This window comes from Triticum aestivum, chromosome 3B, assembly GCF_018294505.1.
Source record: "Triticum aestivum cultivar Chinese Spring chromosome 3B, IWGSC CS RefSeq v2.1, whole genome shotgun sequence".
In the NCBI taxonomy this organism is placed as follows: domain Eukaryota; kingdom Viridiplantae; phylum Streptophyta; class Magnoliopsida; order Poales; family Poaceae; genus Triticum; species Triticum aestivum.
This window is the reverse complement of record NC_057801.1, coordinates 405,044,004-405,116,092: the sequence shown is the minus strand read 5'-3', so window position 1 is coordinate 405,116,092 and position 72,089 is coordinate 405,044,004.

Below are 72,089 nucleotides of genomic sequence, written 5' to 3'. Positions count from 1 at the left end.
GATAATGGCACGAGTCTCTCCAAGGGTGCTATAGAAGAATTCTGTCAACGAGAGCACATCCGGCTTGATGTGTCCTCAGTGGCTCACTATCAGTGTGAAAACCGGCGGATCTCGGGTAGGGGGTCCCGAACTGTGCGTCTAAGGCTAATGGTAACAGGAGGCAGGGGACACGATGTTTTACCTAGGTTCGGGCCCTCTCGATGGAGGTAATACCCTACTTCTTGCTTGATTTATCTTGATGATATGAGTATTACAAGAGTTGATCTACCACGAGATCGTAGAGGCTAAACCCTAGAAGCTAGCCTATGATTATGATTGTTGTTGTCCTACGGACTAAACCCTCCGGTTTATATAGACATCAGAGGGGGCTAGGGTTACACAGAGTCGGTTACAAAGGAGGAGATCTACATATACGAATTGCCAAGCTTGCCTTCCACGCAAAGGAGAGTCCCATCCGGAGACAGGACGAAGTCTTCAATCTTGTATCTTCATAGTCCAATAGTCCAGCCAAAGTATATAGTCCGGCTGTCCGAGGACCCCTTAATCTAGGACTCCCTCAGTAGCCCCCGAACCAGGCTTCAATGACGATGAGTCCGACGCACAGATTGTCTTCGGCATTGCAAGGCGGGTTCTTCTCCAAATTCTCCATAGAAGATTTTGAACACGAGAATCGTGTCCGGTTCTGCAAAAACAAATTCCACATACCACCGCAGAGAGTACAATATTCCACAAATCTAATCTGCTGACAGCTTTTTATAGCATGACATCACGCCACAGTCCGGTCATTATTCGAACCGTTTTCACAACCAGCTACTGCACGTAATGCGAGGTGGTTTCCTTGACACATCTTGTCGAAGCAGAGATCGTGTCCCCTTATCGCGGGATTCTCATCAATACGGGCATGGGTAACCTAACCGCGCCATCAATTGTGGCGTTTGGGGAATAAGCGATTTTAACGGGCGAGTGGGGAGGCGCATAGTTTCTACCGCCTTTATAAAGAGATAGGGATTCTCCTCTTTCACCCATGCCTTCTTCTTCCCCCGTTCATCCATTCTCGCAAGCTCGAGCTCCAGTGCCCCAGTTCTCACTTTCTCTGTACAACCATTCCAAACATGTCCGGAGTGGGAGGCAAGTGGATGGCCTCCTCCGTCAAGGAGGAGGACATTACGAAGCTCTGGGAGGCCGGATACTTGGCCGCAGACATCGCACACCGGCTCCCAGACGCAGGGCAGATCATTCCGACTCCACAACCCCATGAGAGGGTTGTGTTCCTCGCCCACTTCGTCCGCGGACTGGGATTCCCTCTCCGCCCATTTGTCCGCGGGCTCATGTTTTACTATGGGTTAGATTTTCATGATCTGGCCCCTAATTTCATCCTCAACATCTCGGCGTTCATCGTCATGTGCGAGGCCTTCCTCCGCATCAAGCCGCACTTCAGACTTTGGCTGAAGATCTTCAACGTGAAGCCGAAGATAGTGGTTGGCCAGCAAGCGGAGTGCGGAGGCGCTATGGTGGGCAAGATGCCCAGCGTCACCTGGCTCGAGGGCTCCTATGTGGAGACCATAAAGGGCTGGAAGTCGGGGTGGTTCTACATCACCGAGCCGCGCGACGCCAACTGGGCGACGGCCCCCCGAATTCTGATCTAGCATCCCCATGCGGCTCACCTCCTGGAAGAAGAAGGGATTAGCCTGTGGTGCGCCCTCGGAGCTGACTGGACTCCAGAACTACGTAAAAAATATGATAAGCAAGAAGATCAAGCTTGTCAACGTGGTCCAGGTCATGCTGTTTCGCCGATCCTCCCATGTCAAAGATGGGCATTTAACCTATGGGAGTTCGATTCGGCCAAACACCAGACGATGCGAGAGCTCTTTGACATGACACACAAAGACATGTGGAAGGTGTTGTTCAAGGTCGCCGAAGTACCTCCTCCCACCACCGAGGACCACAGACTCAGCGCAAAGCACCACGTCAATTCGGTAAGCACTCTATATTTCACCAGATGTGCCTTTCCTCGGTATATTCGTGGGTGGGATCTAAGCCATCATACTGATTTGACAGGACTATGTGGCGATAGCGGAGCGGATCGACTGTCTAGCTCCGTTGCCTGAAGATCCAGCCACTAATCTATTGTCGGAGATGTTGTTTCCGGCGCCCTATGAGGTGCCGGAGAAGAAGGCCAAGAAGAAGGCCACGAGGACCAGGAAAAGTCTCTGGCGCAAGGTGGTGTCGGACTCATCGTCCGAAGACACCAAGGCGCACTCCTCCAATGACAACAAGGAGGAGGAAGAGGAAAACCCTCTCCCCCAAACCGGGGGGGGGGGGGAAGAAAAGGAAGGCCGCCCCTTCCGGGGAGGCCGAAGGGTCCAGGAAGGGAAGGACCCTCCCTCCGGACCACTCCACCACAGGCGCCTACAGCGATGAGGAGTGGCTACCCAGGGACAAGCCCCTGGCTAAGTCGTAAGTATCCGGACACCATAACACTTCTGGCATGTTTAACTTTATGGCTTCTTTATCATGTCCAAATATATTTGTGTAGTCCGTCCAAAGCCCACATCGACTTATCCTCCTCGGATGGGTCCTTGAGCTCGTCGGAGATGAACAACTATTCAATCCCGACGGCCTCCACTCCCCGGCCCGCGGATGACACCGAGGTGTTATCTCAGAGGGTACCGGGCCAGGGAGAGATAGTTCTGGAGGCGCCTCAAGGCGAAACCCCCGATGCCGGGCTCATGGGGGGGGGTCAGATCCCCATGGATTCTGATGAGGGGGGCCACAGCAAGCTTGGCCCCCAGACGGATACTGCACCGAAACCTCCAGTGGTTCCAGATTCAGGCAGGCAGCCCCTCGCCAAGGGGGGTGAGCTGCCTATGCCGATGACCTCGTCCATCCAGAGGCATCGGATAACTTGGTGGAAGCACTTCAGAGCACTTCCCTTGATGAAGGACACCGTACTCTTATGAGTACGGTGATTGCGAAGGTTCAGTCTGCCAAAAGCGGATTGACCGAAGCCTGCGCCAGCCTCTTGACAGGCTTTGAGGTAAGTAATTCAAATTATGAGAAAGTATCACAGTATAGACAGTAGCCCCTGATGCTCTGTTTGGTGTTCGGAAAGAAAGGCCGAACAGAGGATCAAATATTATTCCCAGGAGTCTAATCATATTATGTCTATGTGAATGAGCAAGCGTCGCTGCTGGCCGCCACTGCCGCCACTGCGGATGTCTCCGGAATGATGCAGAACCTGGGGCGGGCCGAAGAAGAGCTCGGCCTCATGAAGAGGCAACTCGAGGAGAACAAAGGTAAGTGATACCCCGTCTGAATGTTATATAAAGGAAAAAATCGTTGATGCCAATAGAAGCATGATGAATTTTAATAGGGGCCGCGACCGAGGTGGTGGCCCTTAAGAAGGCGCTGTCCAAGGCCGAAGGCAAAGCGGCCAGGGAGCGCACCGAGTGCAAAAAACAAGAGGCTCGAGTTGATGAGGTCCAGCAAGAGCTCCAAGATTTCGTCAAAAAATTCGAGTCCTTGGAGCGTGACTCCAAGACGCAAGAGTTGGAGCCTGCGAAGGCCCGTCAGAGCATGCAAGACACCAAGTTAGAATCCCAGAAGGCCCTCCAAGAAATTGAGGCGGCCAAGAAGATAGCTGCGGGTAAGGCTTTCATTATGCAAAGCAAGCATGTGAAGGAGACTTTCCTTTTACTTACCCGAATTCGGAGCTCTCGAGGGGCATTCGCAGATCTGCCGCGCAGCATCTCTGATGCCGTAGAATTCTACCGGGCTGAGGAGGGGAGCTCGACGGATAAGCTGTTTTGGTCCTAGTATATTGGGGCCGAGCATCCGATGCCCTTGAGCGACCAGCTGAAGCAACTGGTCGAACTTCACAAGGTGGCCGAACTGGCCATGAAGGACTTCATAGTCCGGCTGTGGCCTGGCGAGCCTCTGCCCAGCAGCTATTTTGGCCTTGTCAAGCGGATGGTAAATGCCTGTCCGCGGCTTGAAGTCGTTAAGCGGTCTGTCTACATTGAGGGTGCACGCAGGGCCTTGGCCCGTGCGAAAGTGCACGGGGGGAAGATGGACGCCGAGAAACAGGTGACAGAGGAGCCGCCGAAGGGCAAGGAGCATCACCACCCCGAACTGTACTATGACAATGTCATTAAGGGTGCCTGCCTTGTGGCGGATGAATGTACTAAGGATGTAATATTCGAATGAATGTACTCGTGTCATCCTATAATATGAAAACCAGCTCATGTGCGCTATATGGCGCTTGTTAATTTAAAATATTACCTTCTGTGCGGCCGTTTATAAAATCTTGAGAGTTGGCCAGTCGTCGGCTTCTGCCCCCATGTAACTAGTACTGGGGTGTTCGGGATAAATATAAACATTCTTTATCCAAATTTTTGGTCCTTTTAAGGAGGTGTTTAGTGCCGCGAACAAGGCAATCAGACTATACGGCTTTATCGCTCTCACTTAGCCATAGAAGTCTACAATTTTAAATTTTGGCGAAGCCCCTAGTATCGGAAGGCCGGACTCGGGGTGCTATACACGCCTAAATCGGACTAGGCCGATTCCTCGCCTGAAGCGGAAAAAATCATTAAGGATTTGAGACCTCTCGAACAGCGACCAGCCCTTGCCTTATCATGACAGTCAGTTTTCGGCTTTCTCTACTGAGGTGCTCGTCCGGAAGAACCGGGACACAATTGCAGTAGTTCTCCCTGCGCTACCTTAGCCGATATAGCGGAACGTAAGGTACCAAAACATAGGAGCCGGGCAAACCCAACTATTAACCCAAGACATGATTTAGAGCTAATGCATATAGTGCTATAAGTTCGGGGTGCCGCACTGTCAAAAGTGTTCAGACTTTTATTGCGAGGTTATGGGGTACACTGAAGCCCGTGGCAAACTGGTCGTGCCAAAATCACGGGTATAATAAATAAGCAGTAAAGGAAAGGGGTAAATAAACGTAATAGCAAGCTGACACTATACACTATTTTCCCTTGTTATTCAAATGATATGTCAAAGCGTACATATACAAGTAGTGCGATAAGCAAAATATGACTGTTTGACACATCCTGACCAGGAGCGGGCTGTATGCGGGTATGTAAAACAGGTATAACGATTGTTATCAGAGACCACCTGAGGATTCCCTTGTACGCCAAAGCTTGTTGTCCTCCTGCTGTGTCCGTTAGCCAGTCTTTCGGAAGAGCCTCCCGAAGATAGGGACCTAAAAGAAAAAAGGTGCAAAGATGCGTGGGTCCCGGGGCGGTCGAACTGCATTGTGGACCATGTCATGGCCGTGCCTCCGCCTATGCCCAGGGTATTTTAAGTGTGTAGTTGTGTATGCGCAGCACAAATTTCACCTCTTGACTGGGACTAGGACAGAGGCTGAATTGCTAGTCGAGCTCTGGACGTGCCGGATGATCCTGTTGCGGAGTACTCCGGACTCGCTTGACGGTGTCCGGGCTCTTTATCGCCGAATTGGTTGTTTGCCTAAGAAGGCTGTTTTGTACTTCCGCCACGAGGGCCGCAGTGTGCTCCTCCGTGCGAAGCGAGCATTCTGTGTTTCCATTGACTATAATAACCCCGCGAGGTCCTGGCATTTTGAGTTTGAAGTATGCATAATGCGGTACCGCATTGAATTTGGCGAATGTGGTTCGTCCGAGCAGTGCATGATAGCCACTGTAGAAGGGGATGATGTCGAATATTAACTCCTCGTTTCGGAAATTGTCCAGAGATCCAAAGACCACTTCCAGTGTGATTGAGCCTGTGCAACAGGCCTCCACACCGGGTATGACACCCTTGAAGGTGGTTTTTGTGGGCTTGATCCTTGAGGGGTCGATACCCATTTTGCGCACTGTATCCTGATAGAGCAGGTTCAGGCTGCTGCCACCGTCCATGAGGACTCGTGTGAGGTGGAATCCGTCGATGATGGGGTCAAGGACCAATGCGGCTGAACTGCCATGACTGATACTGGTAGGATGGTCCCTGCGATCGAAAGTGATCGGACAAGAGGACCATGGGTTGAACTTTGGGGCGACTGGCTCCATCGCATAGACGTCCCTTAGGGCACACTTCCGTTCCCACTTGGGAATGTGGGTTGCGTATATCATATTCACCATTTTCACCTGGGGAGGGAATTTCTTCTGTCCTCCTGTGTTCGGCGGCTTATACGTCTCCGTCGTATCTATAATATTTTATTGTTCCATGCCAATATTCTTCAACTTTCATATACTTTTGGCAACTTTTTATACTATTTTTGGGACTAACATATTGATCCAGTGCCCAGTGCCAATTCCTGTCTGTTGCATGTTTTTTGTTTCGCAGAAACCCAATATCAAACGGAGCCAAACGGGATAAAAACGGACGGAGAATTATTTTGGAATATTTGTGATTTTTGGGAGGAAGAATCAACGGAAACGGTGTCCGGGGTGGCCAAGAGAATGGGGGGCGCACCCTCCCCCGTGGGCGCGCCCTGGGCTCTCGTGGGCCACCCGTAAGTCGTTTTACGCTCTTCTTTTGGCACAAGAAAGCTAATTTTACGAGAAAAATCTGGGCGAAAGATTCACGCCAATCGGAGTTAGGGATCTCCGGATATTTAAGAAACGGTGAAGGGGTAGAATCTGAGAATGCAGAAACAGAGAGATAGATCCAATCTCGGAGGGGCTCTCGCCCCTCCCATTCCATGGGAGCCAAGGACCAGAGGGGAAACCCTTCTCCCATCTAGGGAGGAGATCAAGGAAGAATAAGAAGAAGGGGGCCCCTCTCCCCCTTGCTTCCGGTGACACCGGAACGCCGCCGGGGACCATCATCAGCACCGCGATCTTCACCAACACCGCTGTCATCTTCACCAACATCTCCATCACCTTCCCCCATCTATATTCAGCGGTCCACTCTCCCGCAACCCGCTGTACCCTCTACTTGAACATGGTGCTTTATGCTTCATATTATTTTCCAATGATGTGTTGCCATCCTATGATGTCTGAGTAGATTTTCATTGTCCTATTGGTGGTTGATGAATTGCTATGATTGATTTAATTTGCTTATGGTTATGTTGCTGTCCTTTGGTGCCCATCATATGAGCGCGCGCGTGGATCACACCATAGGGTTAGTTGTATGTTTATAGGACTATGTATTGGAGGGCTAGAGTGACAGAAGCTTCAACCTAGCATAGAAATTGATGCATACGAGATTGAAGGGGGACCAATATATCTTAATGCTATGGTTGGGTTTTACCTTAATGAACGTTAGTAGTTGCGGATGCTTGCTAATAGTTCCAATCATAAGTGCATAGAATTCCAAGTCAGGGATGACATGCTAGCAGTGGCCTCTCCCACGTAAAACTTGCCATCGGTCTAGTAACGTAGTCAATTGCTTAGGGACAATTCCACAACTCCTACCACCACTTTTCCACACTCGCTACATTTACTTTATTGCATCTTTATCTAAACAGCCCCTACTTTTTATTTACGTGTTCTTTATTATCTTGCAAACCTATCCTATCACACCTACAAAGTACTTCTAGTTTCGTACTTGTTCTAGGTAAAGTGAACGTCAAGCGTGCGTAGAGTCGTATCAGTGGCCGATAGGACTTGAGAGAGTATTTGTTCTACCTTTAGCTCCTCGTTGGGTTCGACACTCTTACTTATCGAAAGAGGCTACAACTATCCCGTATACTTGCGGGTCATCAGCGGCCGGGGCTCCTTGTCGTCATCGCTATGCAGCCCCTTTTCCTTTTCGGCATTCAACTTGCTGGCCTGTTTAAACGCCCAGCATTCCCTGTTGGTATGGTTGGCTGGTTTATCAGAGGTGCCGTGAATTTGACATGAGCGATCGAGTATGCGGTCCAAACTGGACGAGCCCGGACTATTTCTTTTGAATGGCTTTTCCCGCTGTCCGGATTTAAAGCCTCTGAATTCGGCATTAACTATCACATCTTCGGCATTGTCGCCATTGTTGCGACGCTTGTGTCTATTGTGTCGCGGCTTGCCGTTGCTATATCTGGCGTCTGAATCGCCGTTTTTTGGTGTGATGTTGCTACGAACCAGCCAGCTGTCGTCGCCCACGCAAAAGCGAGTCATGAGTGTCGTGAGGGCTGCCATGGATTTTGGCTTCTCTTGGCCGAGGTGTCGGGCAAGCCATTCATCGCGGATGTTATGCTTGAAGGCTGCTAAGGCTTCAGCATCCGGACAGTCAACAATTTGGTTCTTCTTAGTTAAGAACCGAGTCAGAATTTCCTGGCTGATTCTCCGGGCTGTTGGGTTATGTGACTTAAGTCATCAGCATCCGGTGGTCGCACGTAAGTGCCCTGGAAGTTATCAAGGTGTGCATCTTCCAGGTCCTCCCAACTTCCAATGGAGCTTGCTGGCAGACTATTCAGCCAATGTCGAGCCGGTCCTTTGAGCTTAAGTGGTAGGTACTTTATGGCATGTAAGTCATCGCCGCGGGCCCTGAGAATGTGTAGGAGAAAATCTTCGATCCATACCGCGGGGTCTGTTGTGCCATCATATGATTCAATGGTCATGGGTTTAAACCCTTCTAGGAATTCATGATCCATAACTTCATCTGTGAAGCATAGGGGGTGTGCGGTGCCTCTATGCCGGGCTACATCCCGACGTAGTTCAAATGAATCTGGTCTGTTGTATTCGTCCCGGCCGGACTTTGGTTTATTGTATCCAGCATGACGGTCATCGTCACGTCTTGTGGCGCGCTCCCGTGATCCGTAGATCAATCGTGACTGTCCTGCTTTGTTTTCCAATACATCTCGCAGGTCCTTCATATAGCCCCGGGCCTTAGTATTATTGTTTGATTGGCGACCGGGTGCGGTCTGGACTTCGGGCTGGTACGCCGCTTTGTCGCGGCCACGGGGTGGCCGGTCAGCCGCATCATGCGCTGGTAGTGTGGGTTTTAAAGCCTCCTCCTCGAGTTGAGGTAGCAACCTGCGCTTTGGGTAACTTTTGCTAGGGCGCTCGAGTCCATATTCCTCGGCCACCAGGACCTTGGTCCATCTATCAGTTAGCAGATCTTGATCAGCTTGAAGCTGTTGCTGCCTTTTCTTTAGGCTTTTTGCAGTGGCTATAAGCTGGCGCTTGAAGCGCTCCTGCTTGACGGGATCCTCAGGCATGATGAATTCTTCGTCGCCGAGGCTCACTTCATCTTCGGAGAGAGGCATGTAATTATCGTCCTCTGATTCTCCACCTGTTGCCTGTTCCCTAGCGCTAGCTTGCCCATCCTCTTGCTCGGCCTGCTCGAAGCCCGACTGGGCAAGATTGTTTTCGTCTTCGGCACCATCCGGATTGTTATTTATGCCGGTATCACTATTTTTGCTATGGCGGGGTCTGGAGCGGCGCCTATGACGCCGGTGCCTGGATTGCTTCTCCAAGGGGTTATCTTCCGTTGCCTCATCACCATTGCTTTCTTTGGGGGTGTCCACCATATATATATCATATGATGAGGTGGCTGTCCAGCGCCCTATAGGCGGTGGTCCCTATTCTTCTCCTGCATCATTATCCATACTGTCGATGTCTTCGGAGTTGAAGTCAAGCACGTCGGTTAAGTCACCGACAGTGGCTATTAAGTGGGTGGTGGGTGGGGAACCAATTTCTTCGTCGTCCGCTTCCCACTCGAGCCGGACATAGTCTGGCCAAGAATCTCCCGACAAGGAAAGAGACCTTAATGAACTTAGTATATCACCCAAGGGCGAGTGCTGAAAAATATCCGTGGCGGTGAACTCCATGACCGGTGCCCAATCAGATTCGATAGGCACGAACGTACGCGGTTCAGATCTTGCAGCCGGAAACGAGTCCGAGGGTCCGATGACACCATCCTCGTGAGAGGTGGGATCAGTGTTCGGCTCCAATGGCGATGAGTGTGAGGCCTCCGTGGCGGGGTCCATCCACCCGTCCTCGAAAGGCATGATCTGCTCCGGATTGATCCCCGGTGCCGCCGTATGCGCGATCTCCCGAACACTGTCCGATGGAAGATCAAAGTCATGCCCGTCGTGACCGTTCGGCGCACCTGACTTGGGCTCGAATCCGTCAAAGATCAAGTCTCCGCGGATGTCGGTAGTATAGTTCAAGCTTCCAAATCTGACCTGATGGGCCAAGGGCGTAGCTATCGATCTGCTCCAAATGGCCAAGCGAGTTGGCCCGTAGTACGAAGCCGCCGAATACGAAGATCTGTCCGGGAAGGAAAACCTCCTCTTGGACCGCATCATTGAAGATGATTGAAGGAGCCATCAAGCCTTATCACGACAGCACAGTGTAACTCTCAGTGAAAGCACCAATGTCGGTGTCAAAACCGGCGGATCTCGGGTAGGGGGTCCCGAAATGTGCGTCTAAGGCTAATGGTAACACGAGGCAGGGGACACGATGTTTTACCTAGGTTCGGGCCCTCTCGATGGATGTAATACCCTACTTCCTGCTTGATTGATCTTGATGGTATGAGTATTACAAGAGTTGATCTACCACGAGATCATAGAGGCTAAACCCTAGAAGCTAGCCTATGATTATGATTGTTGTTGTCCTACGGACTAAACCCTTCGGTTTATATAGACATCAGAGGGGGCTAGGGTTACACAGAGTCGGTTACAGAGAAGGAGATCTACATATCCGAATTGCCAAGCTTGCCTTCCACGCAAAGGAGAGTCCCATCCGGACACGGGACAAAGTCTTCAATCTTGTATCTTCATAGTCCAACAGTTCGGCCAAAGTATATAGTTCGGCTGTCCGAGGACCCCTTAATCCCGGACTCCCTCACTCACCTACAGTCTAATGGTCAAGCGGAGAGAGCTAATCAAGAAATCCTGAAGGGTATCAAGCCCCGGCTTATGCTCCCTTTGCAGAGAACGCCGAGTTGTTGGGTGGAAGAGTTGCCTTCCGTTTTATGGAGCATTAACACCACCCCAAATAGATCTATGGGTTACACACCCTTCTTCGTGGTTTATGGAGTGGAAGCGGTTCTCCCAAGTGATATTCGCCATGACTCGCCCCGAGTGGCAGCTTATGTTGAAGCGGACAATGAAAGAGCACGCCAAGATGCATTGGACCTGTTAGATGAAAAACGGGATATTGCGGCAGCTCGTTCGGCGATTTATCAGCAAGACCTACGTCGTTATCACAACCGCTGGGTTAAAACCAGAGCTTTTCAAGAAGGCGACTTAGTGCTCCGGCTTATCCAAGATCAGACTAACATGCAGAAATTGTCTCCACCTTTGGAAGGGCCCTTTGTGGTCAGCAAGAATCTGAACAATGGGTCATACTACCTTATCGATGTTTGAGAGCACAAAGACTCACGAAAATCGGAGGAGGAGACCCGCCGGCAGTGGAATAGCTCATCTTCGGCCTTACTGTACCTGAACCATAGGATCCTATCATGTATATATTTTTGACAATGTACATATCATGATCAATAAATAAACCGACATCCTTGCTAAAGCAGGGCCTCTGCCATTTCGTCTTATATATCTTCTTGGTTACATGGGGGCTTATGCTTATAAAGTGGGGTTCTCCCTTAAACCGGCTTATAAAACCGCAACAAAGCTTGGGGTTTCACACCCAAGGGACCAAAGAGAGCATGTTGCCACGCACAACTCAAACATAGGTACCCACTGAGCACAGCTCACAATGTTACCTGGGGGCTCTTTGTGCACAGCAACAAAGAGTTTTAAAGGACCCTTGTAATAGGCTATCAAGCCAGGCTTGGAAGCCAGGTGTATTCACCTAAAACCCCGGGTTAACCCGCCTTCATCAAGTAAGCCACTCCATCGAGGTAATCCTGGTATGACCCGCTGAACGTTTGACAAGTCAATCTTATACAGACCCTGAACTTGTCAAAGTTAAAATGACGACTGGTTAATGTGAGGCCCATCTTAAAAGGCTTTGTAAAATGGTTTAACTCAGTGGCCTGGAAGCCCATGAAAAGCCTCGAATTTGGGCCTGGCAGCCCTTGAAAAGCCTCGACTACAAGTTTTTATTTGCTTTTTATTTGTCAGCGTTTTTCTCCTTTGATAAGGTTTTGAGGTAAACCGACGTCTATTGACCCGGCCTGACTATAAGTCATCAATATAATCCGGTGTTTGTTAACCCGACGTGGCTTTCAACTATAAGTTATTAGTACACAACCTATTATAAACTGGTGTTTATAACCCGGCCTGGCATTGACTATAAGTCGCCAGGAAGATCATCTGGTGTTTATCATAACCCGGCATGACTTATTATAAACCAGCACAGCACGGTGGGAGTTGTCAGCATTGAAGATTTGGGTCATCACCCTTACTACAAGAACATTGGTAAACCAACGATGTGATTTAATATCACAGGTATGATGTGTTTCATATTTCATTATCTTTACAACCTTGGTTATAAACTCTGGCTTTATATTGGGTATCATAACCAGTCCCGCGGTAAACCGCCAGGGCAATTTTAAGTTTATCACATGCAGAAAACAGGATTGCCTAAAACTGCCAATGAGCATAAGTCGACATAGCACTATCTGAACAGATTAAAAGTATTAGGCAAAGTGGCTATATACGATGGCATAACTGACCAAGGGCTTAAAACTAGCCTATTACAAGGCAGCATGCGCCCAAAAGAATAATTGTTTGTTGCTGATATCTCGGCGTGAAAAGTTAAACCGACGTCCAGATTATGACTCTTCCTCAGGTTGATGTGAAGGTTGCGGATCATCTTGCGCCGGTTCACCACCCAGTGACTAGAAGTCAACAGTTGCCCAGTCAATCCTAGCTAAAGCACGGAAGATAGCTTCATCACTGATAAGGTCGGACAGTTCAACATCAGGGGCATAACTATGCTTATGGATTGGCGGGATAAGATTTTGTGCTTCATAAACTGACGCATTAATCCGTTTGTTGTCTGTGTCATAAATTGACCGGTGGAAAGACAAGTCAGTCTCTTCAGCCAGTTTACTTGCAAGCGGGCGCATCTCCTTTGTCAAAGCTCTAAGGGCATCATTATCAAATTCTGACCCATCTTCTTTTTGGCTGGGATAGCCATTCCCAATATCTTTCGGATCTAGATCAGCTATCCAGGCCTTAGCCCGAGTCAGTGAAGATAGTGCACCGGCCCTTGCAGCAGATCTCTTCACCTCCTCTAGCTGGGCAGGCGTCATGGATAACTTCGCCATTGTATCCTTGATTCAAGTTGGTGGTGGTTTATTGTACGAAGTTGTGCAGATGACCCGTTGAGCGCCGGTATATAACTGCTCTATCAAGGTATAGGAAGCCTTCAGCTTTTTGCGCATGTCTGAACCGAGATGGGCAACACGGCTACCTGCAATGGTTACAATATTATTGTTAAACTGGCGATTTCAAGGATGGTTAAGTACAGGTTATGAAAAGGATATTTACCAAAGACAGCAGAGGTCATAGCGTTGATTTGCCGCTTTAGGCCAGTTAGCTCTTCAGTTACCGGTTTAAGGGCCGCTTCAGCATCCTCCGCCCGCTTTAGCAAATTTGTTCTTTCAGCTTCCCAATCTGCTCGTTCGCCTTTGAAGCCATCCTTCAGTTTTTCCATGGCTGTTAAAGCGCTGGTCAGCTCTTCTTTGGCCTTGGAATTTTCTGCTTGCTGGGACTTAATGCTCTCTTGGAAGTCGTCAATTTGAGAATCCTTTTTAGTCAGGTCATCCTGCAAAAGACAATTAATAAGTTGATGATACATCTTTGAAGTCCCAAGCACATAACAAGTTATATACTTGGCACTTGGGGGCTAATGCAGATTGCTTTTTATCAACTGATATTGTAAGTCCCAAGCACATAACAAGTTATATCCTTGGCACTTGGGGGCTAATGCATACCAAATCAATTCAAGGTTATCGCGTTGCTATCAGTAAACCGGATACTACATGACAGGAAAGATGCTGGTTCATCCTAAAGGTATAAACCGGCCCTTGGGGGTTACGCAAGTAAAATTCAATATCATTCTACTACAAGTCCCGGTTCACATTCATATTATGAACCGGCCCTTGGCGGCTATTGGAGTTGATAATTGAAGCAGGTTCTAAGAAAAAAGAGCTTGCGCAAAGGAATGGATGTTTACCTCACATTGCTCTTTCATCAGACCTATTAAACCAGCTTCATAGCCATGGCTTGTATACAGACGGTTTAAATATCCAGAGTGGATATCCTGAGCATTGAGGTGAGCATAGCTTGATAAATCAGTTTTCCACTTGCCCTTGTCCACAACAGAAAATTCTTCTTTCGACTGTGTTTTGATAAAGCGACAGGGTTTCCAGGAGCAGTATGGCCAAAGCCAGTAATCATAACATCATTTGTCGTGCCATCAACAGTCTTGTCTGGGCTTGGCAGTTTAGTAGATGTTTTTGCTGGGCTTGGTGGATCGACGGCTGGGCTCGGCGGATCAACATACTGGCTTGTTGGGCTCATTTCTAGTGGTTCAACAAAAGTATCCTGACCCTGAGGTACCGGATCATCCAGAGCAATGTCAGCATTTTGATCAAGAGCCTATGAGGTTTTCTCCAGTTCAATGGCCGGATTATCACCAGTTGGTGTAGTCAACTTGGCTTTCTTGCTAAGTCTGGCCTTGGCACTAAAAGAGAACAGACACAGAGGTTAGTACAATAAACCAGTACAAAACATAAAGGGTCAAATATAATATACTTACCCAGGAACAGTCTTGAGGGGAGGCATCTGTGTGGCTGATGACTCGCCGGAGGATGAATGGGAGGTTCCCTGATAATTTGAATTAGATGGATTAAGAGGATATCGGAAGTAACCCGCCTTGGGATAAAGTGCATTAGAAGAACAAGAGACCTCTTGACGGCGTTTGTGAACCAGAGAATATGGTAAACCAGAGGAGGTAACCACCTGACCGCTGTGCCGGGTTGTGCAGCGAGCTTCTTGTTGTTGTGTCTTCAAAGAAAAGTGCAGATCCAAATAAGCAAGAGGGTGTGAAAATTTTACTTTCCGGACTACTCGACGGAGTTTTGGTACTGGCACATGATTTGAGTCGGAAGATAAAACAATTACCTCTACATCACCAGCTCGGCTAGCTTCCGCGTCATCCTAATAACAATCATTGTCAATGAGGTGTATGAAAAAAGAACCAAGAGAGTCAAGTTCTACGCTGACTCTGGGTCATCAAGCTCTTCATCATTGGGCATATGAGAAGCCTTGGTGGTCTTCTTCTTTGCTGGCCTCTTTGTAACTCTGGTCTTGATGCGGGGTGCCCTCGCCGGTTTATCCTGCGATTTCCTTTTCCAGAACGGATCATCGCCCTGTGCAGATGGACAACAAGTTATAAAGGAATGGTTAAGGAGGGATGGATTAAAGCAAAAATAAGACAATTCTTACAGCTGGCGGTTTGTTGGACGCATAGAAGGGACTAAGCCTTACTCTGCTACATGCAGCCACCGGTTCATCAAGCATTTTCTTCATAGCTTCGGTGACTTCATCATCCGTGAGCTGGATATCAACATGACGCTGAGGGTCTTTTAGATCCCCTGTATATTCACACATTAAACCGGGGCGCCGGCTTAAAGGCAAAATGCTCCAAGACACCCAGCATCGAACGAAATCAATGCCTGTCAGACCATTGGCCACAAAAGCTCTGAGTTTTGCTAGCTGAGGGGCATATTTAGATTGTTCCTTGGCAGTTAGTCGCTGAGGAACGAGATGAGTTTTGGTAAGCCGGTATGCACGATAACCCGGTAGAGGATTTTCATTGTCTGGAGCTGTATTGCGGCAGTAAAACCAAGTCTGGTTCCAGTCCTTGGGGTAGCTATGATGCTTGGCGTGAGGGAAGTCAACATCCTTTCTCTTCTGAATTGCAACTCCCCCGAGTTCAGTGTTGGGCCCGTCGGTAAATTCAGTACGACGGTTTAAGTAAAAGAAGTCCCGGAATAGTTCCATAGTGGGTTTCTCTTGCAGATAGAGTTCGCAAAATACTTGAAAATTGCATATATTGGACACAGAGTTCGGTCCAATATCTTGAGGGTGGATCTAGAAGCTAGCAAGCACATCACGAAAGAATTTTGATCCGGGCGGGCTAAATCCTCGATTCAGATGATCAGTAAATACAATCACTTCTCCATTCTGGGGCTCACGAGGATTTTCTGAACCGGGGACCCTCCAGTGGATGGTTTCTTGGCTTGCTAAAGCGCCAGTCAAAACGTACCCGACCAATTGCTCTTCGGTAACCCGGGAAGGGACCCAATTGCGAGCATAGAACGATTTGGCCATTTCAATGAAAAGCTGGAAAAAAGGATCAAAGGCGGTTTAAGGTTTTTGACTGACGCAGATAATCTGGTTTAAAGACAGAGGAAGAACAAATTGAAACATATGCACATGATAAACCGGAGTTTCATATTGAGGTTGAGTTGGAGGTTTAAAGTGAGGGCTAATGGTACCTAGTGGGTTATAATTTTCTAAGAAGTTAAACCGCCTACAGTGGTGCGGAAGCTGCAGATCTGAAAAATTCCTAAGTATTGCACAAACAGGTTTTACAAGTTGTAACTGTAATTTTGGATCTACCGCAGTCCTAAAAAGTAGAAAAATTCAGAATCCCTAAGTGGTGTTAGCGAAACAGCTAAAGGCCAGATGGGATCTGTTTACTGATAAAAGAGATGCTATGATGAAGAAAAACGAGTTCTAGCTATGGCTGCACAGGAGGAATATCAAGATTTATCAAGTTCTTATGTGGCCGCAAGGTGCAGCAAAGTTCAAGTGAAGAACATCAAGAACATCGAAGAACACCGAAACCCTAGTGATAGATCTGAGGTGGATGAAAGGAAAACTTACAGAGGTTAAAGGAGTAGCGAAGGGGCGCCGCGTTTCTTTGGTCAAGGTCAGGTTGAAGCAACGGCCGTTGTCGGTGCAGAGGCCGAGGTCGATGGTGGCGGCTGCGCTCGAGATCTGAGGTGACGCGAGGAAGATGATGAGGCGAAGGGGCATGAAGAGGAAAGGAAAAAATGACCCCTTGTCCTATTTATAAGGTGGAGGGATAAGTGACAGGCGCGAGAATCGAGGAGCCCAAAAAATGGATATGTGACACAGCTGCCGCCTCGGTTTTCGGAGGGTTATTAATAAAAAAAGAATTTATAGGTTTTAATAAGGAGATGATGTCATGGCGATTTATTACAATCTTGGAAGATGACGTCATGGTGATTTATTACAACCTTGGAAGATGACGTCACGACGGTTTACCAAGTTCACATGGAGATGACGTCATGGCGATTTATAAGGTTCATACAAGGATGTTCAAGAAGAAGTTTTTCTAAGTGTTGAAGATTGACATTAAAAGGTTCAAATGAATCTGGGGCCTAATGTTGGGGATATAGCTACTGAGTATAAACCGCCCAGGAGGGGCCGGGTTATGGTCACAAGGAATCATCCGTAAAGCCCATGAAGACAAGGAGTATGGCGCTTTGATACGTCTCCAACATATCTATAAATTTTGATTGTTCCATGCTATTATATTACCCCTTTTGGATGTTTATGGGCTTTATTTTACACATTTATATCATTTTTGGGACTAACCTACTAACCAGAGGCCCAGTCCATATTGTTGTTTTATTGCCCGTTTCAGTATTTCAAAGAAAAGGAACAACAAACGGAGTCCAAACGGAATGAAACCTTCGGCAGCGTGATTTTTGGAAAGATTATGATCGAGGAGACTTGGAGTGCAAGCCAGGGGAGCATTGAGGAAGCCACCAGATAGGGGGGGCGCGCCCACCCCCTGGGCGCGCCCTCCACTCTCGTGGGGCCCTCGAGGTTCCCCCGACCGACTTCTTACGCCTATATAAGCCTACCCTAAAAACATCAAAACAGAAGATAGATCGGGAGTTCCGCCATCGCAAGCCTCTGTAGCCACCAAAAACCTCTCGGGAGCCCATTCCGGCACCCTGCCGGAGAGGGAACCCATCACTGGTGGCCATCTTCATCATCCCGGTGCTCTCCGTGACGAGGAGGGAGTAGTTCACCCTCGAGGCTGAGGGTATGTACCAGTAGCTACGTGTTTGATCTCTCTCTCTCTCGTGTTCTCTCTATGGCACGATCTTGATGTATCGCGAGCTTTGCTATTATAGTTGGATCTTATGATGTTTCTCCCCCCTCTACTCTCTTGTGATGAATTGAGTTTTCCTCTTGAAGCTATCTTATCGAATTGTGTCTTTAATGATTTGAGAACACTTGATGTATGTCTTGCCGTGTTTATCTATGGTGACAATGGGATATCACGTGCCACTTGATGTATGCTTTGGTGATCAACTTGCGGGTTCCTCCCATGAACCTATGCATAGGGGTTGGCACACGTTTTCGTTTTGACTTTTCGGTAGAGACTTTGGGGCACTCTTTGAAGTACTTTGTGTTGGTTGAATAGATGAATATGAGATTGTGTGATGCATATCGTATAATCATGCCCACGGATACTTGAGGTGACAGTGGAGTATCTAGGTGACATTAGGGTTTTGGTTGATTTGTGTCTTAAGGTGTTATTCTAGTACGAACTGTTGAATAGATCGATCCGAAAGAATAACTTTGAGGTGGTTTCATACCCTACCATAATCTTTTCGTTCGTTCTCCGCTATTAGTGGCTTTGGAGTGACTCTTTGTTGCATGTTGAGGGATTGTTATATGATATATCTATGTTATTATTGTTGAGAGAACTTGCAGTAGTGAAAGTATGAACCCTATGCCTTGTTTCCTATCATTGCAATACCGTTTACGCTCACTTTTATCATTAGTTACCTTGCTGTTTTTATATTTTCAGATTACAAAACCTATATCTACTATCCATATTGCACTTGTATCACCATCTCTTCGCCGAACTACTGCACCTATACAATTTACCATTGTATTGGGTGTGTTGGGGACACAAGAGACCCTTTGCTATTTGGTTGCAGGGTTGCTTGAGAGAGACCATCATCATCCTACGCCTCCCACAGATTGATAAACCTTAGGTCATCCACTTGAGGGAAATTTTCTACTGTCCTACAAACCTGTGCACTTGCAGGCCCAACAACGTCTACAAGAAGAAGGTTGTGTAGTAGACATCAAGCTCTTTTCTAGCGACGTTGCCGGGGAGGTGAGTGCTTGAAGGTATATCTTTAGATCTTGCAGTCGAATCTTTTTGTTTCTTGTTTTATCACTAGTTTAGTTTATAAAAGAAAAACTACGAAAACATGGAGTTAAGTTTGCCTCATACGCTTCATCCTTTTAATATCTTTCATGAGAATGATGGTAAGGAAAATTGTGCTCAATTGCTAGTAGAAGAATGCATTAAAATGTTTGATACTAGATCTTTGTATGATGAGCATGATTGCAATGTTGTTAGTATGAATTCCCTGAATATCCATGATGCTAATGATATGTAAAGCCACAAGCTTGGGGAAGCTATGTTTGATGAGTATGATATTTTTTGTCCCCCATGTTTTGATGAGCAAATTTATTATGATGATAACATGCCTCCTATTTATGATGATTATATTGATGAAAGTGGGTTTGGAAGAGTGTCAACTTTAGGAAGTAGTGATCCCACTATTTTGGAGGATGTTGAATATTATTGTGATAATTATGGAAGTAGATTTGGAGAGGTCATGACTTTATTTAGTGATGAATCCACTATTTCGGAAGAAGTTCCAATTGATTATGAGAACAAAGTTGCTATCTATGATGATTATTGTGATGACTTGTATTCTATTAAGAATAATGACAACCATGAATCTTTTCATCATGATTTTAGTTTTCAATTGGATTATGCCTGACATGATAATTATTTTGTTGAGTTTGCTCCCACTACTATTCATGAGAAGAGTTTTGCTTATGTGGAGAGTAGTAAATTTTCTATGCTTGTAGATCATGAAAAGAATGCTTTAGGTTCTGGTTATATTGTTGAATTCATTCATGATGCTACTGAAAATTATTATAAGGGAGGAACATATGCTTGTAGGAATTGCAAAAATATTAAGTTTCCTACCTACGTGCTTGAAATCTTGAAGCTATGCTTATTTTACCTTCCTATGCTAGTTAATTATTGTTCCCATAAGTTGTTTGCTCAAAAAATCCCTATGCATAGTAAGTGGGTTAGACTTAAATGTGCTAGTCATATGCTTCATGATGCTCCCGTTATGTTTCAATTCTTATCTTTTGTGTGAGCATCATTGTCATCATCATGCCTAGCTAAAAGGCATTAAAGAAAAGCGCTTGTTGGGAGACAACCCAATAGTTACACTTACTGTTCTTGTGTGTCCACATGATTATGCTACTGTAGTAATCATGTTTTATAGATTTTGTTTCAATAAAGTGCCAAGTAAGACCTTTAGGATAGCTTACGGTGATAGTTGTGTTGATCCTGCTGAAAATCAGAAACTTTTGCACCCAGTAAATTAGTTTGTAAATTCACAGAAGCGTGCTTCTGATCTGATTATTTTTGCTCTAGATTGGTAAACAAATTGCTTAGGACATCCTAATTTTGTAGGATTTTTGAAGTTCCAGAAGTATACGTTTGATACAGATTACTACAGACTGTTCTGTTTTTGACAGATTCTGTTTTCTATGTGTTGTTTGATTATTTTGATGCATCTATGGCTAGTATTAAGTGGTATGAACCATAGATAAGTTGGAATACAGTAGATATTACACCAATATGAATTTAGAATGCGTTCATTACAGTACCTAAGTGGTGGTTTTATTTTCTTATATTAACGGAGCTTACGAGTTTTCTGTTGAGTTTTGTGTTCTGAAGTTTTCAAGTTTTGGGTAAGGATTCGATGGACTATGGAATAAGGAGTGGCAAGAGCCTAAGCTTGGGTATGACCAAGGCACCCCAAGGCAATATTCAAGGATGGCCAAGAGCCTAAGCTTAGGGATGCCCCAGAAGGCATCCCCTCCATCGTCTTCGTTCATCGGTAACTTTACTTGGAGCTATATTTTTATTCACCACATGATATGTGTTTTGCTTGGAGTGTCATTTTATTTTGTTAGTATTTGCTTGCTGTTATTTAGAATAATGTTTTGTATCTTTATTTTCAATAAAAATGTCAAGGATAGCCTTTGCCATGCTTATTTTGCTAGTATACATGTTGCTGTTTGAAAATAGAACGTTTACCGCTGTTGCAAAAATTCCCTAGAAAAGTCAGAACATGATATAATGTTGAAACTTTTTGCACAATGAGATCTGGTAAATCTTTTACAGTGAGGTGTTTTTCTCATAATTTTTGGAGTTAGGTAAGTATGATGAATCTTGCATTCTTTACAGACTATACTTTTGACAGATTGCTGTTATGTTTGCATATGTTTGTTTGTTTAATGATTCTATTTGAGGATAGGAGTATTAAATATACATAGACATTTAGTATGCAATGTTGAATAATAATTTTTGTGATTTGTTACAGTAGAAAATGATAAGGTTTTGGATTAGTTTATACTAACAATATCTCACGAGTTCTTGTTGAGTTTGGTGTGGATGAAGCTTTTGATAAAAAGAGAAACCATGATATGAGAGGAATTACGGAGACACAAAAGTTCAAGCTTGGTGATGACCAAGGCACCCCAAGATAATATTTCAAGAAGTCTCAAGCATCTAAGCTTGGGTATGCCCCGGTAGGCATCCCACCTTTCTTCTTCAACAACTATCGGTTAGTATCGGTTGAGCCTAAGTTTTTGCTTCTTCACATGAGTTGTGCTATCCTTGCAATGTCATTTTATTTTGTTTTGCTTGCTGTTTGAATACAATACCAAGATCTGAAATTCCTTAATGTTAGAGAGTCTTCACATAGTTTCACAATTATTCGACTACTCATTGATCTTCACTTACATCTTTCGGAGTAGTTTGTCATTTGCTCTAGTGCATCACTTATATCTTTTAGAGCACGGCGATGGTTATATTTTGTAGAAATTGCTAGTCTCTCATGCTTCACTTATATTATTTTGAGAGTCTTTTAGAACAGCATGGTATTTGCTATGGTTATAAAGTTGGTCCTAGAATGGTAGGCATCCAAGTTGGGTATAATAAAAACTATCATAGAAAGTGAATTGGATGCTATGACTAATTTGGTAATTTATAATTGTTTTGAGATATGGAGGTAGTGATATTAAAGTCATGCTAGTTGGGAGATTATGAAGAATGCTTGTGTTGAAGTTTGTGATTCCCGTAGCATGCACGTATGGTGAACCGCTTTGTGATGAAGTTGGAGCACAATTTTATTTATTGTTTGTCTTCCTTATGAGTGTCGGTCGGGGACGAGCGATGGTCTTTTCCTACCAATCTATCCCCCTAGGATCATGCGCGTAATACTTTGTTTTTGATGACTTATAGATTTTTGCAATAAGTATATGAGTTCTTTTGACTAATGTTGAGTCCATTGATTATACGCACCCTCACCCTTCCACCATTGCTAGCCTCTCTTGTGCCGCGCAACTTTCACCGGTACCACACACCAACCATATACCTTCCTCAAAACAGCCACCATACCTACCTATTATGGCATTTCCATAGCCATTCCGAGATATATTGCCATGCAACTTTCCACCGTTCCGTTCATATGACACGCATTACTTTTGTCATATTGCTCTTTGCATGATCATGTAGTTGACATCGTATTTGTGGCAAGGCCACCTTCATAATCTTCATACATGTCACTCTTGATTCATTGCATATCCAGGTACACCGCCGGAGGCATTCATATAGAGTCATATCTTGTTCTAGCTTTGAGTTGTAATTCTTGAGTTGTAAATCCATAAAAGTGTTATGATCTTCATTATTAGAGCATTGTCCCAGTGAGGAAAAGATGATGGAGACTATGATTCCCCCACAAGTCGGGATGAGACTTTGGACTTTATATAAAGAAAAAAAAGTGGCCAAAAATAATAAAATAAGAAAGAAAGGCCAAAGAAAAAAAAAGAGAAAAAGAAAAAAAGAGGAGAAAAGAAAAAAGAAAAGAAAAAATAAAATGAGAGAAAAAGGGAGAAGGGACAATGCTACTATCTCTTTTTCCACACTTGTGCTTTAAAGTAGCACCATGATCTTCATGATAGAGAGTCTCCTATGTTGTCAATTGCATATACTAGTGGGAATTTTTCATTATAGAACTTGGCTTGTATATTCCTATGACGGGCTTCCTCAAAATGCCCTAGGTCTTCGTGAGCAAGCAAGTTGGATGCACACCCACTTAGTTTCTTTTTGTTGAGCTTTCATATATTTATAGCTCTAGTGCATCCGTTGCATGGCAATCCCTACTCACTCACATTGATATCTATTAATGGGCATCTCCATAGCCCGTTGATATGCCTAATTGATGTGAGACTATCTTCTCCTTTTTGTCTTCTCCACAACCACCATTCTATTCCACATATAGTGCTATGTCCATGGCTCACGCTCATGTATTGCGTGAAAGTTGAAAAAGTTTGAGATTACTAAAGTATGAAACAATTGCTTGGCTTGTCATCGGGATTGTGCATGATTAAATACTTTGTGTGATGAAGATAGAGTAACAGCCAGACTATATGATTTTGTAGGGATAACTTTCTTTGGCCATGTTATTTTGAGAAGACATGATTACTTTGATTAGTATGCTTGAAGTATCACTATTTCTTATGTAAATATGAACTTTTATTTTGAATCATTTGGATCTGAACGTTCATGCCACAATAAAGAAAATTACATTGAGAATTATGCTAGGTAGCATTCCACATCAAAAATTCTGTTTTTATCATTTACCTACTCGAGGACGAGCAGGAATTAAGCTTCGAGATGCTTGATACATCTCCAATGTATCTATAATTTTTTATTGTTCCATGCTATTATATTACCCCTTTTGGATGTTTATGGGCTTTATTTTACACATTTATATCATTTTTGGGACTAACCTACTAACCGGAGGCCCAACCCATATTGTTGTTTTATTGCCTGTTTCAGTATTTCGAAGAAAAGGAATATCAAATGGAGTCCAAACGGAATGAAACCTTCGGCAGCGTGATTTTTGGAAAGATTGAGATCCAGGAGACTTGGAGTGCAAGCCAGGGGAGCATCAAGGAAGCCACGAGACAGGGGGGCGCGCCCACCCCCCTGGGCGCACCCTCCACTCTTGTGGGCCCCTCGAGGCTCCCCCGACCGACTTCTTTCGCCTATATAAGCCTACGTACCCTAAAAACATCAAAACAGAAGATAGATCGGGAGTTCCGCCGCTGCAAGCCTCTATAGCCACCAAAAACCTCTCGAGAGCCTGTTCGGGCACCTGCCGGAGGGGGAACCCATCACCGGTGGCCATCTTCATGATCCCAGCACTCTCCATGACGAGGAGGGAGTAGTTCACCCTCGGGGCTGAGGGTATGTACCAGTAGCTATGTGTTTGATCTCTCTCTCTCTCGTGTTCTCTCTATGGCACGATCTTGATGTATCGCGAGCTTTGCTATTTTAGTTGGATCTTATGATGTTTCTCCCCCCTCTACTCTCTTGTGATGAATTGAGTTTTCCTCTTAAAGTTATCTTATCGGATTGAGTCTTTAATGATTTGAGAACACTTGATGTATGTCTTGCCGTGTTTATCTGTGGTGGCAATGGGATATCATGTGCCACTTGATGTATGTTTTAGTGATCAACTTGCGGGTTCCGCCCATGAACCTATGCATAGGGGTTGGCACACGTTTTCGTCTTGACTTTCCGGTAGAGACTTTGTGGCACTCTTTGAAGTACTTTGTGTTGGTTGAATAGATGAATCTGAGATTGTGTGATGCATATCGTATAATCATGCCCACGAATACTTGAGGTGACAATGGAGTATCTAGGTGACATTAGGGTTTTGGTTGATTTGTGTCTTAAGGTGTAATTCTAGTACGAACTCTTGAATAGATCGATCTGAAAGAATAACTTTGAGGTGGTTTCGTACCCTACCATAATCTCTTCGTTCGTTCTCCGCTATTAGTGGCTTTGGAGTGACTCTTTGTTGCATGTTGAGGGATTGTTATATGATCTATCTATGTTATTATTGTTGAGAGAACTTGCACTAGTGAAAGTATGAACCCTATGCCTTGTTTCCTATCATTGCAATACTGTTTACGCTCACTTTTATCATTAGTTACCTTGCTGTTTTTATATTTTCAGATTACAAAAACCTATATCTACTATCCATATTGCACTTGTATCACCATCTCTTCACTGAACTACTGCACCTATACAATTTACCATTGTATTGGGTGTGTTGGGGACACAAGAGACTCTTTGTTATTTGGTTGCAGGGTTTCTTTAGAGAGACCATCTTCATCCTACGCCTGCCACGGATTGATAAACCTTAGGTCATCCACTTGAGGGAAATTTGCTACTGTCCTACAAACCTGTGCACTTGCAGGCCCAACAACGTCTACAAGAAGAAGGTTGTGTAGTAGACATCATGCTTTACTATTGAAGCATAGAGGCCCAGAGCCCAAGGGTGGATTAGGGCCCATAGACATGAATCGCCATGAGACATGTAACTTGTACTGTAAGATAGGAAAAGGTAGAAACTGAGCCGGACACATGTATTAGCTGGCCTCGGGATTTTGTAGACCGCCGGGCGTCAACCTGTGTATATAAAGGGATGACCCGGCGGCGGTTCAAGGACAAGAAACAACAACTCGAGAGATAGGTAAAGCGGATTTTCTCCTTGCTCATCGAGACCCCATCAATTCCACCACAACTGGATCATAGGATTTCACCTTCACCACAAGGGACCGAACCAGTATAAACTCCCCGTGTCCTTTGTATGGTTTAACCCCTTTAAGCTAATCTCGTTGCGATGGCTCCACGACCAAGTCCTTTCACTAGGACATCTGACGTGATAATTCCACGACACTTGGTGTTGGTGCAGGAGGAGCAGAGGAAATTGGGGTAATTTCTTCAGGCACAACTGATGCAGTTGTCCTATCTTGAGCAATTTCTTTAGCCGTAGCAGCAGATGCTTCAGCTGGCCTGGCAGGTTCTTCAGGCGCAACACTAGTGGTTGCCCTGGCAGTTTCTTCAGAGGTTGGAATTTCTTCAGCAGCCCTGGTACTAGCAGATTCATCAGCAACCTGATTTTCATCAGCGGTGCTGGCATTTCCTTTAGTGGCTTGTGTAGATGCTTCAGCCAGAGTGACTTCAATGTGTGCAGGTTCAACAACATTTGAAGTTAATTTCTTCGCCATTTTGATGAATCTGACCTTGGCTCCTTGCCATTCTACCTTGTAGCCGTCAAATTCATCACTGAGCTTCTTTATCTCAGATTGCAGTCCAATGAGCGGCTCAGGCGATAGACTCAGAACGTTATCTTTCAGAAAGTGCTGTTTCTTCTACTGGGCTTTCTTAGCAGTCCTGGCTTGATCATATTTCCATTTTTCTTCAGCTATGAATGTCGTCACCATGTGACTTTTTCCAGGAGTGAGGCCCAACTCTGGCATTGGAGCATTGGGATCTTTGTGCCAGAGATCGACATATCATAGGCGCCTATCTGACCCAATGACGAGTTGACACGTGTTTCCATCAGCCAATGAGAATTTTACACGTGGAAAATCCCCATTGGTCCGGGCTGTTAATGGGTTATCGGATCCAAAACCGGACCCGGTATCTTAACGACAACCCGTTATGGTGGATGCCACGTGTCGGTTACCCTTGACGAAAGAACTTCCATGTCGCCTCATTTATCGTCACGGAAGTGAACACTTTTGTGATTATAATTTTGGTATTGTCATGGAACACTTCTATGACAACACATGTATGACTATCTTGATTCTGTCATAAAATCGTCATGGATGTACATACATGATAGACAAGGTGACGTACTATGACAAACACGTATCATCATGAAAGTGTATTTTTTTGTAGTGATGGCTCCAGCCCCCGGGCCTTGTCGTTCGAATGCACCGTAAAAGTACATGACCCAGCCATCTGGTGCCTCATCTCTGGGCATGAGGGAACAGTCTTCACCCACCCCTCGGTCAGGGGCATCAGTCTATTCCGCCACAAAGTCAGCGAGGGCCGCGCCCTTGATGACTCTGGTGGTGCTGAACTCCAGCTAGAATGCCTGCATCTCGATGTTCCACCCAGCATCCCTTCCCATGGTGTTGGGGCTCCAAAGCACCTTCTACAGGGGGTATGCGGAGACAACCTTGATGGGGTGGCCTTGGAAGTAGTGATACAGCTTCCGGGAGGCGATGAGGAGTGCTGTAACATCCCAAATTTTCAATTTGGAATGTTATACATTAGATCATCATTGCATAACATATTTTATTGCATTTTGGCTTGATCCTAGAAATTCTACGCAACTCAAGGACCCACGGAGAGAGTTGGGGATTTCGTTAATTTCATATTTGAGTTTTTTCAAATTTTGAAAAGAGGATCGTTTGATTTTAATTATTTTCTCTTCAAATATCTCTTTTATTAAAAATAAAAGAGAGGGGATAAAATGACTTCCCCAAAATAAAGAAATATTGGAGGTTAAATATTAAAATCAAATAAGAATTTTATTCGGAGTTTTGTTGCTATTTTATTTGAATTAGGAAAAATAAGCATTTTCCAAAATTGCATTAGAGGCCCAAATAAATGTTCACTTTGTCCGCTATATTTTTAGAGGACGGGGAAAATTTATTTCAGGATTTTTTGAGTCCGTTTAGTATTTCTTTTAATTGTTTTTCTGGGCGTGAAATTAACTAAAAAAACGCCAACCGACTTAACGGGCCGTGTCCGACCCGGACACTGCGCCCGGCCGGCCTTTAAGAGCCGGGAGGCCCGAGCCGCCGCCCAGCCCCCTGAAACCCTGGCGTCACCGCCCGAACCGCCCCGCCACCGTCAGTTCCGCGCCATCGCCGCCGCCACGTCGCAGTCCCGCTCCGCCGCCATGACGCCCTCGCCTCCTTGCAGCGCCGTCGCCGCCGCCCCGATCCACCACCCCGCCACCGGATCCCCTTGCCGCCATTGCCGCCAGCCCCACCGGAGTTGCCGCCGACATCGCCGGACCTCGTCGAGGTAGCCCGCCGCTGCCGCCGCCGGTTTTCATTAGAAAACCGTTCGGTTTTTTAGAACCCGCGATTATTTTCTTTAGATCGGTTTTATTGGTAGTTTAGTTATTTAGCGAACGCCCGTTCGTATGTTTGTTTTAATGAACGGTTTTCACCCGTTAACCGCAGACAGCGAACGTTCGTTCGTTAGTCTGTTCGTTAGTTTTCTTTTTCCAGGGATTTTTCCACAATTATTTTCGATCACGATTTCTGCCCTGATTTTCGTTTTAGTTTATCTTTTCGCTTGTTTATCAGAATCAGGCGATTCAAGCGCCTAGATCTTCATCTCGAAGCCCTCTTTCTGTTTAACCTACTTGAACAAGATTTTTCTACTGTGAAATTTGTTTTAAGTCTAGATTAGTAAACCGATCTTGTTTCTTTCGCGATTTGAGTTTCGTTGTTTCGTTTGATTTGATTATTTTTGCAATCCAGAGTTATTAAGTTGAACTTTCTGGTTAGATCTATTATTTGAGTTTTTACCCGTGCTTCTAGTTGAGTGCTTATTGTATGCTTGTTTGTTTGAGATAGAGTACCCGGAGTACGAAGCCTACTACTACGAGTCCCTAGGTTTTGCAGATCATTAGCAAGGCAAGTAACACTTTGATTATACCTCTTTACTACCCAGTTTTATTGCATTAGATCAATCCTCAAACAATTGCATGGTTAGGATCTGATTAACATGTGGGTTTTGGGAAGTAGATGATGAGGTAGAACCTATTGCCCTGTTTATTATCAAACCTTTGGGAGTTACTTCTACGTTATGCTTATATTGCTATGCTATGCTGGTAGACGTGGTTTGGTTCGAGTGATTCATGACAGATGTGAGTATTGCTAATTAATGGTTGAACTAAGGTGGCTACTTAAATACACATCTGGGTGGATTGCTTGAAGGCACCCTGGAGTACCCAGTGGTTGTCAGGGCACCTGGAGAATCCAGTGTTGTCCTAGGATATCCCGGAGTACCCGTGTGATCATCCTACGATCTGCCATCCAGGCTCAAAGGGATCATAAGATTATTCATGCTAGAAACTTCTGTGTGCCGCCACAAGCCAATATGGGCTCTAGCATAGTTAAGTAAGTTGCGTGAAGCTCTTGAATAGGTAGACTAGCAGATGTAGTGGGTTGTAGGTGGTACTGTCTATCCAGAGTAGAGAGTTAATTCTTCAGAAAGACTGTGTCTTGAATCTCCGACCATGGATGTATTCGAGTCTTGTGGGGAAAAGTGCGCAAACCTCCGCAGAGTGTATAAACTAATCATGGTTAGCCGTGTCCCCGGCTATGGACGTTTTGAGTATCTAGTTCTTGGATTATCATGTTGATCTCATCACTCTAAATATAATTTGATTGGGTTTAATGATCATGCTTAATTGGGATTGAGTAGGAGGAACCTTCTCAATGTTTAACAACCACCATGATAGTTAAATAAAATATATTCCTTTGTTGTAGGAAAAAATTGGCTTTATGCAAAACTATAACCACAGAGCTTTCCATCAGCCATATATGCATGCAGTGATAGCAATTATTCTGTTCATTACTCTATGTCTTACATTGCCAGCATATTCCATGTGCTGACCCGTTTCGGGCCCGCAACGTTCATGTTGCAGAATTTTCAGGCGACGACTAAGGTGCCATAGGTCGTTGTCTTTCACTTAGTGATGCCGTTGGAGTTGATGGACTCACTTTATCTTCCAAGCCTTCCACTGTTATCGTTTTTAGATGGCCTTAAGCCATATTATTGTAATAAGTTCTCTCTTGAGACATTGGATGTAATAAGTGAGTGATTGCTACTCTGTTATAAAGCCTCGAGTATTGTGCGTGTCAGCATTACCGTTCCAGGGATGACAGTGATGCACAGAGATCAGACTATTTGAGGTCTGGTCGCTACAAGATGGTATCAGAGCACACGCTGACTATAGGACACGACCACTAAGCTAAAGCCCTAGATCACTACTCTCTTCTTATTTCTGACTCCTCTCCCTTTTCTACTCTTTAGGATGGCGGATGCAAGGAACAAGTTCACCCAACCGGATGAAGATATACCTTTTGGACGACACTTGAAGGAAGTCACTAGATACCTGAACATCAGAATACCAAGCTTCACCAGGACCTACATCGCCACTTTACCAGAAGAGGAGCGTTGGATGATTCAAGTTCAAATTCCAGGAAGGACGTTCATGCCAGTCACTGAGCCCATAGAGTTTTCCTTTGATGCATCAACCTGGAGTCTAGGAAAGATCATGGCAGCCCACATCACTATGGGACGCATTGGAGAAGTTTACCACAAGGATCTCAAGGATACTATCTACCAGATTTGTGGGCACCGAGATGAGCAATGTGAGATGATCAGCACCAAGAAGGATAGATCTATTGCCGCTTTCATCCAGGAGTTAAACCAGCACATTAGTCGCCAGGAGAACTAGATGTGCGCCGGCATGATAGATCTGAAGAAGGCAATGACCATGATCACGGAGCTGGAGGAAGAACTCAAGTCTACACGCGATGGATATGGGGAGGAAATGATGATACTCATGGAGAAGAATGACGATCTGATCAGGAAGCTAGGAGTATTCATGGGAGACCCCGTGCCTGGAGGAGAAGACGACGATTCCACTTGCCCGGAGAACTACATCATCATCGACGACACTGACTCGGACCCGACGATAGCGATGATGACTTTGTTGATGAAGCTGGAGAAGATATCATGGAGTCTTCCACCAATCAATTTTTCTAGTCGACCACCATAACAGTAGTAGTATTCCCCCATGTATATAGTATAGTCCGAGCACTTTTGTAACGATAGTTAGACCGATGTATGCCCTTGTTTGAATTGATTGAAGTGATATGTTTGTGTTTGTCTCATGTGCATATGGGTAGTATTTTCCCTCTAGATCTTATTCTATTCCATTTTCTCATCTTTTCTAAACCCATCAGATGCCTCCGAGACGCGACAATGGATTTGCTTTCCCACCTGAGCTCACTCAGTTGATCCAGCAGCAGAATGCATTAATGCAGATACTAGTTCAGAATCAGAACCAGGGGAACAACAACAACAATAACCCACCACCACCACCACCAGTTGATCACTTATCCCGTTTTCTAAGGCTGAATCCGCCGGTGTTCTCTAGTAGCACCGAGCCGATAGTTGCAGATGATTGTCTCCACAAGATTGGAAGGGAGTTGACCACTGCAGGATGCACAGATGCGGAGAGAGTGCATTTTGCCTCACATCAGCTTGATGGACCCACAACATAATGGTGGGAGAATTTCATAGCTACTTACCCCATCGACACTGTCACATGGGACCAGTTTCAACAAGCTTTTCGCACTGCCCATGTTTCAGCAGGAGCTATGGCCATGAAGAAGCGTGAGTTTCGCAACTTGCGCCAATGAGGACGCACAGTGGGCCAGTATGTGGATGATTTTAGTAAATGAGCACATTATGCCCCAGATGACGTTGCTACGGATGCAGCTAAGTAGGAGAAGTTTCTGGAAGGACTGAATGATGAGCTGAGCATGCAGTTGATGGTGGCAACCTTCAACAACTACCAGGAGTTGATAGATAGAGCTCTCATGATTGAAGGGAAGCAGCAGCAGATTGACAACCGCAAGAGGAAGTATGGACAAGGGAAGTACAATTCTGGAGCTCAGCAGAGACCCCGTTTTACCCCAAACTTGGGAGGACACCTTCACCATAACCATGGAAGTCACAATCACAATGGAGGGAGTTCGCATAACCATAGTGGCCCCAAGAACAGGAACAGTAATGGAGGAAGCAACGGCCAGAACCGTTCCAACCCAGCAACGCCCACCAAGAAGGATCTAAGTCACATTACTTGTTTTAAGTTCGGGAAGAATGGACATTACGCCGCTGAGTATTTAAAGCGAAGAATGGAAATGGCAATGGAAGCTCTGGGAAGAAGCCCAACCCTTGCAACCGGGGACAAGTGAACCACATTAGCATGGAGGAGGTTGAAGCCCAGCGAGATGCAATAATAGGTAAGTTTTTGGTTAAGTCATTTACTGCAATCTTTCTTTTTGATACTGGTGCATCAAACATTCATACATATCAAGGGGATTTGTGCATAAGTTTAAACTGCCAACCCAAGCCCCTAGGTCACCCATGTTAGTAACCTCGCCAGGAGCAGAGTATATGGCTAGTCTATGGTGTGATCGATTACCATTAAGGATTGGTAACTATGTGTTCCCCTCAGACCTAATATTATTGGAGTCACAAGGACTAGATGTGATATTAGGCATGGATTGGTTATCGAAGTATGGAGGGAGCATTGACTGCGCCAGTAAGTCAATTTTGCTTACCACCCCAGAAGGAAGAAGGATTAAGTATGTATCCCGGCATGTGCCGAAGAGGACTCAAGTGAATTCCTTATCAGGAGTTGTACAGGAGGAAGTACTAGTCGTGAAGGATTTCCCTGATGTATTTCCAGAGGAGTTGCCAGGCATGCCACCAGATAGAGACATTTAGTTTTTGATTGAGCTTTTGCCAGGCACAGGGCCATTATCTAAGAGACCGTAAAGGATGCCCACAAATGATTTGGAGGAAATTAAGAAGCAGATTAAGGAGTTACTGGATAAAGGCTATATTCACCTAAGTTCGTCACCTTGGGGATCACCAGTGCTTCTAGTGGAGAATAAGGATGGATCGTTGAGGATGGTTGTTGATTACCGTGGATTCAATGAGGTGATGATCAAGAACAAGTACCCACTGCCAATGATCAATGATTTGTTTGACCAGCTGCAAGGAGCTAAAGTATTTTCCAAGATCGATCTACGATCAGGATACCACCAGCTGAAGATTCATGAGCAGGATATACCTAAGACAACTTTTACCACAAGGTACGGGCTATATGAGTATACCATCATGTCATTTGGTCTGACTAACGCACCTGCCTATTTCATGAACATGATGAACAAGGTGTTTATGGAGTTTTTGGATAAGTTCGTCGTGGTGTTCATTGATGATATTCTGGTCTACTCAAAGAATGAAGAGAAGCATAAGGAGCATTTGCATCTGGTACTTGGGAAGCTCAGAGAACATCAGTTATATGCCAAGTTCAACAAGTGTGAGTTTTGGTTGAAGGAAATTGGATTCCTCGGACATGTTATATCCAGAGAAGGAATAGCAGTAGACCCCACCAAGGTTGTCACTGTGACAAATTGGGAAGCACCCACGTCAGTTGGAGAGATCCAGAGTTTTCTTGGACTCGCGGGATACTATCGGAGGTTCATTGAGAATTTCTCAAAGATTGCAAAGCCCATGACGGAGTTGTTGAAGAAGGACACCAAGTTCTAATGGACTGAGGAGTGTGAGGCCAGCTTTCAGGAGTTGAAGAAACGTTTGGTTACAGCACTAGTGTTGATTCTTCCAGATTAACGCAAGGATTATCAAGTGTATTGCTATGATTCTCGTCCAGGACTTGGAGCAGTGCTTATGCAGGAAGGAAGAGTTGTTTCATATGCCTCACGACAGCTAAAACCCCATGAGTTAAATTATGCTACCCATGATTTGGAGTTAGCAGCCATAGTGCATGCGTTGAAGACATGGAGACATTTTCTCATCGGAAACCACTGTGAGGTGTACATGGATCACAAGAGTTTGAAGTATATCTTCACACAGAAGGAGTTGAATCTCAGGCAGAGGAGATGGTTGGAGCTCATAAAGGATTATGATATGAAGTTGCACTATCATCCCGGAAAGGCTAACATAATAACTGATGCGTTGAGTCGCAAGAGTCATGTGAATACACTCATAACCGGAGAGTTACCCAAGGAGTTAGTAGAGGATCTTTGCGAGCTATGTTTGGAAATAGTTTCGAGAAGCTATGTAGCAACATTGGAGATTCATTCTACTTTGATAGAGAAGATCCGAGAAGCTCAGAAGACGGACAAGGAGATTGCCAAGATAAAGGAAAGGATGAGCAAAGGAAAGGCTAAAGGATTTCATGAAGATGAGCATGATACCTTATGGTTTGAGGACCGCGTATATGTGCCTAATGACCCAGAGATCAGAAAGTTGATTCTACAGGAGGCCCATGATTCGCCGTATTCGATTCACCCAGGAAACACCAAGATGTATCTAGATTTGAAGGACATTTTCTGGTGGACCGAAATGAAGAAGGATATTGCGGAGTATGTAGCAGTTTATTATGTATGTCAGAGAGTGAAGGCAGAGAATCAGAAGCCAGCAGGATTGCTACAGCCATTGCCGATATCCGAATGGAAGTGGGATAAGCTAGGCATGGATTTTATAATGGGATTGCCCAGGACTCATTCAGGCTATGACTCGATATGGGTTGTAGTCGATCGGTTGACGAAGGTAGCTCATTTCATCCCAGTGAAGACCACTTACACCAGTGCTAAGTTGGCAAAGATATACATGACCAGGATCATATGTCTGCATGGAGCTCTGAGGACCATTGTATCAGATAGAGGAACCCAATTTACCTCAAAGTTTTGGAATCAGTTGCACGAAACTTTGGGTACCAGGCTAGAGTTCAGTGCAGCCTTTCATCCAAAGACAGATGGACAGACCGAGAGAGTCAATCAGATTCTAGAGGACATGTTGGGAGCTTGTGCTCTAGATTATGGATCTAGTTGGGACGACCATTTGCCATATGCAGAGTTCTCTTACAACAACAGCTATCAAGCCAGTTTGAAGATGGCACCTTTTAAAGCTTTGTACGGAAGGAGGTGCAGGACACCATTGCTGTGGGATGAAGTTGGAGACCGTCAGTTGTTTGGACCAGATTTGATTAAAGAGTCTGAAGAGAAGTTAAGCTGATTCGCGATAGACTCAAGGTAGCCCAATCCAGGCGAAAGAGCTATGCGGATTCTAAACGCAAGGAGACAGTTTAGTAGTCGGAGACAGAGTTTATCTTCATGTGTCTCCACTTCGAGGAGTTAAATGTTTTGGAGTTAAGGGAAAGTTAGCACCACGTTTTGCGGGACCATACAAAGTTTTGGGGCGTATGGGAGAAGTTGCTTACAACTTGGAATTGCCAGAAGTATTGTCAGGAGTTCACGATGTGTTTCACGTTTCCCAGTTGAAGAAGTGCCACGCAGAGATGGCTGATATTCCTCTGAGAGATACAGTGCCACTGGAAGCGATTTAGTTGGATAGTGCTTTGACCTACGAGGAGAAACTAGTCAAGATTCTTGAGTTTGCCAGCCGAGTCACACGCAGCAAAGTTATAAAGTTCTGCAAAGTTTAGTGGAGCCACCATACCGAGGATGAAGCCACCTGGGAACAAGATGAAGACCTACGGAAGGATCACCCACACCTATTTTCTAGCCAATCCGAATCTCGAGGGCGAGATTCATCTTAAGGGGGGTAGGTTTGTAACATCCCAAATTTTCAATTTGGAATGTTATACATTAGATCATCGTTGCATAACATATTTTATTGCATTTTGGCTTGATCCTAGAAATTCTACGCAACTCAAGGACCCATGGAGAGAGTTGGGGATTTTGTTAATTTCATATTTGAGTTTCCTCCAATTTCGAAAAGAGGATCATTTGATTTTAATTATTTTCTCTTCGAATATCTCTTTTATGAAAAATAAAAGAGAGGGGATAAAAGGACTTAACCGAAATAAAGAAATATTGGAGGTTAAATATTAAAATCAAATAAGAATTATTCGGAGTTTTGTCGCTATTTTATTTGAATTAGGAAAAATATGTGTTTTTCAAAATTGCATTAGAGGCCCAAATAAATGTTCACTTTGTCCGCTCTATTTTTAGAGGACGGGGAAAATTCATTTCAGGATTTTTGGGGTCCATTTAATATATCTTTTAATTGTTTTTCTATGCATAGAATTATTAAAAAAAACGCCAACCGACTTAACGGGCCATGCCCGACACGGACACTGTGCCCGGCTGACCTTTAAGAGCCAGGAGCCCTGAGCCACAACCCAGCCCCCCGAAACCCTAGCGCCGCCGCCTGAACTGCCCCGCTGCCGCTGGTTCCGCGCCGCCGCCGCGACGCCCTCGCCTCCTCGCAGCACCGCCGCCGCGCTGATCCGCCACCCCGTCGCCGGATCCCCTCGCCGTTGTCGCCGCCAGCCCCGTTGGAGTCGCTGCCGACCTCGCCGGACCTCGCCGAGGTAGCCCGCCACTGCCGCCGCCGGTAGAAAACCGATCGTTTTTTTAGAACCCGCGATTATTTTCTTTAGATCGGCTTTATTGGTTTTTTTCGGTTTAGTTATTTAGCTAACACCCGTTAGTACGTTCTTTTAACGAACGGTTTTCACCCGTTAACCGCAGACAGCGAACGTTCGTTCGTCAGTCTGTTCGTTAGTTTTTCTTTTTCCAGGGATTTTTCCACAATTATTTTCGATCGCGATTTCTACCCTGATTTTTGTTTTAGTTTATCGTTTCACTCGTTTATTGGAATCAGGCGATTCAACCGCCTAGATCTTTGTCTCGAAGGCCTCTTTCTGTTTAACATACTTGAACAAGCTTTTGCTACTATAAAATTTGACTTAAGTCCATATTAGTAAACGGATCTTGTTTCTTTCGCAGTTTGAGTTTTGTTGTTTCGTTTGATTTGATTCTTTTTGCAAACCGGAGTTCTTAAGTTGAACTTTCTGGTTAGATCTCTTATTTGAGTTTTTACCCATGCTTCTAGCTGAGTGCTTATTGTATGCTTGTTTGTTTATGATAGAGTACCCGGAGTGCGAAGCGTGCTACTACGAGTCCCTAGGTTTTGCGGATCATCAGCAAGGGAAGTAACACTTTGATCATATCTCTTTACTAGCCAGTTTTATTGCATTAGATCAATCCTCAAACAATTGCATGGTTAGGATCTGATTAACATGTGGGTTTTGGGAAGTATATGATGAGGTAGAACCTATTGCCCTTTATATTATCAAACCTCTGGGAGTTACTTTTACATTATGCTTATATTGCTATGCTATGCTGGTAGACATGGTTTGGTTTGAGTGATTCATGACAGATGTGAGTATTGCTAATTAATGGTTGAACTAAGGTGGCTACTTAAATACACATCTGGGTGGATTGCTTGAAGGCACCCTGGAGTACCCAGTGGTTGTCAGGGCACCTGGAGAATCCAGTGTTGTCCTAGGATATCCCGGAGTACCCGTGTGATCATCCTATGGTCCGACACCTAGGCTCAAAGGGCTCATAAGACTATTGATGCTAGAAACTTCCGTGTGCAGCCACAAGCCAATATGGACTCTGGCATAGTTGAGTAAGTTGCGTGAAGCTCTTGAAGAGGTAGACTAGCAGATGTAGTGGGTTGTAGGTGGTACTGTCTATCCAGAGTAGAGAGTTAATGCTTCAGAAAGACTGTGTCTCGAATCTCCGACCATGGATGTATTCGAGTCTTGTGGGGAAAAGTGCGCAAACCTCTGCAGAGTGTATAAACTAATCATGGTTAGCCGTGTCCCCGGTTATGGGCATTTTGAGTATCTAGTTCTTGGATTATCATGTTGATCTCATCACTCTAAATATAATTTGATTGGGTTTAATGATGATGCTTAATTGGGATTGAGTTGGAGGAACCTTCTCAATGTTTGACAACCACCATGATAGTTAAATAAAATATATTCCTTTGTTGTAGGGAAAATTGGCTTTATGCAAAACTATAACCATAGAGCTTTCCATCAGCCATATTTGCATCTAGTGATAGCAATTATTCTGTTCATTACTCTATGTGTTACATTGCCAGCATATTCCATGTGCTGACCCGTTTCAGGCTACAACGTTCACGTTGCAGACTTTTCAGATGACGAGTAAGGTGCCATAGGTCGTTGTCTTTCACTCGGTGATGCCGTTGGAGTTGATGGACTCACTTTATCTTCCAAGCCTTCCGCTGTTATCGTTTTTAGATGGCCTTAAGCTATATTATTGTAATAAGTTCTCTCTTGAGACATTCAATGCAATAAGTGTGTGATTGCTACTCTGTTATAAATCCTCGAGTACTATGTGTGTCAGCATTACTGATCCAAGGATGACACTGATGCACAAAGATCAGACTGTTTGAGGCCTGGTCGCTACAAGTGCAAGCAACAGCTTCTGTGGCATGGGGTAGCATGCACGCGCGTCATGCAGCACCGTGCTAACGAAGTACACGGGATGCTCAATGAGGGAGGAGGCATCAGCGGCACCCTACCCCTCTTGAGACGAGGGAGCCTCGAGAGCCTTGCCGTCCAGCAGGGTAGTCGGGTCCTCAGGAGCGGCCTCCTGAGGCGGTGATGGCGAGGTTGGGCATGGGGCGCTACGCTGCACACCCGCATCCGCGCGCTCTTCTTGGACCGCCAGGAGTGTCGCGCTGGCCGAGTGTGGCGTGGCAGCCAGATAAAGCACCAGGGGCTCAATAGGGCGAGGTGCCACCATCACCGTTGGGCTAGTGAGGTACCTCTTGAGGTCTTGGAAGGCCACCTCGGCCTCAGGAGTCCATTCAGATGGGCCTTTCTTCTTCATCTGCTTTAAGAACTGGAGGGCACGCTCGCCAAGCTTGGAGATGAAGCGCCCCAACAAAGTTACGCAGCCCGCAAGCTTCTGCATCTCCTTGAGGGTCTGCGACGGGCTCATCCTTTCTATTGCCTTGATCTTCTCTGGGTTAGCCTCGATCCCTTTATGTGACACCAGGAAGCCCAGCAACTTGCCTAACAGGATGCCAAACACGCCCTTCTCCGGATTGAGCCACAGGTTTACCTTGCGCACACTGGTACAACGAGGTGCTATACAAACCGTTTTTAACCCCTTTCCGCGATAGCATTTGGAACCGTCGCCAAGTGAGTGTGGGCGATAGGGGGGTCCTTCCCACACGGCCTAGAAACCGTCGAGGATATGCCCTCTGGGCACACACGCTCGGCAAAATGAGGTCATGTGCGACCGGCGAGCGAGCAAATACGGTTATACGTATAGTAGTGCTAAAAAATACGATTATACAAGCGAAATCATTTCTGGTCGTAAGTACATCCCACACAGTTAGTCCCTGCTAAACGTTTCCGTTCGTATATACATCCCACACAGTTGCTGCAAGGGAAACATTTGCGTTCGCAGGTACATCACACACAATATTCCCCGTTAAATCTTGTGTGATAGCGTTGGCATCGCACACAATATTAACAATTGTATCGTTTGCGTTATTGAATGCATCACACACGGTGCATATAAGAAACTCTGTGGCAAAGGCTGTCCATCACACACAGTTTTTATGTGGTAAACGTTTGTGCAAGGTGGCCTAATGCAAACAGTTTTGAAGAGAATGTCATGTGTGATTGTTCATAGATCCAACACGGTTTATTCCTAGAAACTGTGTGCGTTGCCTTAGGTCATCGCCCACTGTATTTTCTCAATAACCATTTGCAATAGCAAAAACCAATTAGTAGGCTAATTTCTCTATTATTAGTAATCCATTTATTAATCTAATTGACATTCATATTAAACACATAATATATTTCATTCCCATATTAAGGAAACAAGATTTCATAATTGAAATACATCAGACTACAACATGATATAGCTGCAGCACTCAGCTACCCCATTACACAACTACACCAGCACCAAGTTTCACATTCAACATCTAGAACCTTTCGAAATTAGCATCATAGACGGTACATAGACAGATGCATCTCATCGGGAAAACTGCTGAAGCAGAAGGCGAATATAGAGCCTTCATTGATGTTGAAGGTCTTTGCAAGTTTAGGCCAATGCCTGTGGATGATTGACCGTCCATCCTTCGTCCTCTTCAGGAACACTTCAATATTGAACCGTGGGTGTTGTACGAAAATCTTCCTCGCCTCCTGACCATTGAGAGGTAATCATCAGTGAAGAACTTTGGAAAGGCTTGAAAACAAGGGTGTGCATAAATATCTTCTCTCTGTTGAAAATGGGGCAAAGGAATAAAAAAAGGCAAGGTATAATAGTTAGTACCATCTTGTAGTGAACTGATGTCTTCTCCATTGTGCAGACAAAGTTCTTGTTGTTTTTTGCCGCTAATTTCTTTATCCTAACAATCTTTCTGAGTTTCTTGACTTGATTGATATTCATGGACAACTCATTTCCCCATATGCAAAAAGGGTCGAACAGTGGGTCAAAACCTCTGACAGCAGGACCTACATGTGCAAGACCGAATTGTTAAAAACCTAAATGTTAGAATGGTTCCTTCAATTGCACAATAATGTGCTATTAGACAACGGACCATGCACGTGCTAACCTCGATTGTAAACCTTAGTGCTTCCCATTGTTTCTCTACAACACAAATAAGGTAGTTAGTCATCAGGTTAAGTAAGGGTTCGCATGCTATCAGTAAAATATGTTGATGACAAATAAGCACATTGCAGATTCTTTAGATTAATTCAAGCCACATGGAAACCCCATTTATCCAAACCAAGCATGATTAAGATATAGGAAAATAGCACTTGTATATGTTTCTCATGTATTATGTGCAGCCAAATTTGATTTATTCCTCACATGCACAACAATACAAAATACCACCGACGAAAATTGGACATCGCATTGCAGAATGGAACCAAGCAGTTAACTAAACACCACAACAAATGAACCAAACATTAACTGAGCACCACATTGCACAATATAACATACTCCTAATAGAAGATCAGACAGTTAACCAAACCAAGCATGCTTAACAACTTGGAAATATAGAAATTGTATTTGTTTCTCATGTATTTACTACAGCCAAATTCGATTTACTTCTCACATGGTATACAATAACAGAATGCACCCACAACTATTGAACATCGCATTGCATAATTGAACCAAACAGTTAACTAAACACCACAACACAAATGAACCAAACATTAATCGAGCACCACATTGCACAATGTATAACCAAACCAAGCATGCTTGACAACTTGGAAATATATCAATTGTATTCGTTTCTCATGTATTTTGTAAAGATAAATTCGATTTATTTCTCACATGGAAGACAGTACAAAATTGCATCCTGAAGAACTGAACATCACATTTGCAGAATTGAACCAAACAGTTAACTGAAGATGACAACTAATTAACCAAACAGTTAATATGTGAGCACCACACTACATGACATATAGAACATATACACAGGAGCAACAGATTGCATGGTAAAATTTAGAAAAGGTAGGAGCAGCACACGCAACGGGTAAACCGAACATGCTTAACCGGCATAGCTAGCAAATGGCAAGGTGCTCCTCCAAGATCTTGGGGTCCGCACGAATGGTAGCCATCGCGACCTCATCCGCGCGTGCGGCCGTGATTTGCTTCTCCGCTGCCAAATGCTCCTTGAGCTCCTAGCTGTAATGCGTGCACCATGGCTTAGGGCGGCGCTTATTTGGTGGAGGGGTCGGTGATTTGGGTGGAAGGTGTCGCGCGGGGGGTCGGGGCATTGATAACCCACAAGTGTAGGGGATCGCAACAGCTTTCGAGGGTAGAGTATTCAACCCAAATTTCTTGATTCGACACAAGGGCAGACAAACAATATTCTTAAGTATTAGCAGTTGAGTTGTCAATTCAACCACACCTAGATAACTTAGTATCTGCATCAAAGTATTTAGTAGCAAAGTATTATGATAGTAATGGTAACAGTTGGAAAAGTAAAGATAATAGTTTTGTAGTAGTTGTAACAGTAGCAACGGAAAAGTAAATAAGCGAAGCACAATATGTGAAAAGCTCGTAGGCATTGGATCAGTGATGGATAATTATGTCGGATGCGATTCCTCATGTAATAGCTATAACATAGGGTGACACAGAACTAGCTCCAGTTGATCAATGTAATGTAGGCATGTATTCCGAATATAGTCATACGTGCTTATGGAAAAGAACTTGCATGACATCTTTTGTCCTACCCTCCCGTGGCAGCGGGGTCCTAGTGGAAACTAAGGGATATTAAGGCCTCCTTTTAATAGAGAACCAGAACAAAGCATTAGCACATAGTGAATACATGAACTCCTCAAACTATGGTCATTACCGAGAAGTATCCTGATTATTCTCACTTCGGGGTTGTCGGATCATAACACATAATAGGTGACTATAGACTTGCAAGATAGGATCAAGAACTCACATATGTTCATGAAAATATAATAGGTTCAGATCTAAAATAATGGCACTCGGGCCATAGTTACAAGCATTAAGCATAGCAAAGTCATAGCCACATCAATCTCAGAACATAGTGGATACTAGGGATCAAACCCTAACAAAACTAACTTGATTACATGGAAAATCTCATCCAACCCATCACCGTCCAGCAAGTCTACGATGGAATTACTCACGCACGGCGGTGAGCACCATGAAACTGGTGATGGAGGATGGTTGATGATGACGATGGCGACGAATCCCCCTCTTCGGAGCCTCGAACGGACTCCAGATCAGCCCTCCCGAGAGAGATTAGGGCTTGGCGGCGGCTCCGTACCGTAAAACACGATGAAACTTTTTCTCTGATTTTTCTCTGCAAAACAGAATATATGGAGTTGGAGTTGAGGTCGGTGGAGTATCAGGGGGCCCACGAGACAGGGGGGTGCGCCCAGGGGGGAGGGCGTGCCCCCACCCTTGTGGACAGGGTGTGGGCCCCTGGCCTTGATTCTTTCGCCAGTATTTTTTATATTTTCCAAAAGTTATCTCCGTGGATTTTCAGGTCATTCCGAGAAGTTTTGTTTCTTGCACAATAAACAATATCATGGCCGTTCTGCTGAAAACTGCGTCAGTCCGGGTTAGTTTCATTCAAATCATGCAAGTTAGAGTCCAAAACAAGGGCAAAAGTGTTTGGAAAAGTAGATACGTTGGAGATGTATCAACTCCCCCAAGCTTAAACCTTTGCTTGTCCTCAAGCAATTCAGTTGATAAACTGAAAGTGATAAAGAAAAACTTTTACAAACTCTATTTGCTCTGGTTGTAAATATGTAAAGCCAGCATTCAAGTTTTCAGCAAAGGTTATGAACTAACCATATTCACGATAACACTTAGGTCTCACATTTACTCATATTAATGGCATAATTAGCTAGCGAGCAATAATAATAAAACTCGGATGACAACACTTTCTCAAAACAATCATAATATGATACAACAAGATGGTATCTTGCTAGCCTTTTCTGAGACCGCAAAACATAAATGCAGAGCACCTTTAAAGATCAAGGACTGACTAAACATTGTAATTCATGGTAAAAGAGATCCAGTCAAGTCATACCTAATATAAACTAATAGTAATGAATGCAAATGACAGTGTGCTCTCCAGCGGGTGCTTTATTTTAATAAGAGGATGATGACTCAACATAAAAGTAAATAGATAGTCCCTTCGCACAGGGAAGCAGGGACTTGTAGAGGTGTTAGAGCTCGATTTTAAAATAGAGATGAATAGCATTTTGAGCAGCATACTTTCACTGTCAATGCAACAACTATGAGATGGCGATATCTTCCATACTACATGCATTATAGGCGGTTCCCAAACAGAATGGTAAAGGTTTATACTCCCCCACCACCAACAAGCATCAATCCATGGCTTGCTCGAAACAATGAGTGCCTCCAATTAACAACAGCCCTGGGGGAGTTTTGTTTAATAATTTTGATTTGCTTTGATCTTTTTGATCATGGGACTGGGCATCCCGGTTACCAGCCATTTTCTCGTGAGTGAGGAGCGGAGTCCACTCCTCTTGAGAATAACCCACCTAGCATGGAAGATACATACAACCCTAGTTGGAACATGAGCTGCTCGAGCATACAAAACAGAATTTCATTTGAAGGTTTGGAGATTGGTACATACAAATTTACTTGGAACGGCAGGTAGATACCGCATATAGGAAGGTATGGTGGACTCATATGGAATAACTTTGGGGTTTATGGAGTTTGGATGCACAAGCAGTATTCCCGCTTAGTACAGGTGAAGGCTAGCAAAAGACTGGGAAGCGACCAACTGAGAGAGCGATAACAGTCATGAACATGCATTAAAATTAATTTACACCAAGTACAAGCATGAGTAGGATATAATCCACCATGAACATAAATATCATAAAGGCTATGTTGATTTGTTTCAACTACATGCGCGAACATGTGCCAAGTCAAGTCACTCAATTCATTCAAAGGAGGATACCATCCCATCATACCACATCACAATCATTTTAATAGCATGTTGGCACGCAAGGTAAACCATTATAACTCATAGCTAATTAAGCATGGCACAAGCAACTATAATCTCTAAATGTCATTGCAAATATGTTTACTTCATAATAAGCTGAATCAGGAATGATGAACTCATCATATTTACAAAAACAAGAGAGGTCGAGTTCATACCAGCTTTTCTCATCTCAATCAGTCCATCATATATCATGATTTTTGCCTTTCACTTGCACGATCGAACGGTGTGTATAATAATAATAGTGCACGTGCATTGGACCAAGCTGGAATCTGCAAGCATTCAACTCAAGAGAGAAGACAAAGTAATATGGGCTCTAAGTTAAATAAACAATCATGCAAATAAGAGCCACTGAACATTTTCAATATGGACTTCTACTCTCGACCCCCAAAGGAAAGAAAAGAAATAAAACTATTTACACGGGAAAGCTCCCAACAAGCAAGAAGAAAAACAAGAAATCTTTTTGGGTTTTCATTTAATTACTACTACAAGCATGGAAATTAAACTAACTAATTTTTTTGTTTTTCTTAAGTTTTATCAAACACACAAGAAGAAAGCTAGAAAAAGAAAAATAAACTAGCATGGATAGTACAATGAAAGAGTATGAGCACCGACGACTAGAATAGTGTGTGAACATGAATGTAAAGTCGGTGAGAAATACGTACTCCCCCAAGCTTTGGCTTTTGGCCTAAGTTGGTCTAATGCCAAGGATAGCCTGGATGATATCCGAAGTTATAACTGGGGTCGTACTGAGATGCAGCAGCAAATGCATCCTGAGCTGCGGTATGTTGGCGAGCCGCCTCCGCTCTCCCCTCGTGTTTAGCTGCCTCCTCCCTAGTAACAACATATCTTCATTTTGCCTGATAATCAAAAAGGAAAGGAGCAGGGAGAGTAACATGGACAGAGCTACGTCTGTCAAAGATTAGTCGATACTGGAGGAATTGTTCATTCCTCAAAAGAAAACGATGCTTGACCATCGCGTCATAATCTAAATAAGCATGAAGCAAATCCATGTCCCCCTCTCGTGGGGCTATACCAAGATAATTAGCAACACGGGTCGCATAAATCCCTCCAAATAAATCTCCAGATATACCATTATTATGCAACCTACGTGTAACTATTGCCCCCAAGTTGTAATCTTTATTACCTAACACAACACTCTTGAGGACACAAAGATCAGGGACACACATGTGACATGCTTCATATTTACCGTTAATGCATCTACCAATGAAAAGAGCAAAATAATGTATAGCGGGAAAATGAATGCTCCCTATGGTAGCTTGTTTCTTATGAGCGAGGAAATATTTAGCAGAGAAGTAATAAGTCATATCCTGACATGGGGACTACGCACACAACCAGGATCAAGAGAATTAAACCAAGTTTTAGCATCACCCTTTAATGAGAACGGAAATATCTTAAGGATATAATAATAGCGAGACTTCTCATCATTAGTAAACAGGGTGGCTATATCATTTAACTTGGTAAGATGTGCCACCACAATTTCAGATTCATAGCCATAAAAAGGATCAGATTCAACCAAAGTAATAATCTTAGGATCAACAGAGAATTCATAATCCTTACAGTAACACAGATAGGTGAAGTAGCAAAAGCGGGGTCAGGTTTCATTCTAGCATTAAGAGATTGTTGCTTCCATTTAGCTAATAACTTCTTAAGATCATATTTATCTTTGCAAGCAAAGATAGCTCTAGCAGCTTCCTCATCCATAACATAACCCTCAGGAACAACATGTAATTCATAATCAGGGGGAGAACTTTCATCATCACTATCAGCAATAATAGCATCTTCAATAATTTCATTCTCTCTAACCCTAGCAAGTTGTTCATCAAGAAATTCACCTAATGGCAAAGTAGTATCACACACAGAAGTAGTTTCATCATAAGTATCATGCATAGCAGAAGTGGCATCATCAATAACATGCGACATATCAGTAGCAGGTTTAGGTGTCGCAAGCTTACTCAAAACAGAAGGAGAATCTAGTGCAGAGCTAGATGGCAGTTCCTTACCTCCCCTTGTAGTTGAGGGAAAAATCTTAGTTCTTTCGTCTTTCAAGTTCCTCATAGTGATCAGTAGATATAAATCCCAAGTGACTCAAAGAATAGAGCTATGCTCCCCGGCAACGGCATGAGAAATTAGTCTTGATAACCCACAAGTGTAGGGGATCGCAACAGCTTTTGAGGGTAGAGTATTCAACCCAAATTTATTGATTCGACACAAGGGGAGCCAAAGAATATTCTTAAGTATTAGAAGTTGAGTTGTCAATTCCACCACACATGGATAACTTAGTATCTGCAGCAAAGTATTTAGTAGCAAAGTAGTATGATAGTAATGGTAACAGTGGAAAAAGTAAAGATAATAGTTTTGTAGTAGTTGTAATAGTAGCAACAGAAAAGTAAATAAGCGAAGAAAAATATGTGAAAAGCTCGTAGGCAATGGATCAGTGATGGATAATTATGCTGGATGCGATTCCTCATACAATAGTTATAACGTAGGGTGATATAGAACTAGCTCCAATTCATCAATGTAATGTAGGCATGTATTCCGTAAATAGTCATACGTGCTTATGGAAAAGAACTTGCATGACATCTTTTGTCCTACCCTCCCGTGGAAGTGGGGTCCTAACGGAAACTAAGGGATATTAAGGCCTCCTTTTAATAGAGAACCGGAACAAAGCATTAGCACATAGTGAATACATGAACTCCTCAAACTATGAAAAACAAAAAAAAGGGCAAATCATGCAAGCCGAAAATATAAAAGTGCCTCCCATGGACAGGCCATGGACAGGCCGTGGGCCCCCTGGCACTAATTCTTTCGCCAAAAATTCTTATTAATTCCAAAAAGTGCCTCCGTGGATTTCTAGGACATTCCGAGAACTTTTCTTTTCTACACATAAAACAACATCATGGCAGTTCTGCTGAAAACAGCGTCAGTCTGGGTTAGTTTCATTCAAATCATGCAAGTTAGAGTCCAAAACAAGGGCAAAAGTGTTTGGAAAAGAAGATATGTTTGAGACGTATCAGGCATGTGGGATGTGGAAGGGGGAGGAGGATGGGGGTCTGGTGTGGATTACCTGCCTGGATAGACGAGGCCGAGCAGCATGAAGGAGGGTCGCCAGCAAGGGGGGCGGTGCTCCAAGCAAAGAGTGAATGTTTCAACTTGTAAAGGAAGGCGGAAATAGGGGAAATGTGGCTTTTGGTAAGGGGGAGGGGGCGGGGAGGTAGATATTCCCGCGGAAGCCGAAAATTTTGAATCGGTTCAGCAAAAAACTGGCGCGCAGTGTCATCAGACACGGTCCCTTATTCGGAACTGTGTACGATATGTGAACATCAAAAACAATTCAGATAGCTTAACCCGTGTGTGATGAGTTTGAACGTCAAAATTTTTGGTTCCAATTTCCCTAGTTACAGTGGTCATCCACGTCATTGCATAATTTGGGTACACAAAGGAGACTACAGTAGTAGACTACAGCACACCCACACTTCTTAATCGAGCAAGTTCAACAATTAAACAGAGCTAGCTGGCCTAAACATTACTCTAATAAATTAAAGACCTTCGCTCTTAATTAAACAAAACAAATAGTACTACTACGCCTGGTGCTCGTCGATCTCTGCCGCCTCCTCCATGTCCAGCTCATGCCCGACGATCTCCTGGGGAAGGGGCTCCATGGCATCCATCGCACCATACTCGAAAAGCATCTCACCATCCGCATCTGCCATCTACTTGGAAAAGGCTGCCATGAGCTAGGCGTGGGCGGCCGCGATCTGGGCTTGGACAGGCACCGTCGTTGCAAGGTATGCGGTGGAGGAACGGACGACTGCTCAAACGCTCTCGGCGATTGCCAACTCTTCGGCCATGGGTTGCTGACCGTTGTCGGAGAACCTTCATTCGATTTGTGCGGTGATCTCCACGAGCTGGGCGTGGGCGGCCTCGACATGGTCATGGACGGCCTCCATCGGGGCTAAGGCCACCACTGTGGAAGAGACAGCTGATGTGCCGCTCTCGCCAGTTGCTATCCCCGAGGCACGTGTTGCTGCCGCCACCTGAGAAGCAACATCGGCCGTTTGGGCTGCCTTGGCCGCCCGGTCGCAGATTGCGGTCGCCCTCACGAAGCTTGTTAGCACGTGCATGGCGGCTGCGGCCGCGCTCTCGCCGGAGTGGGCCGCCGAAGTTGCCCTCGGGGCGTAGGTCCACGTCCCCAGTTTTCACTGGCGATGATTGAACAGTGAAATGATATTTGGGGAGCGAGCTAGTGTGCTTGACACGCCGGCTGTGGACTGTAGCTGATGCACCTTCTCGCGTAAGCCATAGGCATACTATACACCGACTGTGCTCCGGGATATTTTGTACTACATCTCACACGGTTGGTGATAATAAACTGTGTGGGATCTACTTGATTTTTCATCTTGATTTGAATTACATAATGGGGTTACAGTGGCAATGGACGATGTTTGAATTGCTAGACCTCTTATCTGTAGTGAACATGCAACTGTATGTGTGTCATAAAAAATTGTAATTATTCAGGGTTCATTTGGAAATTTTATACATTAAATTGGTTTTCTAGCCATTTCAGGTGCATAATTGAAAATTAAACCACATGCACATGCTCCGGTGCATCAAAATGGGTTGTAAAATGATATATATGTCCATGGGTTGATGCTTACATCCCATTCAAGAAAGGGGATGAATTTGAAACACCACGGCACCGTGGCTCTCCGGCAAACGTTGAGGTGCTTGCTTTTGTAATTCTAGTAAATACAAAACTCATATGAAATTCATGAACCTTGTCATGCTATCATGGAACAGCATCAAGATGCTGGGGTAAGAAATATTGTCCCATTTGGGGCAGGTTATGGTATAAGCTTCTCACAAACCAGAGCTTCTCTCACAACAAGCATGATGGTTTCGATAGGGAACGTGCCACCTTGGGGGATGAAACGATATATTTTGCCTCTTCTTACTTTCAAATTTTTTCTCGTGTCAACATAGAACAACAGGAGTGTTATGCAATTTTTTGGGATTTTTCGGAGTTTGCATGGACATTTTTATACATTAACTGAGTTTTCTATGCATTCATATGCATAGTTCAAATTTTAACTACATGCACATGCTCCGGTGCATATAAACGGGTCGAAAATCACATGTGTGTCCTTGGTTGCAACCTTAGGTCCCATGCAAGAAATGGGAATGAATGCCAAACACCTTTGCCACCATTGCTCGATAGCTAACATTGAGATAAATGGTTTTAAAATTCTAGTAAATTGAAAACTTGTCTGAAATTTTCATGAAACTTGACATGCTATCATGGAACGGCATCAACATGTAGTGGTAAAAATATTGTCCCATTTGGGGCAGGTTGAGTGTATAAGCTTCTCACAAACCAGAGCTTCTCTCACAACAAGCCTCTTGGTTACAGTAGAGAACGTCTCAGCTTTCTGGATGAAACGATATCCGTTGCCTCTTCTTACTTTTAAAATGTTTCTTGTGTAAACATAGAACAACATGAGTGTTGTGTCAATTTTTAGGAGTTTTTGAGGTTCGCCTGGATATTTTTATACATTAACTGAGTTTTCTATGCATTCATGTGCATAATTCAAATTTGAACTACATGCACATGCTCTAATGCATATAAATTAGTTGAAAATTCAAACCTATGTCCTTGGTTGCATGCTTAGGTCCTATGCAAGAGACGGGAATGAATGTCAAACACCCTACCACCGTCATTCGGCCGCAAAGATTGAGATTCCTAGTTTTTAAATTCTAGTAAATCCAAAACTCATCTGAAATTCATGAAACTTAGCATGCTATCATGGAGCGACATCAACATGCCATGGTAAATTTTTTATCCCATTTGGGGTAGGTTTGGGGATATGCTTCTCACAAACCATAGCTTCTCACAACAAGCTTGATGGTTTCGGTAGGGAACGTCCCACCTTTGGGGACGAAACAATATCCGCTGCCTCTTATTGGTTTCAAAAATTTTCTAGTGTCAACATAGAACAACACGAGTGTTGTGTCAATTTTTGGGATTTTTCGGGGTTCGTTTGGACTTTTTTATGCATTAACTGAGTTTTCTATGCATTCATGTGCATAATTCAAATTTGAACTATAGGCACATGCTCTAATGCATATAAATTGGTTGAAAATTCAAATCTGTGTCCTTGGTTGCATGCTTAGGTCCCATGCAAGAATGAATGTCAAACACCCTACCACCATCGCTCGGCTGTAGACATTGAGATTCTTGGTTTTTAAATTCTAGTAAATCCAACACTCGTCTAAAATTCATGAAACTTGGCATGCTATCATGGAGCAGCATCAACATGTTGTGGTAAATTTTTTGTCCCATTTGGGGCAAGTTTGGGGATATATGCTTCTCACAAACCAGAGCTTCTCACAACAAGCCTGATGGTTCCGGTAGGGAACGTCCCACCTTTGGGGACGAAACGATATCTGCTGCCTCTTATTGCTTTCGAAAAAATTTCTAGTGTCAACATAGTACAGCAGGAGTGTTGTGTCAATTTTTAGGATTTTTCGGGGTTCGTTTGGACATTTTTATGCATTAATTGAGTTTTCGATGCATTCATGTGCATAATTCAAATGTGAACTACATGCACATGCTCTAATGCATATAAATTGGTTGAAAATTCAAATATGTGTCCTTGGTTGCATGCTTAGGTCCCATGTAGGAAATGGGAATGAATGTCAAACACCCTGCCACCGTCACTCGGCCGCATACATTGAGATTCCTGGTTTTCAAATCCTAGTAAATCCAAAACTCATCTGAAATTCATGAAACTTGGCATGCTATCATGGAGCGGCATCAACATGTCATGCTAAATTTTTTGTCCCATTGGGGGCAGGTTTGGGTACAAGCTTCTCACAAACCAGAGCTTCTCAGAGCATGCCTGATGGTTTCGGTAGGGAACGTCCTGAAATGATATTCGCTGCATCTTATTGCTTTCAATTTTTTTCTAGTGTGTCAATAGAGAACGACATGAGTGTTGTGTCAATTTTTGGGATTTTTGGGGTTCGTTTGGACATTTTTATGCATTGATTGAGTTTTCGATGCATTTATGTGCATAATTCAACTTTGAACTACATGCACATGCTCCCGTGCATATAAATTGGTTGGAAAATCAAATATGTGTCCTTGGGTGCATGCTTAGGTCACATGCAAGAAATGGGAATGAATTTCAAACACCAGGGCACCGTTGATTGCCGACAAAACGTTGAGATACTTCGTTTTTAAATTCTAGTAAATCCACAACTCGTCTGCAATTCATGAAACTTGGCATGCTATCATGGAATGGCACCCGACATGCTGTGGTATTTTTGTTGTCCATTTTGAGATAAGGCGCACTCAAATAACAACCAACAAAGGCACTAATAAATAGCTGCTACTTTAATATCGCAAACATTTGTATAATTCAAATCGTGTGCATTCTGTTAACCATTTATGTGAGGCCACGTATCTTCGTTTTAATGGCTATAGGAGGTGCCGTGCGGACAACTGCTTGACTGAACGGGAGGCGTGCGAGCGCAGTCCGATGCACAGGCTGACCGAGAGGCTCACTAGGAAGCGTGCGAGCTGTTCAACACGGGATTTGTGCATCTCTTCAACGATTCAGATTGAATACGATATGCAAATTAAAGCCAGAGTTGTGCATCTCTTCAATGATTCAGATTGAATACGATATTCAGATTGAATACAATATGCAAAATATGCAGCTAAAAATCACTACCACTATCTAATTTTTGCAACTAAAATCACTACCACTATCTAATTCATGCGCATGTTCGCTAAGCACTCACCGTACAGGGCGTGCTAGTAGCTGTGTGAAATGACGGTAGGTGTGCCAGCAGTCCGCCATGCAGGCTCACCGGGAGGCGAGCCAGCCCTTTGACCACCGACCACCTTGCTCCCACTCCTCCATATTAATGGCGCGTCCGCCTCGCTCCGTGAAATGATGGTATAGGAAGCCAGAAGTCTGCCGTGCAGGCTCACCGGGAAGCGAGACAGCCTTTGACCGCCGCCCACCTCGCTCCCACTGGTATGCATTAATGGCGCGCCCGAGCGGCCGCTCCCCCCATCCTCGCCACACACACAATCCTATCTCTCCGCCCGCATCCTCAACGCCGCTCTCAGTCCTCAAAGTGCACCGGAGCACGGTGTGAATATGGAGATAGAGGTTTCCATCGCCACCGACGAGGTGGAGAATGATGCTGCCAACAAGCGGAGGCGGGTCGAGAAAGAACCGCAAGCGACACCAGCAGGACTAGACTTCATCAGCAACCACCCTGAAGATATGTTGAGAGTCATCTTATCCCTCCTCCCAATCAAATATGGGGCGAGGACAGCCGCCCTTTCCCGGCGGTGGCGCCCCCTATGGCTCCTCACCCCCATCGACCTCCTCGACGCCCACGAGCTCTACCATGGCTATCGCAAAAGCTTGAATGTGTTCTCCCAGATCCTCGGCAGTCACCATGGCCCAATCAGAGGCCTTATCACGGGCAAGTTCTGTTCCAATGGCAAGGACCAAGCCAAGCTGGACAAGTGGTTCCGATCCCCTGCCATAGATTAGCTCAAGAAGCTCAGTTTTAATGATGGGCATATGCGCTCGCTGCCAACATCCAAGCTCCGCTTCGCGCCCGACGTCGCGCTTCACCAAGTTCATGAACTGCCATTTCCCCCCTTAATGACGCGCCCGCTCTTTTTCTACCACGAATAAAGCATCTTGAGCTCATCACCGTCTGCATCCCAAAGGATGATATGGAGCGCCTGCTCCGCGGCTGTACTGCACTCGAGTTCCTTCGTCTTCAGGTGATGAATTGGTCGAGTACCTTCCACATCACCTCCAGGACTCTCCAGACTATTTATGTGTGTTGCTGGTGCTGCAACGAGAGATCACAAAAGGTGGACCACAATATGGTCATTGAGGACACACCTTCACTTGAGAGATTACTTGTAGTTGATCAACAAGGTCGAACAATAATCAATGTTATTTCTGCGCCGAAATTGGCAGTGGTGGGCTACTCGTCTGTCAAATACTACTACTTTCAGGTACAACAGTCGCCTTATACCTCTCTTTCTTGATATCAACATTATTTCTAGTTTTGAAGATGTATGTTCGTTTGTCATCCAGCAAAGCTTCACCCAGATTCTTGGCAAAGTGAAGGTCTTGGCACTAGAATCTGTTGGCCCCAACCTAGACCAAGTTGTTAGTTGCCTGAGATGCTTTCTATGCCCGAAGAAGCTGTATATCAAGGTGATGTTCCTTTCCTGTTAAATGTTAACCATAAGGGAGTTCAATTTTTTGCACCTGTTCCCAAGTTTACAATGATAATGTACTACGATTCTGAAGGAATTTGGAGGATTCCAGGACATACACCCCCACCACATATTGGTTGCTTGATTCATATGGTTACAATCCATAAGCATTTCTCCTTTGGATTCATCTGTACTAGTTTTCTTAGGGAATTTTTCATCAAATCCAACCTCTTGTGAAGAAGGCTACATGTTTCTAGATTGTAATCCAATGCCCATGTTAATCATGTCAGATCGAAGATGGCACGTTGGTGCATTTTACAAATCCTGCAAACCAAATAGGCATGTGGTAGTGCTCAAAACTGCATGTAGGTACTAACACGTTCTCTTCTTTTGCAGATAATAATAGGCCCAGAGGTGGATAATGTTTATAACAACAATCACATCGAATGCCTGGATCTGCATCTCTCAAATATTACTTTGAACTCCTACCGAGGGACCTTACTGGAGATTACACTCGCCAGGGTCTTTCTTTCCAGAGCAAAGGTGCTGAGGGTACTGAGGTTGAACACGCATTTAATTAGGAAAGATGAATGGTATGTTGATCATAGCCGGCAGGTACTGTAGAATGGAAGAGGCTCCAAAAAATCTAAACTTCATTTTGGAAGAGCATATGGCAGAGCAATCGGTAGTCATTGTGTCAAAACCATACATGACTTGTCAGTGACTGATCCCTTTGCAGAAATGTCGATGTTTGCAATGTTTGAATTTGGGCGCTATATTTTTGGTATTTGTTATACAATGTAATTGGATGTTTAATTTGGTATTGCAATCATGTCATGTTACAAGTATATATATGTTGTTCTTCTGTACACATAGCAGAGATGTTCTGCAGACAGAGCATATCACAACACACACGGATCGCACTAGGTAACCCGTCAGTGATGAATTCATCAATCGCAAATAGTTCATCCAAGTGAACGGTATGTTATATATTACACACACCTTTAGCTTGTTGCCTGTTTTTGTTCTTCTGCCTCATCGCAAACAGTTCATTGAACTGAACCGTATGCCCATCATCGCACACACAACTAAATTATGAACCCTGTTTGATGCATCTATCATCGCAAAAGTTTTGCATCTTTTTTGATGGTCCTTTTACAGCACCGTTTGCAATTATTGCATCGCACACAGTTTCATCGAAGGGTCTCTGATTGTAGTGTCGTGTTAGCAGCATCCTGCAGTAGTGGCAGGTTGGCGAACGTTTCTCCCAAATCTTCGACGAGGGTCCATGCCTCCCGTGACTTGACCACTATGTCGTTGACGTACGCCTCGGTGTTCCTTCCAAGATGCCTGCCGAGGGAGATGTGCATCAATTGCTAGAAGGTTGCGCAGCCCGAACGGCATGCAGGTGTAGCAATACACCCAGCATGGGGTTAGGAAAGCTGTCTTCTCGACGTCCTGCACCGCCATCTTGATTTGGTGGTAGCCCGAGAAGGCGTCCAGGAAGCATAGAAAACCGCACTCGGCGGTGGAGTCGACGATCTGGTCGATGCGCGGAAGAGGGAACGGATCCTGAGGACAAGCTTTGTTGAGGCTCGTGAAGTCGACGCACATGCGATCCTTCCCGCCCTTGTTGGGGACGATGACCGGATTCGCTAGCCAATCCGGATGCCGCACTTCTCGAATGACGCTACCCTCTTGTAGGTTGTGGACCTCCTGGACAATGAACGACTGCTTCTCTGGGGCTTGACGTTGCGCCTTCTGCTTCACCGGACGCGCTCCGGGGCACACCATCAAATGGTGCTCAATCACCTCTCATGGAACGCCGACCAGGTCTGTTGCCTCCCGTGCAAACACATTCTTGTTTGCGCGGAGGAAACAAACCAGCGCCTCCTCCTGGTCCGGGGGGAGGCCAAAGCCTATGGTGAAGGTGGGGCCAGAGCCCTCTTTGTCGACCGACACTTGCTTCGTCTCCGCCCAATCCAGAGAAAACAACTGCTTCTTGTTCGCGGGCGCGGCCTCCGGGGTCTCCGGAGCGCCCTTCGCGTTTGGCCGCACGGCGCCGCGGCCTTGAAAGTGATCTTGATGGCCAGGAGTGCATCCTTGGTGTCTCCCGCCATGGTGAGGATGCTGCTGCTCCTAGGCATCTTTACGACGATGTAGCCGGGGTGCGTCGCCACCATGAACTTGGCAAGGGCTGGATACTCGAGGATGGTGTTGTACGGGAGGCTGATGCGGGCGACGTCGAAGTTGATGAGCTCGGTGCGGTTGTTGTCATGCGTGCCAAAGGTGACGGGGAGGTAGATCTGCCCAAGAGGAACGACAGAGCCGTCGACCACCCCTGAGAAGGTCTTGGTGGGGAGGAGCCGGTCGTAAGGCACATGAAGCTGGTCAAAAGCTTCCACGAAGAGGACGTTGAGGCTCGCACCACCGTCGATGAGGGTCCTGGTGACTACAACATTGTTGATGGTGGGTGTGTAGAGCATGGGGAGCGCACCGAGGCCGACTGTGGTCTTGGGGTGATCCCAGGAGTCGAAGGTGATGCTGGCCTCGAGCGCCGCCCGGTCAGGAGGAGCCCCCTGCCGTGGCTGGGTGGCCCCCACATGCCGAAAGAGCTGCTTGGCATGGCGGCTTGAGGCCGGTGCCTGCGACCCACCGAGAATGGCCGCAACAGTGTGGAGCACCGGTGTCGTGAAGCGCGTGACGAACAGATTGCGTAGCTCCTCCTAGGAGGCCACTAAAGATTTCGGTAGGTCGAGCAGCGAGGAGCGCGGCACCCCCGTGAGAGCCATTGGGAGACAGTTCGCCATGACTTTGTCATCGCCGTCCGCCGCCCGAATGGCCTCCGCATACACCCGGAGTAACTCAGTGGGGTCCGCCGCACAGTCGTATCGCGGGGGCAACTCCGGCCTGAACCTCAACGGCCACTGCACCTGTCGCAAGGCGGGGGAGAAAGCTCGAAGGCCCGCGATGCCTCTGAACACACCCGGCGAGGCGGTGCCTGCCTTGGGAACCACGTAGCGTGGGTGGAGCGCAGTTGATGAAAAGATGGACCTTCGACATGCCCCCTACCTGGCATGCCAAATGTCGGATTCAGGGCTCCGCAGACCCAAAAAAGGTTTGAACTCTGGGGCATGTGCGAAGAACTCAACCTCTTTAGCTAACCAGTTCGTCACCCCCATGGCCTAGCTCGATGAACAAAGAAGAAGATGGACGTGACAGTTTACCCAGGTTCAGGCCACCTTGTGGTGTAAGACCCTACTCATGCTTTGTGGTGGATTAGCCTTGCGAGGGGCTGAGAATTAACTAGTACAAGGGAAGAACAACCTCGTGAGGTATGCTCTGGTGAGGGAGATATGAGTTAAAGAGGTTCGGCCCCGGAAGAGAGAGAGAGATCCCCTTCCACGGCGGTGGCTAGCCTATACTTATAGTGGCCTTGGTCTTCTTCCCCCAAAGCGTAGGCGGGAAGGGATCCCATAGTGGCCAATTTGAAAGGGGACAAGTAGTACATCTTATCCTGACAAAAGGTGGTCTTTGCCTGCAAAGCTTCTGGTCGTGATGCTGCGGTGGGCTCGGTGATGACATCCGTCCTCCTGTCCTAGCGGTCTTGGTCTTGCTACATGGGAATGGAAACCTTTGCCTGATTCCTTGGGACCCCGCAACTGCGCTTGCCTCCTTAGCACCAAAGAGGAAACTGTCTCCTCTGCGCCTGCTGGCGTCCGCCTGGCCTTAGTCTTCATGGCTTGCGTCACCACAACCTCACAAGGTTGGGCGCCTGCATAGAAATCTTCGCTCCTCAATGATACGTCCATTTTGCATCATGTTTACCTATTGTTATTTATGTTGTTTTATTGTATAATAATGCTTTTTAGAGTAATTCTAATGCCTTTTGTCTCATAATATGCAAGGTATACATGAAGGGGGAGAATTCTGGCACCTGGAAATCTGGACCTGAAAAAGCTACGTCAGTCTACCTATTCTGCACAACTCCAAATGGGCTGAAACTTTACGAGGATTTTTTATGGAATATTTGAGGAATATTGGAGCAAATAAGTACCATAGGGGGCCCACCAGGTGGGCACAACCCACCTGGGCATGCCAGGGAGCCCAGGCGCGCCCTGGTGGGTTGTGCTCACCCAGGCCCACCTCTGGTGCCCCTCTTCTGGTATATAAGTCATTTTGACCTAGAAAAAAAATAAGGAGAGGACTTTCGGGATGAAGCACCGCCGTCTCGAGGCGGAACCTGGACAGGAGCACTTTTGCCCTCCGGAAGAGCGAACTTCCCTCCCAAAGGGGAAAATCATCGTCATCATCATCACCAACAACTCTCCCATCTTGGGGAGGGCTATCTTCATCAACATCTTCAAAAGCACCAACTCCTCTCTAACTCTAGTTCATCTCTTTTGTTCAATCTTTGTACCGGAACTGTAGATTGGTGCTTGTGGGTGACTAGTAGTGTTAATTACATCTTGTAGTTGATTACTATATGGTTTATTTGGTTGAAGATTATTTGTTCAGATCCATTATGCTATTTAATACCCCCATGATCTTGAGCATAATTATCGTTTGTGAGTAGTTACTTTTGTTCTTGAGGTCACGGGAGAAATCATGTTGCAAGTAATCATGTGAACTTGATATGTGTTCAATATTTTGATGATATGTATGTTGTGATTCCCTTAGTGGTGTCATGTGAACATCGACTACATGACACTTCACCATATTTGGGCCTAAGGGAATGCATTGTGGAGTAGTTATTAGATGATGGGTTGCGAGAGTGGCAGAAGCTTAAACCCCAGTTTATGCGCTATTCCGTAAGGGACCGATTGGATCCAAAAGTTTAATGCTATGGTTAGAATTTATTCTTAATACTTTTCTCGTAGTTGCGGATGCTTGCGAGGGGGTTAATCACAAGTAGGAGGTACATCTGGGGAAATGAAAAATTCTCAGTTCCTAAGGCATATAAAGTTATGATGGGAGTTAAAATTGTGCCACAACAGTTCAACTGGATCCGGAACAGCTCTTGTCAGCCAAAACACAAGGTGTCTTCTTGGAGACTACTTCATGACAGGCTCAATACTAGAAATCTTCTGAGAAGGAAATCTTTTCAGCTGGGTAACTATAATTGTGCTGTCAACAATTGTCCATAGGAAGAAACTCTTCATCACCTTTTCTGGACTTTCCCTTTTGCAGCTCAATGCTGGGACCCGGTTTGCCCTTCAAGGCAGGCAAATGTTTCAATCATGGAAGCTTTTCTTGATGTCAAGCAGAAACTTCATGTGCCTTCCTTCATGGAGATAATCATCCTTGCTTCTTGGGCTATCTGGATTTCCAGGAACAATCTGATATTCCAAGCAATTCAGCCTAGCATTCAAAGGTGGAAAGCCATCTTCCTGGAGGAGCTCAATCTTCTAAGATTTAGAATTAAGAAGAGTTATGCTGGAGCTTACTGTTTTTGGCTGGATAATCTTGTGTTGTAATCCTATTTCTTAGTTGCTAGTTTTCCTTTCTCTTTAATTTTCCTTGGCTTATCTCAAGCCTTATGTACAGTGGAACCTTTTTGTCTTTTTTACCTTTAAATAATAAAAAAATTGCAACGGGGTTTTGCCCTACTGTGTACAGTCAAAAAAAATTAAGTACGAGGTTTGTTCAATTAAGAACAACACCTAAGAACCGATCCACCCACATACCAAATTATTGAAGTAGCGAACACGAATTAAGCCAACATGATAAAATGACTAGATGAAATTCCCGTGCACCCTCAAGAACACCTTGCTGATCATACGAGACCGTTTTGGCCTTCCTTTGCCTCAAAAGGATTGGGCTACCTTACTGAACTTTTGTTACTACTATAGTTACTTGCTCGTTACAAATTATCTTGCTATCAAACTACTCTGCTACTCAAAATTTTAGAACTTGCAGACATTACCTTGCTGAAAACCACTTGTTATTTTCTTCTGCTCCTCGTTGGGTTCTACACTCTTACTTATCGAAAAGGCTACAATTGACCCCATATACTTGTGGGCTATCAAGGCCATTTTCTGGCGCAGTTGCCGGGGAGTGAAGCGCTTTTGGTAAGTGGAAATTGGTATGGAAACATTATTACTACATGCTGAAATTTATTGTCACTTGCTACTATGGAAAACAATCCTTTGAGGGGTTTGTTCGGGGTATCTTCACCTCGACCGGAACTACAATTAGTTGCCCCTCGACCTATTGCACCTACTGAAAATATTGAATATGAAATTCCTTCGGGTATGGTAGAACAAGTGCTAGCTAATCCTTATGCAGGAGATGGAACCGAACATCCTGATATGCACTTGATATATGTGGATGAAATTTGTGGATTGTTTAAGCTTGCAGGTTTACCCGGGGATGAAGCCAAGAAGAAAGTTTTCCCTTTGTCTTTGAAGGGAAAAACATTGACATGGTATAGGCTATGCGATGATATTGGATCTTGGAACTGGAATCGATTGAAATTGGAATTTCATCAAAAAAATATCCTATGCATCTAGTTCATCGTGATCGGGATTATATATATAATTTTTAGCCTCGTGAAGGAGAAAGTATCGCTCTAGCTTGGGATAGGCTTAAGTCGATGTTATATTCATGCCCCAATCATGAGCTCTCAAGAGAAATTATTATTCAGAATTTTTAAGCTCGGCTTTCTCATAATGATCAATCCATTCTCGATACTTCTTATACTGGTTATTTTATGAATAAGACTATTGAATTCCGGTGGGATCTTTTAGAAAGAATTAAACGTAACTCTGAAGATTGGGAACTCGATGAAGGTAAAGAGTCAGGTATTGAACCTAAGTTTGATTGTGTTAAATCTTTTATGAATACCGATGCTTTTCAAAAGTTCAGCTCTAAATATGGACTTGACTCTGAGATAGTAGCTTCCTTTTGTGAATCTTTTGCTACTCATGTTGATCTCCCTAAGGAGAAGTGGGTTAAATATCAGCCACCTATTAAAGAATAAACTAAATAACCGGTAAAAGCTAAAAAAGAAACTATCATTTACAATGTTGATCCAGTTGTTCTCACTGCTTATATTGAAAAACCAGCTTTCCCAGTTAGGATAAAGGAACATGCTAAAGTTTCAACTATGGTTAACAAAAGTTATATTAGAACACTGATACGTCTCCAACGTATCTATAATTTTTTATTGTTCCATGCTATTATATTACCCCTTTTGGATGTTTATGGGCTCTATTTTACACATTTATATCATTTTTGGGACTAACCTACTAACCGGCGGCCCAGCCCGTATTGCTGTTTTTTTGCCTATTTCAGTATTTTGAAGAAAAGAAATATTAAACAGAGTCCAAACAGAATGAAACCTTCGCGAGCGTGATTTTTGGAACGAACGTGATCCAGAGGACTTGGAGTGCAAGTCAAGAAGCAGCCGAGGACCCACGAGATAGGAGGGTGCCCCCCCCTATAGGGGGCGCCCCCTGTCTCGTGGGCCCCTCAGGCGTCCACCGACGTACTTCTTCCTCCTATATAAGCCTACGTACCCCGAAAACATCCAGGGAGCAGCCGAAACACAATTTCCACCGCCGTAACCTTCTGTATCCGGGAGATCCCATCTTGGAGCCTTCGTCAGCGCTCTGCCGGAGGGGGAATCTACCACGAATGGCTTCTACATCAACATCCTTGCCCCTCCGATGAATTGTGAGTAGTTTACCACAGACCTTCGGGTCCATAGTTATTAGCTAGATGGCTTCTTCTCTCTTTTTGGATCTCAATACAATGTTCTCCCCCTCTCTTGTGGAGATCTATTCGATGTAAACTCTTTTTGCGGTGTGTTTGTCGAGATCCGATGAATCATGGGTTTATGATCAAGTTTATCTATGAATAATATTTGAATCTTCTCTGAATTCTTTTATGTATGATTGAGTTATCTTTGCAAGTCTCTTCGAATTATCAGTTTGGTTTGGCCTACTAGATTGATCTTTCTTGCCATGGGAGAAGTGCTTAGCTTTGGGTTCAATCTTGCGGTGTCCTTACCCAGTGACAGAAAGGGTTGCAAGGCACGTATTGTATTGTTGCCATCAACGATAACAAGATGGGGCTTGTATGATATTGCTTGAGTTTATCCCTCTACATCATGTCATCTTGCTTAATGCGTTACTATGTTCTTATGAACTTAATACTCTAGATGCAGGCAGGAGTCGGTCGATGTGTGGAGTAATAGTAGTAGATGCAGACAGGAGTCGGTCTACTTGTCACGGACGTGATGCCTATAGACATGATCATGCCTAGATAATCTCATAATTATTCACTTTTCTATCAATTGCTCGACAGTAATTTGTTCACCCACCGTAATACTTATGCTATCTTGAGAGAAGCCACTAGTGAAACCTATGGCCCCCGGGTCTATCTCTTATCATATTTGCTTCCAATCTACTTTTATTTGCATCTTTACTTTTTGCATCTACATTATAAAATACCAAAAATATATTTATCATATCATACTATCTTTATTAGATCTCACTTTCGCAAGTGGCCGTGAAGGGATTTACAACCCCTTTATTGCGTTGGTTGTGAGTTCTTTGTTTGTTTGTGTAGGTGCGTGGGACTTTTGAGGAGCCTCCTACTGGATTGATACCTTGGTTCTCAAAAACCGAGGGAAATACTTACGCTACTATCGCTGCATCACCCTTTCCTCTTCAAGGAAAACCAACGCAAGCTCAAGACGTAGCAAGAAGGATTTCTGGCGCCGTTGTCGGGGAGGTCTTCGCCCAAGTCAAGACATACCAAGTACCCATCACAAACCCATCTCCCTCGCATTTACATTATTTGCCATTTGCCTCTCGTTTTCCTCTCCCCCACTTCACCCTTGCCATTTTATTTGCCCTCTCTTTCCCAATCTCCTCCTCTCTCTTTCGCTTGCCTTTTTCTGTTTGCTTGTGTGTTGGATTACTTGTTTCCATGGTGCAAGATAATACCAAATTGTGTTATTTCTCGAATACTAATAATAACGATTTCCTTAGTACTCCGATTGCCCCTCTTAATGATGTTGAGTCTTGTGAAATCAATACTGCTTTGCTGAATCTTGTTATGAAAGATCAATTTGCCAACCTTCCTAGTGAAGATGCCGCTACTCATCTAAACAACTTTGTTGATTTGTGTGATATGCAAAAGAAGAAAGATACGTATAACAATATTGTCAAATTGAAGCTATTTCCGTTTTCACTTGGAGATCGTGCTAAAGTTTGGTTTTCGTCTTTGCCTAAAAATAGTATTGATTCTTGGAACAAGTGCAAAGATGCTTTTATCTCTAAGTATCTTCCTCCCGCTAAGATTATCACTCTTAGGAACGATGTTATGAATTTTAAACAACTTAATCATGAGCATGTTGCCCAATCTTGGGAAAGAATGAAATTAATGCTTCGCAATTGCCCTACTCATGGATTGAATTTATGGATGATCATACAAAAAATTTATGCCGGTTTGAACTTTGCTTCTAGAAATCTCTTAGATTCGGCCGCGGGAGGCACATTTATGGAAATCACGTTAGGAGATGCTACAAAGCTTCTTGATAATATTATGGCTAATTATTCTCAATGGCACACCGAAAGATCTTCTAGTAAAAAAGTGCATGCTATAGAAGAAATCAATGTTTTGAGTGGAAAGATGGATGAACTTATGAAGTTGTTTGCTACTAAAAATACTCCTCTTGATCCCAATGATATACCTTTGTCTTCTTTGATTGAGAATAATAATGAATCTATGGATGTGAATTTTGTTGGTAGGAATTGTTTTGGAAACAATGCTTATAGAGGAAACTTTAATGCTACACCGTTCCCTAGTAATTCCTCTAATAATTATGGAAATTCTTACAATAATGCTTATGGTAATTTTAATAAGATGCCCTCTTATTTTGAGAATAGTGTGGAAGAATTTATGATTTCTCAAAAGAATTTTAATGCTTTGCTTGAAGAAAAATTGCTCAAAGTTGATGATTTGGCTAGGAACGTTGATAGGCTTTCACTTGATATTGATTCTCTTAAACTTAGATCTTCTCCTCCTAAGCATGATATCAATGAGTCTCTCAAAGCAATGAGAATTTCCATTGATGAGTGCAAAGAAAGAACCGCTAGATTGCGTGCTAAAAAAGATAGCTTTATAAAACCGTGTTCTTCTAGTTTCCATGAAAATAATGACCGCTAGATTGCGTGCTAAAAAAGATAGCTTTATAAAACCGTGTTCTTCTAGTTTCCATGAAAATAATGATAGGATCTTAAAGTTATTGATGCGTCACCTTTTAGATCTATGTTTTGCAATATGAATCTTGATAATTATGGTACTGATGATGAGTCAACTTTACCTAGAAGGCGTCCCAAGAATTCGGCGTTTTTAGATCTTGATGCTAAATTTGGTAAAAGTGGGATTGGAGAGGTCACAACTTTAAATAGCATTGAACCCACTATCTCGGATTTCAGGGAATTTGATTATGATAATTGTTCTTTAGAAGGTTGTATTTCCTTGTCGCAATCCGTTGTTAATTCTCCTCATGCTTATAGTCAAAACAAAGCTTTTACCAAACATATTGTTGATGCCTTGATGCAATCTTATGATGAAAAACTTAATTTGGAAGTTTCTATAACTAGAAAACTTAATGATGAGTGGGAACCTACTATAAAGATTATAATTAAAGATCATGAGTGTTTTGCTTTGTGTGATTTGGGTGCTAGTGTTTCCATGATTCCGAAAACTTTATGTGATATTCTAGGTTTTCATGATCTTGATGATTGCTCTTTAAATTTGCACCTTGCGGATTCCACCACTAAAAAGACAATGGGAAGGATCAATGATGTTCTCATTGTTGCAAATAGAAACTTGGTGCCCGTAGATTTTATCGTTCTTGATATAGATTGCAATCTTTCTTGCCCTATTATTATTGGTAGACCTTTCCTTAGAACGATTGGTGCGATTATTGATATGAAGGAAGGGAATATTAGATTCCAATTTCCATTAAAGAAAGGCATGGAGCACTTTCCAAGAAAGAAAGTCAAATTACCTTATGAATCTATCATGCGTGCTACTTATGAATTTAGTGCCAAAGACGACACTCGTTAGATCTATCTTTGCTTTTATGCCTAGCTAGGGACGTTAAACGATAGCACTAGTTGGGAGGCAACCCAATTTTCTTTGTATTTTTTGTTTTTGTTCCTGTTTAGTAATAAATCTTGCATCTACCTTCTGTTTAGATGTGTTTTTATCCTTTAATTAGTGTTTGTGCCAAGTAGAACCAATAGGATAACCTATGATGATAGTTGAGTTGATTCTGTTGAAAAACAGAAACTTTGTGTGCACGCATTTAGTTTTGTTAAATCACAGAAACGTGCTTTTGCGTTGATTCATTTTGCTGCTGATCAATAAACAAATTTTCCATGACTTCCTTTTTTGGTAGGATTTTTAGAGTTCCAGAAGTTTGCGTTGATTCATTTTGCTGCTGATCAATAAAACCATAGAGAAGTTGGAATACAGTAGGTTTAACACCAAAATAAATAAAGAATGAGTTCATTACAGTACCTTATGTGGTGGTTTTGTTTTCTTTCACTAACGGAGCTTATAAGATTTCCTGTTGAGTTTTGTGTTGTGAAGTTTTCATGTTTTGGGTAGAGCTTTTATGGACTATGGAATAAGGAGTGGCAAGAGCCTAAGCTTGGGGATGCCCAAGGCACCCCAAGATATTCAAGGATAGCCAAAAGCCTAAGCTTGGGGGTGCCCCGGGAAGGCATACCCTCTTTCGTCTTCGTTCATTGGTAACTTTACTTGGAGCTATATTTTTATTCGCCACATGATATGTGTTTTGCTTGGAGCGTCGTGTATTATATTAGTCTTTGCTTTTTAGTTTACCACAATCATCCTTTCTGTATACACCTTTTGGGAGAAGCCTATTTGAATAGAATTTGCTAGAATAATGTATCTGCTTCACTTACATCTTTTGAGCTTGATAGTTTTTGCTCTAGTTCTTCACTTATATCTTTTAGAGCACGGTGGTGTCTTAATTTTGAAGAAATTTCTAGTCTCTCATGCTTCACTTATATCTTTTTGAGAGTTTTTTAGAACAACATGATATTTGCTATGGTTACAAATTTGGTCCTGGAATGATGAGCATCCAAGTTGGGTATAATAAAAACTATCATAGAAAAAGAATTGGATGCTATGATCAATATGATGCTTGATAATTGTTTTGAGATATGCAGGTAGTGATATTAGAGTCATGCTAGTTGAGGTGATTATGAAAAATACTTGTGAAAGTGCAACTATCCCTAGGTGGTTTTCGTAATTCATAACAACATATAGCTCATTGACCTAATGCTATTCCAAGACATATATTTCAGGAAAGCTCAATGAATGGCATGGTATGGATGATGAAAGTGGATCCCTCAAAATATCAAGGACAAAGGATTGGCTCAAGCTCAAAAGCTCAAGACTCTTCATTTTATATTTCAGTGATCCAAGATCACATTGAGTCTATAGGAAAAGACAATACTATCAAGGAGGGATGAGGTGTTGCTTAATGAGCCTCTTGCTTCATGTGCTTAGTGATATGCTCCAAAACCCTCAACTACTTTCTCACATCCACATATGACCTAAACCTAAAGCCAAAATCGGTCACACCGATTCTTTCTATCCGGCGCCACCGAGTTCAGATGTCATAGCCACTGCCACAAACCCTAGGCAAATCGGTCTCACCGATAGGGATCTCGGTCTCACCGAGATGGGATTGTAATCTCTCTGTTTCCCTTCGTAACGTTTCGGTCTAACCGAAGTGAGCGATCGGTCCCACCGAGATTGCAATGTAAACTCTCTGTTTCCCTTTTGTAACATTTCGGTCTCACCGAAAAGAGCAAATCGGTCCCACCGAGTTTACCTGACCAACTCTCTGGTTAGCTAATTACCAAAATCGGTCCTACCGAGTTTGTGTAATCGGTCTCACCGAGATTACGTTATGCCCTAACCCTAACCATATCGGTCCTACCGAGTTGCATTTCGGTCCCACCGAAAATCCCAACGGTCACTAGATTTACTAAATTGGTCTGACCGAGTTTGTTGATTCGGTCCCACCGAGATTGGTAAATTGTGTGTAACGGTTAGATTTTGTGTGGAGGCTATATATACCCCTCCACCTCCTCTTCATTCGTGGAGAGAGCCATCAGAACAAACCTACACTTCCAACTTACCAGTTCTGAGAGAGAACCACCTACTCATGTGTTGAGGCCAAGATATTCCATTCCTACCATACGAATCTTGATCTCTAGCCTTCCCCAACTTGCTTCCACTCAAATCTTCTTTCCACCAGATCCAAATCCTATGAGAGAGAGTTGAGTGTTGGGGAGACTATCATTTGAAGCACAAGAGCAAGGAGTTCATCATCAATGCACCATTTGTTACTTCTTGGAGAGTGGTGTCTCCTAGATTGGCTAGGTGTCACTTGGGAGCCTCCGACAAAGATTGTGGAGTTGAACCAAGGAGTTTGTAAGGGCAAGGAGATCGCCTACTTCGTGAAGATCTACCGCTAGTGAGGCAAGTCCTTCGTGGGCGACGGCCATGGTGGGATAGACAAGGTTGCTTCTTCGTGGACCCTTCTTGGGTGGAGCCCTCCATGGACTCGCGCAACCGTTACCCTTCGTGGGTTGAAGTCTCCATCAACGTGGATGTACGATAGCACCACCTATCGGAACCACGCCAAAAACATCCGTGTCTCCAACTGCGTTTGAATCCTCCAAACCCTTCCCTTTACTTTCTTGCAAGTTGCATGCTTTAATTTCCGCTGCCTATATACTCTTTGCATGCTTGCTTGATTTGTGTGATGATTGCTTGACTTGTCCAAAGATGCTAAAATCTGTCAAACTCTAAAATTGGGAAAAGGTTAAGTTTTTAATTGGTCAAGTAGTCTAATCACCCCCCCTCTAGACATACTTCAAGGTCCTACAAGTGGTATCAGAGCCTTGGTCTCCATTTGCTTTGATTTCCATAGCTTTTGGTGGTCATAGCCTTGGTTTCACAACCTAGGAGAGTATGGCGTCTAGCGAGGGAAATTATCACCGTAGAGGTCCTTACTTTGATGGAACTAATTTTGCTAGTTGGAAGCATAAGATGAAAATGCATATTCTCGGACATAACCCCGCCGTTTGGGCTATTATTTGTATTGGCTTGCAAGGTGAATTCTTTGATGGGAGAGAGCCGAACCGTGAAGCTAATGCGGAAGAATTGAAGATGCTGCAATACAACGCTCAAGCTTGTGATATCATCTTCAACGGATTGTGCCCTGAAGAATTCAACAAAATCAGCCGTCTTGAGAATGCAAAGGAAATTTGGGACACTTTGATTGATATGCATGAAGGTACCGACTCCGTCAAGGAATCCAAGTTGGATGTGCTCCAAAGTCAGCTTGACAAGTTCAAAATGAAGGATGGTGAAGGTGTCGCTGAAATGTACTCTAGGCTTGCTCTTATCACAAATGAGATTGCCGGCTTAGGGAGTGAAGAGATGACCGACAGATTCATCATCAAGAAGATCCTAAGAGCATTGGATGGAAAATATGATACCGTGTGCACATTGATTCAAATGATGCCCAATTACAAGAATCTCAAGCCAACGGAGGTCATTGGTAGAATTGTTGCTCATGAGATGTCACTCAAGGATAAGGAGGAACTTCACAACAAGTCAAGTGGTGCTTACAAAGCCTCATGTGAAGCCCCCACATCATCAAGTGAGAAACAAACCTTCAATGAAGAATTGAGCTTAATGGTGAAGAATTTCAACAAATTCTACAAGAGTAGAAGCAAAGAAAGAAGCTCTAAGTCAAGGTCCTACAATGACAAAAGATCTTCCAGTCAAGAGCGCAACTGCTACAATTGTGGGAGACACGGACACTATTCCAATGAGTGTACGACACCCTACAAAAGAAGAGAAGATTCTCCAAAAAGAAGAAGTAGAAGAGAAGAATCACCACCAAGAGAGAGAAGGAGTAGAGATGATCGTTATGAACGAAGACCCTCACGGAGAAGCAAAGATTCGGAAAGGAAGGACAAGTCATCAAAGAGCTACACAAAACGAAGACATCAAGCTCATGTTGGTGAATGGGTATCCGGTTCCGAATCTGAATATCACTCCGAAAGAAGCTATCACTCCGACTCTGAACATACTCAAGATGAAGGTGTTGCCGGTCTAGCACTTGTGTCAACCAACTCCTACGACATATTTGACTCACCAAATGAAGGAATTGGAAGATGCTTCATGGCCAAAGGTCCAAAGGTAACACATCCCGAGTATGTTGATTTCAATAGTGATGAAGATGACTTGCTAGGTGATGATGATTTACTTATTGACAACTCTAGTGATGAATACTATGATGAAACGTCAATTAATCATGCTAAACAAGATAAAACGAATGACAATGATAAGGAGAAGATTGAGCTTCTAACTAAAGAACTAAACACTCTTAAGTTAGCTCATGAAACTATCTTCGAAAATCATCGAGAACTTTTAAGGGCTCATGAGAAGTTACGCTTTGAAAAGCTCAATCTTGAGCAAGAGCATGAGTTCTTAAAGGCAATCAATGATGATCTTCGCAAGAAAAGTTCTTCTTATATTGCCAAGCGTTTACTCTTATCTACTTACATGCCTCAAGTCAAGTCTAGTAACAAGAACAAGAAAGATTCTTCCTCTAGTAGTAACAATAACTATGCTAAATCCAATATTGTTGCTTCTAGTAGTTCTCTTGATTCCACTAATGATTCTCTTAGCCAAGTTACACTTGAGCAAGAAAATAGCTTATTGAAGGGAATTATAGAGAAAGGTGTATACAAGAGCCTTGCCGGGAGTAAGCAATTCGAGGAAATTGTACGCAAGCAAGGAAGGCACCGGAAGAATCAAGGTGTTGGTTTTGAACGAAAGTTCAATGCCAATGGAGTTGAGTGGGAAGAAGATCAATACCCCAAGACGAAGTTTGTTCCTCAACAAGAGAAGTATGATCCTACTTCTTTCAAGGGAACACAAGCTCAAGATGATCTTCCACCACAAGACCATAAAGGCAAGGACAAGCTTCAAGAGGAGATTGATGCATTTGAAGAAGCACCTAAGGCCTTGGTCAAGTGGGTTCCCAAGACTACGTCAAGTTCTACTTCATCAAGTACAACTACAACTCCAAGGATTCCCATCAAGATGATGTGGATCCCAAAGAAGAAGAACTAGAGAGTTCTTGAGGGTGACTCCGCCAACATTCTTCACTCATATCTTTATGGCAAGAACAAGTGCAATCAACCTCCACATCTTGCACTAGTTCAAGGAGTCACAAACCCTCATGTTGGTAAGGCAAGGGACAAGGTAACCAAATGATTTCATGGACATCATCTTGTGTGTGCATCACTCTATGTCTATGGATATTCTTGTTTTGTTCCTTGTGGGACTAACCCATGTAGGTATTGAAAGTGCAACTCACTCCAAAGATTGCTCCAAAGATCTACATCAACTTTGAGCATCCACATCTTCAACACCTACATGAAGTCATCATGGACAAAACCCAAGGTTAGTTCATCCCTCTAAGGGGGGGATCTCACATCTAGGGGGAGCTTAACTCTAAGAATTGAGTCAAAGCAACTCTAATGATGTGAACACATCAATGCATTATGTAAAAGTGGTAACCCCACTTGAGCTTAAACGATGAGTATGACCTATGATCAAATGTTCTCATTTGACTCCTAAGTCAATATACTCATATATAGATGACCTAGTCATCGCCAATTGTTTGATAGATGCTAGAATTGGTTGTGCATGCTTTGCCACATATTTCATTTGTCACTTTATTGTGTGAGCATGCTGGTTGCATATTTTACTCATTCGAGGACATCCACCTGTTGTTTTGATTGATTGGTTTCCTTTTCTTTGACCAAGTGGATGGACAAGAATGCCTAAGAACCTTCTCTAGCTATCTATGCTTTTCTCGTCTCAAACTCTATTCATGCTACATCACAAAATTTGATCAAGTCAGATTCGAACCACTCTGTGTGAGGAGCACTTGGAGTCCCCGATTCGTCATAGACTTAAACTTCCAAAACTTCTTTGTGATTCTCGGTCTGACCGATTCCTCCATTTCGGTCCCACCGAGATCACTAAGTCGATCTAGCTTTCCATCTCGGTGCAACCGATATGAACTTTTCGGTCACACCGAGTTGCTGTAACTGTTAACAGTTATGCATCTCGGTGCCACCGAGTTGTTCAACTCGGTCACACCGACAGTGTCGGGCTATATATAGACACGGGCAAAAATTTGGAAATTCCTCCAAACCCCTTCGCCCGCGCGTAGCTCGCTCTGCCTACTAGGTCTACGGATCGTCGACTTCGTCGCCAGCCGCCTCCTGTCGCTGGTCTCCGCCGCCGTCAACGGATTTCTTCTCCGCCGTTGCCGCCGTAGCGAGTTCACCGCCGAACTAGGGTATGAACTCAATCACAGTGCTTTCCTCATCTGATTCTCAGCACATTGTGTTCGTAATGCATCTTGCCACGATTGAAACACTCCTATCCAGCCAATGTGATCCTTAGAATAGATGTGATTCGAAAATTTAGGGTTAGGTTTCCGCCGAAACCATCTCGGACCCACCGAGTTGAAAAACTCGGTCCCACCGATTTGGCTAACGCCATTGCACTAGTAAGTCTCGGTCTGACCGAGAATTACAAATCGGTGTGACCGATTTTAGAACTTTGTGAAACCCTAGCAGTCTCGGTGCCACCGAACTGTGACTCGGTCTGACCGAGATCACTAGTTTAGGTTCCAAAACTGCTTCGGTATCACCGAGTTTGAAAATCGGTAGATTCGAAATGCTTTCTGTGGAAACTAAAACTAAGTTTTTAAATCATTCTTTTGCAAAAAAATCTCTGCATTTTGTGATGCTCATCCACTCTATCTCATCTATAACTATTCACAGGGTCAACAGTCAGTGTTTTGCAGCATGTCAGACCAAACTGACAGTCAGAACAGGGAAGAAGAGCAGATTCACATGAGTGAGGGCACTAGTCCCTCAAGTTCTTCAGATGAAGGCAGCAGAAGTACTCCTAGCAACTTGCCCAAAGCAGCCACAAGAGCTAGAAGGAAGAGAACCTCAGACTCAGAGGATGAGGACTATGTGGCAGCAGAAGATGGGGCTACTTCCAAGAAGGTAGTGCTCAAGAAGGAGTATGGCTCAGCAAAGAACATAAAGCCAGGCATGAAAATCAAAAGGCCAGCAGGAAGACAGCCAATGTCTAAAGCCAGAGCATTAACTCAAGTACCTGAGATGCCTGAAGAGCCAGCTGTAGAAGGAAAGAAAAGGAAGGAAAGGGTCAAGAAGACCATGTCCAGAGTTTTTGGTCAACCTTCCATGATGGAAGAGGAAGAAGAGGTTGCTGCACCAGCACCAAAGGCACAGAAGCTTATGGGTGATGCAATAAAGTCAGGGGCTGCAACATCCAAGCCCAAAGAAGCACCCAAAGCTGCCCCAAGCCCAAGATTGCACCAAAGAGAAATACCAGGAGTATACCAGCAGCTGAGAAGAACAAGGCCCCAATGCCTGAGGTTGCTGCTGAGGAAGATGAAGAAGGGCAGGTCCTAAGAAAGCTAAAACCCAAGATTCCAGACCACAATGATGCTCATCCTGTGGCTGAGAACATGAAGATCAGGAAAGACTCAGGGTTGAGGCTATGGAGATTGTCTGATCCATATGCCACCA